At 48.9% G+C, this 62,305-nt stretch overlaps 1 protein-coding gene and 2 long non-coding RNA genes across 12 annotated transcripts; 2 read left to right on the top strand and 1 right to left on the bottom strand.

Moving 5' to 3' along the window:
* Window positions 1–3,588: 3,588 nt before the first annotated feature.
* Window positions 3,589–34,283, bottom strand: BCORL1 (BCL6 corepressor like 1). 10 transcript variants are annotated; one of them, XM_083722032.1, is made up of 16 exons: window positions 34,154–34,283; window positions 31,918–32,001; window positions 30,141–30,205; window positions 23,857–23,989; window positions 21,364–21,454; window positions 17,463–19,865; window positions 15,883–16,021; window positions 14,907–14,987; window positions 14,054–14,464; window positions 12,024–12,244; window positions 10,996–11,202; window positions 10,725–10,891; window positions 9,631–9,776; window positions 8,488–8,565; window positions 6,585–6,738; window positions 3,589–5,188 (listed from the first exon to the last, which is right to left on the bottom strand). In XM_083722032.1, the coding sequence occupies exons 4-16, from the start codon at window positions 23,940–23,942 to the stop codon at window positions 4,906–4,908; spliced, it is 4,467 nt and encodes a 1,488-aa protein (XP_083578158.1). In that variant the 5' UTR covers window positions 23,943–23,989; window positions 30,141–30,205; window positions 31,918–32,001; window positions 34,154–34,283; the 3' UTR covers window positions 3,589–4,905. The 10 variants fall into 10 exon arrangements, with proteins under 10 accessions (XP_083578158.1, XP_083578155.1, XP_083578157.1 ...); XM_083722029.1 differs by lacking the exons at window positions 31,918–32,001; window positions 34,154–34,283 and adding an exon at window positions 32,425–32,623; XM_083722031.1 differs by lacking the exon at window positions 34,154–34,283 and having other exon boundaries at window positions 31,918–32,116.
* LOC310836880 lies at window positions 31,992–35,219 on the top strand. Its single transcript, XR_014560294.1, has 2 exons — window positions 31,992–32,085; window positions 35,184–35,219. It is a non-coding gene; the product is annotated as an uncharacterized lncRNA (long non-coding RNA).
* Window positions 35,220–57,074: 21,855 nt separating this feature from the next.
* Window positions 57,075–61,009, top strand: LOC310836810. Its single transcript, XR_014560212.1, has 3 exons — window positions 57,075–57,685; window positions 58,409–58,822; window positions 60,479–61,009. It is a non-coding gene; the product is annotated as an uncharacterized lncRNA (long non-coding RNA).
* The last annotated feature ends 1,296 nt before the right edge of the window (window positions 61,010–62,305 follow it).

The raw sequence follows: 62,305 nt of genomic DNA, 5'->3' as shown, positions 1-62,305 counted from the left end.
TTAATGGTCCATAAGATGGTATTCACTTACATTGAATAGTATTTGCCATTTGAATGCCCATTCACCCAGTTTGGAAATATCCTTTGTGTTCTTACCACCCTGATCAATTTGGTGCCATTTGTAAACTTGGCCATCTTCCTGTCCATCCCTAACTCCAGGTTATTAGTATAATAGTTCAAAGCTCAAGTCCCAGTACTGATCCTAGGGGGGCCCTACTTACAGCCTTCCATTGTGAGAACAGCCCATTTATTCTTACCCTTTGCTTGCTGATTGTTGACCTGCTGCTGATCCCTAAGACCTTATCCTCTTTATTTCATCACTGCTAAGCTTACTCATGGGACGCAGGTGGCGCTGTGGGTTAAAGCCTCAGCGCCTAGGACTTGCCGATCGAAAGGTTGGCGGTTCGAATCCCTGCGGCGGGGTGCGCTCCCGCTGCTCGGTCCCAGCGCCTGCCAACCTAGCAGTTCGAAAGCACCTCCAGGTGCAAGTAGATAAATAGGGACCGCTTTCTAGCGGGAAGGTAAACGGCGTTTCCGTGTGCAGCTCTGGCTCGCCAGAGCAGCGATGTCACGCTGGCCACGTGACCCGGAAGTGTCTCCGGACAGCGCTGGCCCTTGACCTCTTAAGTGAGATGGGCGCACAACCCCAGAGTCTGTCAAGACTGGCCCGTACGGGCAGGGGTACCTTTACCTTTACCTTTAAGCTTACTCATTAGTCTTTGGTGAGGAACTGTATGAAAACGTTTTGAAAATACAGTATCTACCACAGCACCTCTGCAGATATACTTATTGACGCTCTTAAAATAACTGGTATGGGAGGCAAAGATGTACACACTGTGCTAGTTATTTTTCAGCAAGGCTCTCTCTTTTGTACACTTGGTAATTCTACCTCTAATAATATTCTGCAATAGCTTTTCCAGTAGAGATATTAAGCTAACTGGCCTGTAATTTCATGGCAGCTCCCAATTACCTTTTTAAAAAATTGGTGTTACCTTTAGGACCTCAAGCACAGAGGCTGATCTTAGGGTGTTGCATACTTCTGGCAGCCAATCAGCAATAAGATTACACTTAGGCTCCTGCTGTTCAACACCATTGTTTTGAAATGTTCCACACGATGTGAAGGATTTTCATGAGCTCAGGTGAACTACTGCAGCTGCCCAAGGGCCTGTTTTTAGCTCAGCGCCTAGGGCTTGCCGATCGCATGGTCGGCGGTTCGAATCCCCGCGGCGGGGTGAGCTCCTGTCTTTCGGTCCCAGCTCCTGCCCACCTAGCAGTTCGAAAGCACCCTTAAGTGCAAGTAGATAAATAGGTACCGCTTTATAGCGGGAAGGTAAACGGCATTCCATGTGCTGCTCTGGTGCCGGTTCGCCGGAGCAGCTTCGTCACACTGGCCACGTGACCCGGAAGTGTCTGCGGACAGTGCTGGCTCCCGGCCTCTAGAGTGAGATGTGCGCACAACCCTAGAGTCGGACACGACTGGCCCATACAGGCAGAGGTACCTTTACCTTTAAGATATATAGTTTGCTGTCACATACTGAAGAATGACCAGTGAGGACAAGCCATGCCCTCTTTGAGCCTGTCACACACCAGTGTTCTCCCTTGCAGCTCATTGGCTGATACAGGGCATGGGGAGTGGTTTATCTTGTGTCCTCCTTCCACATTGCTGGTGGCACATGACATCCTTGAATTCCCTCTTAACCCTTGCTGCCACCCAATCCAGTCAGCTGCTCTGCATGGGAAACAATTGGGGGATTCTAGTCTATTGTGTAATAATTGGCTACAGCTTCATGCTAGGCCCCAGCTTGGATCCCAAGCAGTTAGGAGGGAGAAATTTAAATGAGGCTCACATCCATGATTAGGTTACTGGGTAGTTTTTCATCTGGCATGCATATCCTTTCTTCCAACAGAAATGGGGAACCTGTGACTGGCCATATGTTGGACTCCCAGCTGCTATCAGCCCTGGGCAGTATGGCCAGGTTACAAGTTTCCTATTCCTGCCTTACAGAGTAGGGACCATGCCTCGTTCCAGTGAATAGCCAATAAATGCTTTTCTAGATTAAACGGCAAGATTTGTCCCTTGGAACCTACAGCTGTGCCCAACAAGGATTGTGTGTGCATCCCAGTTCAGTTTGGAGCAGCAGCATCTCTCCTCCAGGCATTGCCTTCTGCCCAATACCAGCATCAAAGAGGAGTGCCTTGACTTCACACCCTCGGTTCTTTGCCCATGCCAGCAGGCTCTGGGAAATGAGGCGACAGTTCCACATAACACTCCTGACTAGAAAGCCAACCTAACTGCTGAGTTACTGCTGAAGACAAAGTGGGAGATAATCCCAGCTAGGGAGAACAGATTTTTCAAACCAATCCTCCTCCCAGGAATAACAGAAACCTTGTGTACAGCTAAGCTGTGATGGAGCTGATCGGAGATAGGAAACACCTGTGGCCACCTTAGCTGCTGCTGAGACTTAAACTCCCACCGTCCCTGACCATTGGGTAAGTTGGCTGAAAGTGCTTGGAGTTGAAGTCCACCCACAGCAACCAAAGGGCCACAGGTTTCCTGTCCCTGGACAAAACCTTCCATGTTGAACAGACCGCCTGCCCCCCTGCAGCTAGTCCTTCCCTTTGCGCAGCACTGACAGGGAAGACTTTTGGAAAGACAGGATGCTGCTGCAGCAAATGCCACCTTAGCTGAATGGTATGAGGGATAACCCAGCAAAGTGCCTTAAGACTTTTCTGCAACGGATAATTATACTCTGGTACTGTTTAAAGTGAGTATAGGGAACCTGTGACTCTCAAGAGTCCTTGGCCATTGCCCATGCTGGCTGGGGTGTTCCGAGTTTCCCCAACATCTGGAGGGCCACACGTTCCCCACTCCTGGTTTAAAGAGGAGGCAAAGGGGGCTAAGTCCTAAAAAACCAGCTGTGTGAACAGAGAACTTGCCTCCTTTAAGGAAATTAGAACATTGGGTTCTGATAGAGCTGGGAGAGAAAGTGTATGTGGAAGCTGACCCTTTCAACTTCCTCACACCCCGTTTTACACAACTGGAATCACAGCAGCTTTAGCTGAGGGGTGAGTGGACGGGAATTCCAGTCAGGAAAATGCAAGTCGCTTAAATGATGCACCTTTGAGAAACACAATGCAGGCTCTCAAATTAAAACTGTCCTGCAAGACGCCTTCGTGTTCAACAGTTTAGGTGATGGACAACAGTATCGGTGCCAAAATCCATCTCCCTTCCTTGCTGATCTTGGTTTACTGGCCCGTACTGGGACTAAGAGCCCAGCGCTCTCTTCCCCCAACCAGCAACAGCTTGCTTTGTCCTGGGAGGGATGGCAAGAAACTGTTTTCAAAAGTCAACTGTTATTGTACAGGTAAGCATCAAGTGGAAGTTGTTAACAGCCTTCTTTGGTCTGCACAGCTCACTGCCAAAAATGGGTGGAAGAGGCAGCCATTATGGCATATAGATAACACTTATTTTCCCCTTGGAGAAGAAGTGCTTCTGTGATGGGGCTGCTTCCCCCCCCACCCCCGCCCTGCCCACCAGGCTTCAGAAGTAAGAGAGGCCGGACCCAAAAGACGAGGCAGGAGACTGAGGCCCTGATGCAGGTTTTTCTGTACATAAGTGTTTTTGACACCAAAGCGTTGCTTAAAACAAATCAGAAGAAGAAGAAAAAGCAGCAGCTGCAGCACTCGCCCCAAAGGCCCAAAGCCTTGGTGGAAAAAAGAGATGGGGGCGGAGAGAAGGGAACGCTGTTTGCTTTTTCCAAGGAAGGGGGCCAGTAGAGGCAGCCTGCTTGCAAAACAGGGGCTGTGCAAGGAAATGCAGCTTCCCGAGTGGGAAGGGGGGGGGGGGGAACACAACACAAAAGAACAAAAATGTCACCACCCAAAAAATAATAAGAGATTGCCCAGTCCTTGTTAGCACCTGTACAATAAAACTGTACCACACCCCCCCACCCCCTACCCTCCAAATGATCCTCTCTCTCTCTCTGCTGCCCCCACCCCATTGAAGACCGTACTGCCTTGCCCGCAGAACTGATTGAACAAGGATGAAATTATAAAGAGGGAGTGGGGGGCAAATAAAATAGCTGAGATCACCAGGTGCCTTGGCTGTATAATAATTCTGTTTCGAAAAGTGGCTGGACATCAGAAACTAAATAATATGATAAAAAGGGCAGGGAGGGAAATGCACCCAACCAGGGGTGCTAACTTGAATAAAGTACTGGGGGGGGGGGGAGGTGTCGCCTTGCTTAGCTGCTCACAAGACCTGATGACCGCACACCATCTGAATGGTTATGCTCCTCAACTCTGGGGGGCCCTGGCCCCTCAAATATTTTATTGTGGAGGCTGAAGGTTGGCTCCTACTGTAGCTGGGTGTCTCTAAAACAGAGAGGAGAGAAGAAACAATAGCTTCCCTCTCGCTATTTTGTAGAGGAGAGGAGAAACGAATCCCCAGCTTAGTCACTCGGGGGAATCCCAGAGGCGATGGTGGCTGCAGGAAGTTGTCCCCTGTCTCTCCACTCACCCCCCCCTTCCCCGAATCACAGTGATACAGACTTAGCAAGAACAAAAAAGAAAAAGAACACCACAAATTAAATACTAATTTAAATAAATACTCTGGTAGAGCTTGGGGGTGGGGAAAGAGATGCAGTTCCATGGAGAGGCTTCCGAACCACCGAGGCCCTGCAGCAGGTGAACGAGTGCAGAGTCCAGGGCACAGGGGACGGCAGCTTCCTACCCCCGGGGTGGGTGGGAAGGTAGGAGGGCAGGCGGTGAGCACCCGTTGCAGTTCGTCAGGGAGGACCAGGCAGACAGAAGCCCTGCCCGCGAGAAGGCCACCTTCTCTCCTTGGTCCAGATTATTGCCTCGCAGTGCAGTCCGACGCTGACAGAGGGGAATGCCCAGCCCCCCGTCAGCTGCTCCAGGCCTCCAACATCACCTCCGAGCCCAGCAGCCGAGCCAGCTCCGGCTCGTGGCGTACCAGCTCCACCGTCTCTGCAGTGCCCAGAGCCAAGGGGGGCGCCATGTGCGCCTGAATTTCTTCCGGGGCCAGCACCTGGCTCAACGACACCTGGCGCTGGAACTCCACCTTGGGCAGGGTGGTCACCTCGAAGTGTGGGAAGCGGGCCTGAAAGATGCGGGACGAGAGCTTCAGCCGCTTCAGCACGTCCGAGAAGAGGAACCAGTTGCAGGGCCTGGGCAAAGGGGAGAAGTGCGGTGGTCAGTAGGGACATGCTCTCTGTGCCCATCCCTCCCTGTTCTCCATTTCACCCTCCCACCCCCACAGTCAATGTTCTAAAAGCTGAAATGCAAGGGTTGAAACCTACCCATAAGCGACACCATCCCATCTTGACGGAAGCCCTTTTTCCCCATATGTTGCTGGATCGCAACTGCCATTATTCTTCCCACTGGCCAAACTGGCTGGGGCCAACAGGAGTTGGAGCTCAATGACATGTGGAAGGGCCACATGTTCCCTATCCCTAATGTACTCAGAGCAACTGCACTATCTTCTAGTGCCGTGTTTCCCCAAACGTGGGTATGCAGCTGTTTTGGGGCTATGATTCCCATCATCCCTGACCACTGGTCCTGTTAGCTAGGGATGATGTGAGTTGTGGTCTGAAAACAGCTGGAGACCCAAGTTTGGGAAACACTGTTCGAGTGTTTTTATTTAAAAAGTGCTCACGCTGCAACTCCACGCAACCTCTCTCCCCAGCCGTTAGCGCCCACCTCACATCACCCAGGGCCACAACTGCCTGGTGCAAGTAAGTGAAAAGGATGGTAGTGCTTTGTTTTTGAAGATCATGCTTCTAACCCTCATGGGTGCCCATTATGCTTGAATACACTGCAGCCTGCCCCTACTGACATCTCAGCAGTTGGCTGGGCAGAGGAGGGGGGAGGCAGGACTTGGGTCATGTAGTAGGACTTCTGGGTAGCTCGTCTCTGTGCTGTGCGGCCCTCCCCCACCTCTCCCCCAGCTTCTGCCTAATAAAAATCAGAACCAATGATGCAAAAGCACAAGACCTTCTGAGATCTGCTTCCTTTGCATCCCTTATCTGGGTCACAGCATTGTAACGACGGCAGCACCGGCAGTTTGGAATGGTGCTTTTGCAGATGCAGGATCTTGGCCACGACCCTACCTGCCCCCACCCCCGTCCTTTTGGAACCACAGAGCTCCCACCACTTCCACGCTTAATATGCAGAATAGGCATCACATACCCCCCCCCCACCACAGAACCTGCTATTTTGTCATGGTTTGCCAATCTCTCATTTGTCACAGCAGGCTCTCTGAATGCCCCTCCCCTCCTTGAGCAGCTGGCAAAACCTTGCTGTGCCTGTGTGAGCTGGAGAAGGAAAGGGAAAGTTGACTTGCAAGCCAATGCACGTCTCGCTCATCCTTTCTCCAAGGCTCTCAAAAGCTGTTGTCTGCCACAGACCCGTCCTTCAGTCCCTCCTGCTCACCACCTTCCAATGACACTGGTCTTTGGACTTCAGGGCTCCTCTTTCTCCCAGGGAGTAGTGGGGTGGTACCATTTAGCCCGTTCTCACAAGCTCCCAAAGCTTTCCCAACAAGGAGATGCTGGCACTACTCACCCCCGGGAGACAGACACTTCCAGGTTGTAGCAGGGGAGCAGCGGCTTGTCGGAGAACTCAAACATGAGGTGGTCCGAGCCCTGCTCATCTTCCTCCTGATCAGAGCTCCCGGGAGGGTTGAGCAGAAGGTCACAGCCGATTTTATCTTTCCCCTCTGAAACAAGGGATACGGGAAATGGAGGAGGAGAGGGAGGTGAGCGAGGGGAAGCGCCACGGGCTCAAAGAACTCTGCACGCACAGCCTTGCTCCCTAGCCTTCCCTGTGCCCAGTTCACTTGCTGGACAGCCATCGCCATAGCAACCCAACCACAGGCTGCAAAAGAAGCCCAGCATGGAGATGCCTGGAGGAACAGCTGGCAGAAGCCAATAGAAATTTAGAGACCACTATGAGGCTGTGTTACGCTGCAATGCTGCAGAAGTGCAGAAGGCTCAGGCTGGGTGAGGAATGTAGCTCTGCAAGAATGACAGCTCCTGTTTGGAAAAACCCCATGCATCTAGCCTTTTTAGGTGCAGAGAAACATCTGGCAGTGCAAGTAAGCTGGGTCTCCTGATGTTTCAGAAGTCAGAATGTAAGATTTCCAGTGGTTGGGGTGCATAGCCCATCAGCCCCTCCCAGGATCAGCAAAGGTAGAATAAATGACAGACAAAAAAACCCCCAAACAGTGGAATAGGTTGTGCATAATAAGGGAACTTATGCACAGTGCTCAATCCTTGTCCTTTAGAGCTATCTTCTCCAATGTGGTGCCCTCCAGTTGTTTTTAGACTACAACTCCCATTACTCATGACTGTCAGCAGTGCTGGCTGGGGTTGATGGGAGCTGGGATCATGCAGCATCTAGAAGGCACCAGGTGAGGGGAGGCTACTTTCAGCAGGCACAAAATTCAACTCTTCTGGACTGCAGGGATGCAAAAATGCTGGGTTCCTCTTTCCCACATTTAAACAGAGAATACAAACAGTCCTAGATACATACAGTGGTACCTCAGGTTAAGTACTTAATTCGTTCCGGAGGTCCGTTCTTAACCTGAAACTGTTCTTAACCTGAGGCACCACTTTGGCTAATGGGGCCTCTTGCTGCTGCCGTGCCGCCGGAGCCCAATTTCTGTTCTTATCCTGAAGCAAAGTTCTTAACTTGAAGCACTATTTCTGGGTTAGCGGAGTGTGTAACCTGAAGCGTATGTAACCTGAAGCATATGTAACCCAAGGTACCACTGTACTGCCTCTCATTTCCCCACTCTCTCCACTCTCAGGATGGGAGAGGCCAACTTCCTCAGGCACAGGAGCAGCAGGTTATTTTCTCCCACAGAGAATGGCTGGAATTCTGACACAAGGTACCCCAAAAGTCACCCATCTCTTGCTGCCTACTGCTTGCCCAGAGCTGCCACTACGGCAAGGACAGGAAACCTGTGGCCCTCCAGATGTTGCTGGACTCCCAACTCCCATCAGTCCAAGCAAATGGTTAGGGATGACGGAAGAGGAAGTCAAGCAGCACCTGGAAGGCCACAGGTTCCCTATCCCTGCCTAGGCTGAAGAAGGGAAGGCACCAGCAAAGGAACAAAGAACGGAGGAAACATCCCAAGGTGCGCTTGTGAGACCAACATGTGTTGAGCTTGAAGGCTCTTCCACAGGGGCAACCAAACCGGTTTCTTCAAAGGGCAGTAACTGGGCAAAATCACCCAGCTTTTGAAGAAAATGGTTCAAACACATCTTTGAAGATCTTTCTCCTCCACTCAGGAGCAAGTGGTTTCAGACCAAAAGACAGAGTGCTTGGGAAACAAATCAAAAAATGCCCTGCACTTCAATCCCTTGCGCCAAACATCCTGCCTCTAAGGATGGAGGGAAGCCGACCAGCTCCACTACTTGTTGTTCCAGGGAGCAGGGAAAAGAGGTAGGTGGGGTCTACTCACCTACTATAGTGCTGCTGTAAAAATCCCAGGCTGTATGTGGGTCCCCTTCAGCTCGACCCTGCAGATCCAAGAGGTAATCTGCAAGAAGATAAAATGGAATAAAGGAAGCTGAGACATCAATGTGTTTTCGGGTGCTTGAGTAAGGTGGCGGACTTTTTGACCTGGTGTGCCAGATATTTTATCTCTCCCCATCATTGTGTCTGAACTTTTACAGGTAGGCAGAGGCAACCCATCTGCCATCGGGTGACCATTAAGTAGGCAATCTTGCTCACCTGTTTAAGTTAACTTGTGGAAGGAAAAAGTCACCAGGAAGCAGTAAGGAGCAGAACTGAACTCTCTCTCATCAGGTGATGGGAGGGCACTTAAAATACTGATGCTTTGGCTGAGCATACCAGCTCCATGTGGGGAACAGGCAGGCACAGCCCATCAGCTGATTTCACCCACCCATCAAAGTGATGTCAGGTGACTGACCAGAGAGGGCACAGTTTAAGGGAAATGGCCTCATGGGCCAAACTGGACCCAAAATTGGCCTGCAGGATGAAGGTTCCACAATCCTTGCCATAAAAACTGATTAAAGCAGGGTTTCCCAAACTTGTGCCTCCAGCTGTCGTTGGACTACAACTCCCATCACCCCAAGCTAGTAGGAGCAGTGGTCAGGGATGATGGGAATTGTAGTCCAAAAAAAACAACTGGAGACCAAAGTTTGGGAAACCCTGGATTAAAGGCATAATTCAATGTGGATTTACCACGAAAGATTGTGATGTTATGATAAATCCACACTGAACTTTGCAAGCCTTTAATGGAGCAAAAATCTCCGTCTTTTACTCACGAGTACCTTCTAGCAATATTCATGTAGGATTCTAGTCTAAAGTTTTCAAGGTAGAGCCCTCCAACATGAATCCGTCCAAAGCCCTCCTTAGAGGGAAAACTATGCACCAGAATCAACCCAAAGAAACATGCATATATCCTGCAGAATGATGTCCTTTAGTGCAAATCAGGCACTTTCCCTGCAAAACCCATGTGCATTTTCGACTGCAGAAACGCACACGTCATATCTAGTATCCAATGACTGGGGTGGGGGGGGTGGTGTTTGTGTGCAGGGGAATAAAATTGCTGCCTTACCTTTGACAAAAGGTAACTTACCATTAAGGAAATTTTTCATGTTTTCGCTGCTGGCCAGCTTCAGGGCAGTCTGCCCCGAATATGTAGCCAGGGTTGGGTCAGCACCGTAAGACAGCAGGAGCCACATGATCTCCAAGTTGTCATTTGCTGCAGCGTCATGGACGGGCCTGCCAAGAGACAAAGAGTTTTAAATCGGATTTCACAGAGTCAAAAGGGATCACCCATTCCTCCCTGGCCTTCCCCATAGGCCAGCCATCAGGGAACCCTAAGGAACCTGCAAGGGACCCTACCCCTCCTGTTTGCCTTTGTGAAGTGTTGTGTACTCAGCATCTGCTTGCCTACAAGAGGTTCCAGGTTCAATCCCTAGGAGCTTCTGGTAGGGCTGGGAGAGACTCGTCTGAAAAACCAGACAGCCTCAGCCAGCCAGTGTAAACAATATGCTGAGGTGGGTGGAAGGGCCCTGTGCTCTGCTACATATTTTAAATAGGGAGAATGAATAAAGAGAAATGTCCACTGTTGGTCTGTCCTTGGTAACTGAGCAACGACCATATTATTAATAAATAATTATCCCAAGCTGCAAGGATTTAAAGAAGTACCAGACATGACGGAGCCACAGCTCAATGGCAAAGCACATGCCTTTCAAGTACGTGGGACAACAATTTAGTCCCCGGAATTACTCGATAAAAGTTCCAGGCACCGCCACTTTGGGCTTGGGACATTGCAGAATCTCTGCCCCTCAGGGTAGGTGAGTGCATTAGACAGCCCATCCATCGCATCTTTCTCATGGGGTGCGGCCTGGACTGGACCGCTTTCAAGACCGCAGAGGGATTCCTGCTGAGCCTTCTCCCTAGCATGCTATTTTTCTACATGCAGGGATTTTTAAATAGAGAGCAGCTCCACTTCAGCAGACAGTTGAAGTTGGCAATGGAACCTGACTCCTCTGCCCTAAATCTGACACTCTTAAGTACTGCACCACAGCAGCTCTCACTGGCTTAACTCGTCAATGTTACAGATCCAGAAGCTAAAACGCGCCAAATGAGGCCCAGAGTCAGCGGACTACTTAGCCCCTGGCCAAGCCCCTGGCAACTGTGGTTCCTCAGCAGCGGTGGACTTGCCTGGTGCCATCCTGCGCACTGCAGTTCACGTTTGCACCATGCTCCAGCAAGAGCTGCAGGATGTCCACCCAGCCGCGAGCGCAGGCCTCGTGCAGGGCTGTGTAGCCTGCGTTGTCCCTGTGGTTGACATCGTTGTTTTCCTTCTGCAGGCAGTACATCACCACATCCTGGCGAAAGAACCCCCAACCAAGATTAGTAAACAATGGCAGCACTTGTCTCCTGCTGTTTATCTATCCACCACGCCACGCCCCCTGCAAGAACTGGCACCCACCTTGTAGCCAAGCCGGGCTGCTCTCTGCAGCAGTGTCTCCCCGGCATTCTTGTTCACAATCAGTCGGCGAGCTTCAGGGGGCACCGGCGGGGCTGCGGGGGACTCGGGGGCTCTTTCTGATTTGTGCTGCCGGGGCTTGTTCAACAAGCAGGGTTCCCGAGCTTTCTTTGGAGAGCGTGTCTTGGACTGGCTCAGGCGTGCCTTGGCCTTTAAAAAAAAATGGAACACAGAGAACGATTGGGGAGGAAGAAGAGTAGTGTCAGAATAGGGCAAAGCGAAGAAGAATTCTGAACCTCTAAAAAAAACCAAAAAAAGCTTGCATTCCACAAGGTCACAGTTTACATCAATAACATGTTTACTTTTGTATGCACACTCAATTCTGCTTCTGCTAGCTGTGGCGAAGGGCAGAAAATGATATGCAATATGGAAGTCCGGAAATCTCAGCAGTGTAAATCACACTCTCCAACACCACACTAGCCCAGTTTACTGGGATCTCACAGGCATCGCTCACATTTTGTTAAATCTTAAAAAAAAGAAAACTGAGACTCCCAAACGCTGAATTCGGCTCCCAGTAATCCATTCTGCCTTTGCATTGTGCACAGGAGGGCAGATCAGATTGCCAATCTGGGTTCTGAACACATACACACCTGGCTTCTGCTCTGATCATATTGAGAGCCCTTTAAAATAAAATGAAAAATGCTGGCAGATCCTATGAAGTGAGGGAGCAGCTGTACACCAGGATGAGACTCTTTGTTATGCTTAAATTAATACTGTTGACAACAGGCCCTTCAGCTCCCTCCCACCCCAGCCAGGAGGGTTATGGGTTGCCCATCCTTGGTATGCAATACCAAGTGGCAACTTCCCAAGGCCCCAGGCAACCGAGATAAGTTCCCAGCAAGTGCTAGCTAAACCTTTTAACTGGCAATTGAACCTGGTTTTGTAGCTCAGACTCCCACAGAGCCCTGGGTGCAGCACCCGTCTGACCCTATCCCGAAATCAACTCCAGCACCTCCTAAGCAATACTGTACCTTCCCCTCTTCACAGATGCCTGAGAGGTGTTTGGTTTTGCATTTGCGTTTCCCGGAAGGTTTCTCTAGCACATCCTGGATGGGAGCCGAGTCGGGGTGATCCAAGAGGAATCCGTTGTGGAAGTCCAGGTGTCCTTGGAGGGTTGGAGAAAGCCTGCTCCTCAAACACAGGTCTGAGCCTTTGCTTGGCACAGCATCCTTGTGCTTTCGGTACCTGAAGTCTGCAAGGCAAGCCAGAGGAGGATTAAAGAGAACAAAGGAGGCTCAAATGCACACATCCCTCTGAAGCCCTTCCGGGAGGGCTCAGAATCAGCTCCCGAACATGCAAACAGAAGTGGGGAGTAGAAAAAGAAAGGAACAGCAGAGGTTTCAGAGCAAGCTTCTTGGTTGCTCCCCTTGCAGACCATCAGCCAGCCGTGGGTACGTCAGAGGAAGCTGTCCAGTATCCTCAGTCTATGGAGTGCTGCTAAGCAACTGCTCCACTTCCGCACCTATTTCCCTAGCCCCCTTCTATTCTGAGCCACTGCCACATTACCGCGGCAGCGAGTTCCGTAGCTTTATTGCATTTATTATTATGCCACCGACGTACATGATCCTTTGCTAACAACTTGAAAGGAAGATGGGCCAGAGGGCCAGAGAACTGCAAAAGCAAAGGATTCTGGGAAACTGATACCTTTGACCAGAAGCAAAGAATTAGCATATAAACGAGGACGAAGAGAGAAGCAGACTGGTGGACGGACCCAACACTGGCAGCACACGCCGTTAGATACACTGCAGACGTCCACAATCGCCCCAAAGGGAAGCTGTGCTTGAAGTTCTACGTAGTTTCCTCCTGCTTAATGAGCTTTCCCACAATACATGTGGCCCAGTCCTCCCTTAAGGCTTCCAGGCCTTTAAGCTCTTCGCAAAGCACTCCGCAGCTTTTTCCACCCCTGCTAGCAAAGCCCAAGCCGAAGCAGCCGCCCCCTGGTGGCTACCGCAGCTGGCAAGCTGGACAGTTGTGCCTTGCTCCGTGCCACTACGGAAGACTTGTCCTCACTCAGGCTGAAGAGGGACGCCTTCCTGCAGCCGACAGAGGGATTAATTTGGCAAGCCTGCAAGAGCAATTGTCCCTCTTCTTTCCAATGGCCTAAAAGGGTTTTGTTTTTGTTTTTGTTTCTTAAAAAAAGATGCCAGAAAGGAGAGGGACAATTGCTTGTTATTTCCTCTCTGGTAAAGCACTGCCTTTTAAATTCTAGGGAGGAGACGGCTGCAGCATAAGTTGTTCAAAGGGCACTCCACAGACTTAACAGCCGTTCAGCAACAAATAAGCAGGCTAAGACGCTGGCGAGGTCTATTTTGGACAACCTCTAGGGAAGTGAAGTTGGATGGGTATCCACCAGGGGTGCTTCAGGCACAGGCAGAGCTGTGTGCAGTTTGTGCAGCACTTAGTGTAGGATGACAAACTTCAGACTGCACCACATGGTTCAAAATGCATGGTCAATGCTTGGCAAAACCTCAGAAGACCCGAGGAAGGGAGACCGCCAGTCCCAGGTTCACACTGTTTCCATGGGCTATTACTACTGCACATGCACAGAAACATGGTGGGCAAACTAAGAGTGATGGCAACCACTGTCAGCAGTGGGGGCACACAGGATGAACGATGTTTCCCTCTCCGCCCTTTACAACCCTCCCAGTCACAGGTACTGGCATGGACTGGCTCAGCCCACAAATTTGTGTTTTTTATTTACCAGCCTGCCCCACGGCCAGCAAGAAACATGGGCTACGCTTTCTTTAAGAATTGCATTCTGCCAAGCAGGTTGGCAGAGGAGAGGCAGAAAGGTCCATGCCTCCTTTGCAAGCCCACTCACTCGCCTGCATGGGATTCCTGGTTGCCCATGGCGACTAAGTGAACTGTTAAATGTGAAGCTGCCACAGGACCAAGTAACACTAGCCTGACAGCGCAGAAGTTGCACCAAGGGCTGCCACCTTGAGGATCCCTGCCCTGCAGCCATGCCCTGTGCCCGTTCCCGGTGGCTCCCCTTCGCTACCTGCTTTCATTTTCCGCCGCTTATGGCAACAGCTCATGTGCTCCTCTTTCTCCCGCTCTATCAAGTACTCTCCAGTCTGGTACTTCCAGCTTTTCTGCCTCCTCCTCTTCTTCCTCTTGATGTGGCCGCTCTCCTCCTCCGCCTCCTTGCGGCTCCACAGCTGCCGAGTGGCATCCACTTGCCACGGCATCCCCTGACTCTTGCGCGAGTGGAAACTGCTCTTCTCTGACCGTGACCGCTCTCCGTCTTTGCAGCTGGAGTGGGGGGAGAGGCGGTGGGATTTTCTCAGCCTGCGATGCCTCAGGGCAAGCTCATCCTCTCCCTCGACATTCTCCTCTTCCTCTTCCACCGGTGGTTGAATCTCCTGGCCACACTCCTCCAACATGTTAACAGAAGAGCCTCCCATGCTTCCTACAGGAAGAAGGAAAGGAAAGGACCCCCTCGCTCTTCAATCAGAATTAAGCACTACACCTCGGGATCTCAGCTTTAGCAACAGCTCCCTCTTTCGTGCCCAATTTTCCCTCTCGGAATCCCCTAATATATAATTCTTTTCACAAGCAACAACAACAAAACAATTAGCAAATCCAGATGCTGATTTTTCTTCAAAGTTCACTCTGAGGAAGAGACCTGTGCAACTCGAAAACCTGCACACTTGGTTTCAAAATTAAATTGACCCAAAGTACAGATATTGCTTGTCTCTTTCTGCATGGTTGTTTAGGGACTGGGGGACCGAGGCAGCTAAGCTAAGAAGATTTCACACAACACACAAGCATATGTTTCAGACGGACCACAACCCCCTGAAAAAAAGCCAGGTTCCCCCCCCCCCCCCAGGTTGAAAGAATCAGCCACTCACCTGTCTGGCTGCGTGTGCGGCTGCTCAGCACCACAGGAATGAAGTCCCGGAAACTGTTCTTTGATTTCTTCTCAACAAAAGCTGAGGATTGTTTGGTTGGGGGGAAAGAAGAGAAAAAAGAAGAGAGCTCTGAAAACTAAACTGCCATCTGGAAAAATACAACTATTGGTCCAGGGAAGCTGTGCATCCTCCGTCCTGCCCCCATCCCCAGAGGAGATCTTAGCCACAAGCAGACGTGAAGCTGGGAAAGTGAGCCCACAAACCCAAAAGGGGGTGTTCAGACACACAACTCAAGATTAGGGGAAAACAGATCAAACTGTGCATGGGTTCAGTCGTTCAGTCTGCTCTGTCCCACTTCCACATTAATTGGAAAATATGCTTTAAAATCTTCATTTCTATCCCGCCCTTCCCGCCCACATAAAATACACATTTAAAACGTATTTTGGTACCCCCCCAAATCTTTTTTTTTTTTTTTTTTAGTATTGCAAAATTTGATCAGGTGCAAAACCCAAAGGACAGTTGTGTTCTGATTTGCATTAACAGCTTGTACCCTCATGCCCAGCTCAACAGGCAAGTAGCCCTGCCGTGGTTGCACAAACAAAAACTGAGGTAGAGGAAATTGCAATAAAACAAAGTAAAAACCTGCATCTAAGTTGTCTAATAGGCTTGATGTTTGTTAAACCTTTGCTTACACGTATTTTGCTTCCTCACAAAAAAGGAAAATGCTAGGCACGCTAGTGTATTTTAAGGGAGCAAGCCAGAAATTCAGAGAACGGGCCTCATATACCCCAGAGAGGATGGACAGAAACCCCTCACACTGCAGGTAGCAGCTCTGCCCATTTCAATCCCTCTCTCAAGAGGTAGGGCAAAGATGGGCTGTACTCAGCAGAGCAACCCCCAGCGTAAGAGAGTCTTCCATGGATGTCGGACACTTTTAGGAAAGGTAATCGCCAGAGCCCAGACCCGGCTCCTGTACCTTCTTCGCAGCTGTGCCCATGATGCCCTGGAGATGCCTTCCGGCGCTTGCGCTTGGCACGGGGGCTGCCATGCTCCTTCGTGGAGCCCGACCGGCTCTCCTGCTTGCTGACCTCATGGGAGCTGTGGTACTTCTGCCACTGTGGACACAGAAGAGACACACTGGCGGTGAGAGGAAGCGAGAGGTCTTTGCCAGGTTTGTTCCATGTTATTCTTTTTTTCCACGTTTGTACCCCACACCTCCAGCGCTCCCATGTCCCCAGGGCTGCTTGCAAATGAAATGAAACTTCAGAAATACAACACAAGGCAGAATAAAACTCTGGAGCTGGAATGCTAGGGAGATCCAGCAGATTTTTAAAAGGCACAGCAATAAAAACCACTACCCCAATCTGCTTAGCAGGTAAAAAAATAAATAAATAAAATTAAAACCTGGAAAAGTGGAAAAGGTCTTAGCTCGTGATGAAATGACATCAAATCAAATCAGGTGCCGTGTGTGTGTGTGTGTGTGTGTGTGTGTGTGTGTGTGTAGGAATACCTGAAAAGGTCTCTCACTGCCCTTATTGCCATTCACTTAGCCTTTGAAGGGCAGGTCACCTCAGAAAGGCTACAGAAGTGAACTTCAGTCACAGTGGTATGGAGGAAGACAGTCTAAGAGGTAATCTGCGTTCCAAGCCATGCAAGAGCATTAAAATGATCAGCACGGGGCACTTTGAACTGAACTCTGAAAGGAAACAGCAGCCAGGCCGTGGCTTCTTAATGGCTGCGTCTCAATCAAGCAGCTGCTGGCAACAGGGCATGCACTTGGGGCAATTAAAACAGACTTGCCCTAAGCCATATGACACAGCCAAGAGCCTCTGAGCCTCTTCTGACGTCACATGGTCCATCTAGCTGCACGAAGAAACCTCTGACGCAAGTAAAGTCAAACCCAGGGAAAAGCCCAAGGCATTCTGACAAGGCTGGAACCACCAGACAAAACTAGAAACGCTTCCAAGACCACATCTGGGATTCACACATCAGCCTCACCTCCAACTAGTGTGTTACACAGAGATTCAACCTGGCTACAGTTTTTTAGAGGACAAACTACATTTTAAAATGTAACATCAGAGGCATTTTGTCATGTAATTATTTTCCCTGGATCCATTCTGTCTGTTAGCTAAGATTCAGCGAAAATAAGAAACTGAATAAAAAAAAAACCAACGAGGACATTCGTTTAACAATGGACACTGATCCTATAGTGCTCTCGTGCATCAAGCAAGCACTTCTCACGAGGGAGAGTCACAAAATAATTTAAGATGCACAGTGTTATCACATGAAATTCCTGGTTCTGTCTGCTGTCCAGGCAAGATTCTCTCCTTCCTGTAGTATTGGAAGCAGCTCTGCAGGAACTCCATCAGCACTACAGGAGCTTACTTGCAACATCTTCCAATCCTAGTTCATCTTTTTCCTTGTCCTCAGCAAGAGATTAGTCCTCCCTGAGGACTCCCAAACCCTCAGCCCAATCTCACCCTTGCCACCCCTCAGGTGCTGCTCCAGGAAACGCTGGGTGTGAGCCCTGTTTTCACATCAGGGCAACTCACTCACCTTGCGGCTGTGCAGGTTCTGGCTGTCCGATTTGCAGGGAGCCTGAGATTCCTCACTGCCCCTGCACTTCTGCTTCTTGTGGGTCAGGCGGTCTGGCCCGTCATGCTGCCGCTTGGACTTGCAGGGGAAGCCCTCCTCCACTTTGATGTGGGCCACCCCCTTGAGCTTGGCTTTCGGAGGGCTTCTTGAGGCAGCCCCAGCATGCAGACAAGTGGTGGAGGTGATCAGCACCTCTGGCTCCACCCGTTCCTTCTTCACGCGGCTGAGATCAACCTGGTGCACACTGCGGAGGGTGACTTCTGCCGCCGGCTGATCCCGAGATGCGTTGCTGCACTTCCGGTCCTTGCGCTTGCTCCCTGGGAGAGGCGTCTCAGAGGTCGTCCGCACGCTTGGCTGGCTGGCTAAGGAAAGGCCGTGAGATAGGTAGGCGGTCAAGACCTGGTTTTTAGGCTTGGCGTCCCCGGGGCGCTTGCGGCTGCAGCCCTCTGGGGGAGCTTTGGGCTGCGTGGTGGCCTCTGCTGCCAAGTCAGCCTCGAGTCTGTCGGAGTCGTATTTTGGGATGAGACCCTCGGAGCCCCTTGCGTCTGGGAGGCTGGTCTGAAGAGCTGGTGAGATGCACAAAGGGCTGGCTGTGTTTGGCAAGGCTGCCTTACAACCCTTGCCCTGAGAGGGGGCTTCGGGGGGCTTCTGGACCACAGCGGAGGACTCTATCGGCTGCACACCAGGGAACGTGGCCAGCTCGCCTGCGCCAGCTGGCTTGCAGGGGGCAACTTGATTCGGGCACAGCTGCCCGGCTGCCGAGATGCCGATGGAAAGCAGAGGGCCCTGATGATAAGGCGACCACCCCACGGGCAGTAGCTGGGGGCTGGCAGGCTTCCCGTTGACTGAGCACCGAGGGTAAACACTTCCCTGGCTGGGGCTCCAAATGGCAAGCTCCTTTGAAGGGTGCAACTGGGCCCCTGGGACACCCCGGAGCGGCCTTGCGGGGTCAGGAGGCCCCTCTCCACCACTCTTCTTCCCAGGAGGCAGCCCACCACTGCGAGGCTCTCCCTGGTCAACAATGGAAATGAGCTCTTGCTTGGCGAGATGGCGGGAGTCCCTGCCAAGGCCAGGCCCGGAATCCTTGCCCAGCAGCACGGAAGCTGGGACTGGGTTGGCCACCCCAACGTAGGTGCCTGGGATGGTGCTGATGAGAGCGGTCGAGTTCTTCACCCAGGAACCCTGCTCCCCGTTGCGGAGGAACTCCGGGAAGATGATGAAGGGCGAAGCGGTGCCCGGGCCGCCAATGGCCTGAGCCACCCGCTGAGGCTTGGAGAAGACCGTGGTGAGCAGTGCTTTGCCACTGGTGTGCACCGGGGTCAACACAGGCATAGGGGGCGTCTTGCGCTGGCTCGGAGGAGGCAGCTTCTGGCGGTTTGACTTGGCAGAAAGGTCAAGGGGCATCTCGCTGGATTCCGGGGAGACCATCTCACGCTCCAGCTGTGGGGGGGATTTCAGCGGGGAGATGGAGGCCAGGACGCCCGAGGGCAGCTGTTCCGGGACTGCCGGGGCCCTGGTGAGCACGCTGGCGGTGACTGACAGCGGAACAGTGCTGGCACCTGCTGCTGCCGAGGCAGGCGTGCTGGGCGAGAGGTCCGAGCCATCGACAGCAGAGGAGGGTCCAGTGACCGCAAGGGCGCTGCTCTCCCCTGACAGGGCAGGGCAGTTCAGCTGGCTTGTCTCCACAGGCGCCACTTTGGGATCTGCGGCCAAAGGCCTGGCCACGGAGAAGGCATACGGGTAAGAGCGCAGCTCTGAGGGGGCGAGAAGGCTAGGCAGGCAGGGGTCTTGTGGGAAGGAGGGTATGACAGGCAGGGCAAGGGCCGATGGGACCCCGAGCGGACTCGGAAGAGGTGGGAGGTAAACCAGGGGCTGGCTGGGGGTGAGGACTGCTCCAGGTGGGAAGGAGAGGGCCATTTTTTGCATAGCAGGGGCCTGAGAAGTGGAGAAACAGACGCTTTTCAAGGTGAAGGTGGCTGGGGCAGAGGTCAAAGTGCTGCAGCTGTTGGTGGCCGTGGCGGCGGCAGCTGTGACGGCAGCTGTCAGGGTTGTGCCAGCAGCTGGGGTGCTCTTCTCCTTTGCTGGATGCTCGCTCTCCAGAGCCTTTGGGCAAGCAGGGGAGACCCCTGCCGCCTCCTTAGCAGACGGCCGTGCACAGTCCGGGCTGCCGCTGGTCTCTGGGCTTGTGAGTCCGCCCTCCCTAACTTTGCCTGGGTTGGCATCGCCGCCCTTCAAGGCCTTCTCAGCACAGTCTGGCTCGCAGGGCTGCTCCTTAAGTGTCGGTCCGAGTTCCTCCTCCACGATGCCCTCTGCCTCAAACCCTTGGGCACTGCCGCCGCTACTCGAAACTGCCGTGAGCTCCACCTGCAGCAACGAGGGAAGGCAACTGTGTCAATAACATTATTGTATAAGCACGTTGCTGGTGTTTCACATGCAAATTAGATCAGGAATCCTAAAGCAGGTTAGAAATCAGTTTTATTGTCTTGCTAGGGAGCCAAGGCAGAGTGACTCGCCTAAGGATACCTGGAATCAACAAGGGTGACCCACACCTCCACCTGGAACGCCGGGTAAGACCCTAGCTCCCTTCAGACTGTCTCACCAAAGTAGTTTGTGCCCTGGTTATCTCTTGCTTTGACTACTGCAATGCGCTCTACATTGGGGCTACCTTTGAAGGTGACTCAGAAACTACAACTAGTCCAGAATGCAGCAGCTAGACTGGTGATTGTGAGTAGCTGCCAGGACCATATAACACCAGTCCTAAAGGATCTTCATTGGCTCCCAGTCCATTTCTGAGCACAATTCAAAGTATTGGTGTTGACTTTAAAGCCCTAAATGGCCTTGGTCCAGTATACCTGAAGGAGCATCTCCTCCTCCATCATTCAGCCCAGACACTGAAGTCGAGGGTCTTCTGGTGGTTCCCTCACTGCAAGAAGTGAAGTTACAGGGAACCAGGCAAAGCGCCTTCTCTGTAGTCGGGCCCACCCTGTGGAACACCCTCCCAGCAGATGTCAAAGAAATAAACAACTATTTGACTTTTAAAAGACATCTGGAGGCAGCCCTGCTTAGGGACGTTTTTAATTTTGATGTTTTAGTATGTTCTGATATATGCTGTAAGCCGTCCAGAGTGGCTGGGGAAATCCAGCCAGATGTGCAGGGTATAAATATTTATTATTATTATTATTATTATTATTATTATTATTATTATTATTACCACCACTTAGCAATTTCATGGCAAAGGCAAGAGCTGAACTGAGAACTGTCAGTTCATGGTTTGTTTGTTTGTTTGTTTGTTTGTTTTAATAGCCACTATGCAACATTTGTTCGAAGAAAGCAACCTAAGAATCCCTTTGCTGCTTCATCAGATCAAAGGTCCCTATTTGTCCCCAATATCTGGTGCTTGGGGACAGACTGCCTCAGCACATGGAGGTTCCATTTAGCTATCCTGGTTTAAGAAGCAGCAATATCCTTTTTGTACCAGGTTCAGATGACTGGCCCATCTGGCCCAGTACTGTCTTCTTTGACTGGCAGCAGTTTCCCAGGGTCTCAGGCAAGAGTCCTTCCTAGAACCTGCAACCTGATCCTCTGGAGTTGATGTGGATTGAGCCTGGGTCTATACACATGCAAAGCAGCTGCTCTACCTCTTGGTCAGGGGGTAAACAGCCATCAACAAATCTCTCCTTCTCCTTCATGAATGTGCATAACACCCTTTATATAAAAAAGTCACCCAAGCCCACGGCCGTCAGTCCACCCTGTGGCAGCCCATTGCATTTGAGCTGGCCAGATAATTAGCCACTTAGGCCCTCTGTATCTCGGCAAGAGCCAAAGCTTCCTCCCCTAGGTACAGCCACTAAGCTGCCCTTACCTTGGAAAAGCTGCTGCCAGTGCAGAAGTCAGGGGAGCCCAGATGCTGGGAGTTGCTGGTGTTGGTTTCTTCATCAGAAAGTGGGGCTCTCCTGTTGCAGGAAGAAGAGAAAGAACTGTGATGCTGAGAAACACTCTCCCAAGACTGCAAGACCCAAAGCACCCCCTCACCCCGCTTTTGGGGGTATCTCTTGTGAGCAGATGCACATAGGCAGGGGGCTTTGTCAGACAGATGCAGTTCATGAGTCATACATAGCTCATGCTTGTCCTAAAGGATGTGCAAGAAAGGCAAGGTTGGCTTCCCAACCTTCAGCAGTAGGCCTGTATAACTTAAGAGAAATTCAGAATCACTGAATGCTTCAATCTTGGTCTCTAGGTGTTGCTGGACTAAAAGTCCCATCATGCAAAACCAGTTTAGCCAAGAGACAGGGATGATGGGAGCTGTGGTCCTGCAATTTTAGGGAAGCCAAGGTTGAAGAACACTAACAAAGCCATAACAAGGGACAGACACCAGCTCCCTTCCAAGACCTTTTTCTACCTGTTCCCCTCGATTCGTGTGGCACCCACCCCCAAATCTATGCTCCTTTGGGTCCAGGGCTGCAGCTTCCCAAACTTTATCACCAAGGATGATGGAAGTAAACTTGTGAAGTAGCAGGTGAGATTGTGGCCAAAGTTAGTGTGGGGGGAAAGAAGAGGCCAAGAGATCCCTTCCATCCACCTTCTCCCCTGAGATCCCTCACCTCAAGCTTCCCAGACTTTCCACAAATTCTCTCATATCTCAACCATGGAGAAAACCAGCATCAAATACCCCACATTATCCACTTGGCCTGACCTCAATCCCCTTCTCGATTTAAAGAGTGCTGAGTGGAGAGCCTGGCCACGTTTTTAGAAAGTAATCTTTCTTTCCCTCCACCCCAACATTTTTGGGAGAGGTAGAGCAGCACTATCTCTTCGAAAACATGTGGTCAGTGGTGGTGCTGTCAGGTAATTTCAGGCTGGATAGACGCTATAAATTTAAAGCAAGTGACTTTCTTCCAAGAATCCTGGGAGCTGTAGTCTACTCCTCACAAAGCTGCAATTCTTGGCAACTAAAAACGACCTACAGTTCCCAGGATCCTTTGGGAGAAAGCATATGCTTCAAATGAGCTTCAGATTTATGGTATATACACATCGCGAAACACTGTCTTGCTGGGGGCAGCGGGGAACTTTTGCTAGTTATTATGTGCATTACATCACTTCAAAAATGTGGAAAGCCAGTCCTGCTACATTTGGGACCCCTCCTGCTCCTTTTGCTAAGGAGTGGGGCTCTGAACATGCATCTCCAAACCCTACCCTGACAGCACCACTGCATACGAGAGACTCAGAGAGGTGACTGTGATCATGTAGGAGTGATTTGTCCCCCTTTGCCTCTGCTGGTGATGCATACGTCTACAGGTGAAATTTCATACAACTTGCACAAATTCAAAAGATCCAGCAAAGCTTCTCCATTCAAACCTGATGCATTGAAAGTTTCTGATTTTAGCTTAAAAACTACCATCCTAATATAGATCTCGCAATATTGAGTACTACTTGGCCAAATTCATACTTTAAACTAATGATGATAATGATAACAACAACATATTATTATTATTATTCAATGCACCACTTAATGACAAAAAAGCTCGATACCATGTGATGCAGTGGTTAGAGCAGACTAGGAAAGAAGAGAGACCCAGGTTAAAACCTCCGCTCAGCCATGAGGCTGCCTGGGTGACTTTGGGCTGATCACTCTCTTTCAAAGTAGCTTACCTCACAGGGTTGTTGTGAGAATAAGCAACGGGGGGAGAGAAGAACCACAAGTTACTTGGAGGAAAGGATAAAACCTTCATTATTATTAAACAACAAAGCCACACACATCCAGCAAAAAAGAGAGAGTTAAAATAATTAACAGAGATCGTAAAATGTGCTGGCTGGTGCTGATCTGAGCCGCAGTCAGCACATCTGGTGCGTACCAAGATAGCTACTTTAAAGCAGTAGTCTTCCAGCTTTTTCAGACCCAGGAACTTCCTTTAGCTCAATCATACATATGCTGGCCCATTTATTATTTTTCTTACCATATATCTGTATGGTTGTAGAGCTACTGTTTTGACCCACTGTAGATAAGTTGTGGGTACCTGGTGCAACAGTTGAAGGCTGAAGTCTGGTGCAGGGAGCTTGTTGAAACTTGTGTCCCTGCAGATGTTGCTGGACTGCAATTCCCATAAGCCCCCAGGCAACAATCAGGAATGGGGGGGAGTTGTAGCCCAGCAAAGTCTGGAGGGCCACAGGTTCCCCAGCCCCACTCCGGAGTCTCTTTGCCTAAATAACCCTACAAATTAAGTCAGCTGAACTGCATTTCTGCAAACTGGAGGACACCCCTTTCCCCAGCATCCTCTAACAAGGAACCCGACCTTCTCACACACACCAGCTGCCCAACCTCTTCCCTCCCGGCCTGTGGAGGCCACACGCACCTCACCTCTCTTCGCTGAGGCCACACATGCGAATCCGTTCAGCGCCAGTCCAGTTGTGCACCCCGCTGTAGAGAGGCGCTGCAGAGATCATGACAGCCGCTCAGTGCCAGCCAGTCTCAATCCTGTCACGGGCTCTGCCTATTGAAAAAAACCAATGAAACACAAAGCATTAGGGCCAGATTTGACAGTTGCTGCTTTCAGCTTCCAAGGGGCAGTTCAGACAGATGAAGAGCAGGGGGGCAGTCACACTGACCCTTGGCTAAGGTGGGGTACTGACATACACAAAGTTAGGCTGGAGGCAAGGGCATCTGCAGAAATGTTTTTGGGAAGGTGGAGTTAAAACACCAAAAAGGGGAAAGCAAGCTAATCTCTCTGCTGCACAAAATGAGAATAATTAGTTCTTGTACTTTTTTGCCTCGTATCTCAGGCTTGAAACTTAGCTTGTTTAAAATGAAAAGTGAGGAATCTGGGAGTTATGGTTCATGGGGTGCAGGGTTGTCTCCTTTGTGGATGCCTATGGCTGGAGGAAGCATGGAGCACTGCAGGAGAAGAAGTGCACAAGGCAAAGGCACACACGTCAGCTTGAAATTCCTTGAGCGGAGTTCTGTTCAGATAAAGAGTCATTTCCTCTCCAAACTGAAGCACTGCCAGGCAATTAATTAGCAAAGCAATTCTCAGTACAGCTATGCAAGACATGAGCTGTTGAATTTCCAGAGTGGGGCCACAGTGGGAAGACCATACAGGGATTGTGGGAAACCCAAAGAGGGGAGTACTGTAACTTCTCACAATGAGGAGAAGTTAGAACAAAACACAACACCAAGGGGAAATTCAAAGTCACTAGGAAGCTGTGTGGTGTAGTGGTTAGAGCTTGAGACAAAGGAGTCCCAAGTCCAAATCCCAATTACCCATGAACCTTGGGCCCATCGTCATGTATTAACCTAACCTACCTAACAGGGTTGTTGTGAGGATAAAAACTGGGCAGGGAGGAGCATCATCTATGCCACCAAGATCTCCTTGGAGGAAAGATGGAGGTTGAATGCAGTATATGAAATAAAGGGGGGGGGAGAGAGAGATGAGGGAAGCAAGTGTGAACGCCTTTGCCCATGTTGTTTCATGTACCGACCGTATCGGTGCTTTATATAGTTATCAAAGAGCTTGCAGATGTGTGGGGGACTTAACGTGCAAATTCAGAGGGCGAGAAGAAAGCAAAGTACCATACAAAATGGGAGGCGGCGCTGGGGGAGAAGCAGAGAGCACAGATGGGACAGGATCTCCGCGGACGAAAGATGCCAAAAGCAGAGGCCAAGGCTACACGGGCAGCCGTGCGTTTGCCGAAAGCGCAAGGAAGGATGGGGGTCAACAGCAGAGGCACGAAGGCCCCTTGAAGGATGCAGCAACAGAAACGGACATTGTTGAGTGCATTCTTTTTTTGTTGTTCCCAGGGAGGATGTGGGACGTGAGCCAGGCAGAACCATTCCCAGGGGACAGAGAAAAGGGGAGAGCAGGAATCCCTCGCAACCAGGAGAACAAAACCCAGGGATTGAAAATTGGGTAGAGGGGGGGGGGGGAAGAGAGAGAAAGAGAGGGGGGCACAGAAACACACACTCCAAACTAGGCAGTACAAGTGCAAGTTCCCAAGGAACTACGAGGAGTTCCCTTCTGGGCAGGCAGCATGTAGAGAGGTGCCAAGTGCAGAGAGAATTCCACAAAGGAATTTGCAGAAGTGCCCTCGACCAAGCCCACTGAGAAGCCACCCTGATGGCAAGCACCCCTTCTTGGAGCCAGGAGCCTTGAGAAGCAACAAGCACCTTCTTTCCCAATCCTCAGTATGCCACTCCCTCAGCAGGAAGCTAGCCATGTACACCTCTTGGGGTCCTATAATGTCATCTTGTGTAGCCTGGCAAATTAGCATGACCCAAAGCTCCCTCTCTGCCCATCTACAGTGAACCATTACAACAAAACAGAGGCACCAGGAAAGCAGCTCGAGCCTACAAATGTTTACTCAGAAGTTGCCCTGCTTTCGGCACAGTTGAGGCTAACTGTGAAGAGGATGCTGCAATCTGTAGGATCTTCCAAATTTAGTAAACACCTTAGCAATGGAGTTTTGAATATAGCTCTCATGAGAAAGGGGAAAGCTGCCTCCCACTTCGCCTGTTTTCTCCATTCCCCTGCCTCAGCTGCCTTTTTCAGAAGCCTGTTCCAATTGCCAGAGATGAATCCAATTCGGAACCCATGCAGAAATGCTTGCTGTTTTCCTGTTTCATTGCAAAGTTATTCAATACAGGAAAGATCATCGCCTGGGAGTGCTACACTTGGTCCAGGATGCTGCGGGCTGCTGGAAGCATAGAAGGGATTTTGGTATCTTACCCATAGAACCAATTCAAAGCACAACTGCATATGCCATTTAAGCTTTTGCAGGGGTTAGTTCTGCAAGTCAAGGAGGGGCTGTGGATCAGCAGAGGAGCACCATGCTTTTTACGTGAAAGCTCCCAGGTCCAATCTCTGGCATCCCCAGGTAGGGCTTGGAAAGAGCCCAGCCCCAAATCCTGGAGAGCTGCTACCAGTCAGGAAATGGCCTGCTACTCAACTGCCTATCAGTACAATAAACAGCACCATATAGACCCAACACCCTTTGGTCCCCACCCTACCCCAAACACCAGGGCAGATTAGTGAGTTTTTAAATTTTGCCTGAATGTGACCAAAGTGGTGGATGATCCGACGATACTCAGGAGAGAGTTGCATAAACAGGGGGTTGCCATGCTTCCTTTTACTGTATAAGGCAGCTTCCTATGTTCCAAAGTCCTGGTGCAACGGCAATAGAGTAATAGCTAGTCAAAACCTAATGGATGGGAGGTGAGGTCCGCCTTGCTGCAGAGAGGTGTAACTGTGCTCACACACTCCTTCCTAATGGTCAGGAAAGATGCAAGAGGGAGCTTGTGCTGGAACCAAGAGAAACTAGTCTCAAGATAGTCTGGAGGAACACCTTGGTCATCCATCTGCACAGGTGGGAGGAGAATTGCTCAAACAAACAAAAGGACTTCTCTATATTTTTGTCCTCTTCAACCTGGTCAATTTCAGGGGGCCTCTTACAGGCTGTGGCATTAGAATTAAGGACCACTAGGCTTTCCATAGTTAAAACCATACTCAAGGCAGTTTACAACATGAAAAATATTACATAATTACAAACATAGCAAAAGTAGCCATAAACAATAAAAAAGTCTGAAAGTACACAACTGAACTAAACAATTTCCACAACGTACCTCATCAGTGAAGTCATGAGCGCCAGCCATTGCACTCACACAACCACATTCCAGACAGCACTCTAAATAGCAATCCCTTACCCAGCTGAGCAAAGAATTTAAAATTTCCCAACAACAATATGGTTCCATCAGTGTTTTTCAGGAGGGATGGGGGTGATGGTGACTGCAATACCCTTTCAGAACAGAAGCAGTTCCTCAAGGGAAAATGCCCTGATCCTGTGCAAGAGATGAGCCACAGCAGCACATTTCTTGGTCTTCAAAATAAACATGTGAAAAGGAATTCCAACCCCAGATGGAACTCAGTGGGTCATCTAATACAATCTCAGTGTAATCTCAGTCAAATGTAGTTGGTACAAGTGTCAACCTGGACCTGGAAAACCCATGTCTGAGTCCGTGTTAAGTCATGAAGCTCTCTGCAGGACCTTGGCTTAGTCACTCATCCTCAGCCTGTGCTACCTGACAGGGCTGTTGTGAGAATAAACTATGATAACCCTCATGCATATTGCCCATAACTCATCCTAGCAAGAGCAGGATACAAACATGATTGATGGTAACAATAAATGACCTCCTACCCTAGGAGACAAGATCTCTTAGATGACATCCAGGAAAGACAGGAAGTTAACTCCATTGCATAACTGCTCTCCAAACTCCTTAAATCATTTTTAGTCTACATCTATCATGGAAGTTCACTACAAAGCTAGGGAAACGGCAGAAGTTGGATTCTAGCACATAATTATACAAAATAGGGTGCACAGGACACCAATGTTATATAAATGCTGGTGCCTGGAAATTTTATGTATTTTCCAAAGTCTGGATTCAAACCCATTGCTTTTTGCTTTGTCCTCAGTAGAAATGATGTCTGATATCCCTAACTTTGCATAGATCTGTTCCTGCCCAGATCTGTTTTCTGCAGAACATGTATTTCATCCTGGATATCATGGTCTGAATTTTCTGCTGAAGGGTCCAGACATACTCTGAAGGGTGCCAGACAGGTGAAGGGGCCTCACAATGCTACTGGCTGGAACAGCAAGGAGGTCTCTTCAATAGAAGTGATTAGCTTAGTCCTAGCACAGAGGAAAAGGCAAAATTGGGACAAGGCAAAAAACCTGTGTGTTCTTGCCTAAGATGCCCTGAAACTCTGTCCTAGGGACAGATGGAAAAGAAAGAAGGAATAAAATACCAAAAAGGATGAAAATCTAAAGGAGACGGACAAAAAGAAGTGTCCAGAGAAATTGTTTTACAGTTTATGCATTTGTAAAAAGAGGGTTGATTTTTGCAAAATAAAATCCCCAAAAAGCAGGATGCAAAAACTCCAGCAGTAAAGTTTCAAACCGCATGTTGCCTTAACTTATCTTACTTTAGCAAAATAGCTAAATTTATTGTTTCCTTTGTTTCTTCTCCTCCTTCGCCATACTCCAAATGATCAAACACTATTTTATCTGGACAATGACAACACAAGCTTTTCTAGCCATAACACACCATTCACAGATTATCAACACCAGCTCTGGTTTTGGACAACATTTGGCCTCCATTTGACACAACAAAAGACAAGAGTCAGCTTTCCTGCTGTCCCTTGGAGATATTCTAGCCTCTCTTTTTTTTAATGTCTCTCCCTTCACTTCCAAGTGGGCCGTTTGAATTTTACACTGAATGATCCAGAAAGCTCAAATCGCTGGTTGCCGTAGGTGGCAATGGACAGGATAGGAACACTAATAATAATTCAGGTTTGTGCTTTAAGAGGCTCAAAGCACTTAAGATACATTATTTCAATAACTCATATAACAATCCTGTAAGTTAGGTCAGTTTTATGATCCAGGATGGGTAGAAAAGCAAACAGCAGTTTTCCTAAGGGACAGAACCTCGTTCACGAAAGAACAGAATTTGAACTGGAGATTTCCTAAATTCAGTCTCAAAGCCCTTATATTAAACTTGCCTCAGAAAAATGACCATTAGTAATGGACAGATCTGCCCAAGTCTGTCCCTTTCCTTTCCACTGGCACCCAATCATAGGTCTGTTCTGTCCTATTTTGTGCAATTCTTTTTTAAAGATAGCATGAAAAACCTGGACTTAAATTATATGTACTGCCCCAAAATATGTATTTTTCAATGCTTTCCAATGTATTTTCCACAAAAGATACATTTTACATGTGCTTTAACCATCAACAACACTTGTCTGTGCTCTTTTTGCGCACTAAAACTTCATTGCAAAATCCAGTTAAGAGCATTCTCTAATGAGGACTTGTGTTCCAATCCACAGGCAAGTTTAGGACTGTTGAACTGGGTCAATACATTGCAAAACAAAAAACGAAAAAACGGACTGATTGAATTCCTCCTCCTTCCCAAAAGACTACAGAGCAGAAACTGGAGAACCTATGGCTCTCCAGAAGTTGTTGGAACTCTAGCTCCCATCAGCCCCAGCCAACACGGGCAATGGTCAGGGATGATGGGAGTTGTAGTCCAGTATGTTCTGGTCGGCCGCAGGCTTCCCACCTCTGCCACAGAGGAAAAACCAATGTCTGAATAAAGCTTTAGATGATGTTGGAACATATTTACTAAGAATCAGGGCAAAATTTACAACATACATATATACTGTATGTTATAAAGCCAAGGGCTTCTACAGCTTTGAGAGCTTCAGTGGCTACCACAAAAAGTCAAAATTGACATCTCTGCTGGTGCTTGCAGAGACAAAGGCCAAAAGGAAATGAGCTCCATCAACAGTTAAAGGCCAGACGGATTAACAACATTTCTTATAGCTCTTGTGTTTTCAGGTCAGCCCTCCAGATGAAGAAAGAGGTTTATTCCCAACCTGCAATCTCTTTAAATTAGTCTTTGACGGACACACAGTACATAAACAAGTATGCTCCTGAATCAAATTCCATATATGACATTTTTCTTTTTAAACATACTTTCCAGCCCACACCCCATGAAAAGCAGCAACCATTACGTAGGAAATAAATTCAGCTTGCAAAAGTTGCCAAACCTTTAGCAATATGGAAAAGATAAAGTTGCCATATTTACTTTTGCTGTACCTTATAACGACCTGGAAATCTTGACGTTGAGAACTTAAGTGAAGCAAGGAGTCCGCACTGGCAACCTGCAATTAAGCACACAAGACTTCTGAGAGTGTACAGAGTGCCTCTTTCTCATGAAGTGAGAGAGAACACAGCTCCCATTCTACACATCCAGGTTGAAGGAACAAAGTTTCTAGGCCTACAGTGGCTTGAAGTATGGCACTACTTTTAGAAACAAACCACCACTATGCCCAGTGGAAGGCCTTATCACAGTAGTATCAGCAACCACTTTCAACTGGCTTCAATAGAAGGCATGCATTTGGAGCGCAGGATCCGAGTGGAAGTCCCCATTTAAAACCAGCTCCTCTCCCTCACACTCTGCTTGCGAGTATGTATACAGAATGACTGCCAAAGCAATCTTTGCCTGCACACCTGCTCATTCCCTTTTCTTAAGCGTTGCGCGGCCAGGACAATGCACTCCTAAGCATGCAAAGACAATAATGCATCTCCACCGAAGCCAGGCACTTGCAAACTTTCCAACCGTCTCCAGGTAAAGCCTCTCTCTTACTCACACTGTGCAATGGCACAGAGAGAACGAACCATCACTCGCTTGCTCACTGCAGCCTGGCAAGGGAAGCCTCACCGTGGAAACCTGTCGCAGCTGCAGATTAACATCACGTTTCTAAAAAACACAAGTCAGGCTACCAAGACCGGGAAAAGCCTCATCCAGACCCCAAGCATACACACATTGTCCAGCCGATGACGCGATGCCTGCAGCACATCTCCCCACCCCCACCCCGCAAACCACCCTCCATCCCCATTTCAGCTTCAAAAAACGTCCCATCCCTTCACTCTTCCCCGCTGCCACTGCCAGGCTCCGATTTCCTTGGCAGGCTGAGAACTACACGACAGTAAACATGCACAACGACTAGCTCCGGGGGCTGCCATTTGTGGGGCCAACCTGGAGGCAGAGCCCTGATTACAACAAATTGGATGGGGGGGGGTGTTGCTTATGTGTTACCTGGACAAGGCAAGGCAAACTGGGATAGCATGCAAAGCCCTAACTCTATCCTCCTCACCAACACAGACACACGGACATCTCTTGTGCTTTGCAAGCATTTTCAAGCTACCCTCCCACCGAGACATTGGATTTTAAAGGGCAGGCCCATTCCAAACGGGCTGGCCAGTTACACTACAAAGATGCCAACCAATACTTCCCACTCTTCCAAATAGGGCAAAAGTTGTCCCCCTCTTTCTGAAAACAAGCTTATGCTCTCTTCCCTTCCTGCGGACACACTCTCTACCGAGACTCAGAGAAATCAACCTCCGGGAGAACGGGTCGCCTCCGTTCTGCCTTCAGCAGCCCATCTCTGCCTCCCGACCGTCTAACATTTGGTTACTCCTTCTGAGTTTAGCTGGCCGCCGCGCCGCGTTCCTCCTCTCCTTTCCCCCCGCGCACCACGATCTAGGCTGCCCGTCCCTTCGGGACCGTCACGGGCATCGCCCTTGTCTCTTGTTGGAGGGAGGGAGCGGGGTAGGGGAAAGAAAGAGGGAGGCGGCGGCGGCGGAAAACAGCAACCCAAGACGCCTGGAAGGAAGCAGACGGGAGGGACCAACCAAGCTTGAGTCTCTGCCATTCAGAAGTGTATATGCCATTATCAGGTCTATTCTATCGGCGGATCGCCCCGCAACGCGCGCCCGGAGTGGGTGGCCGCTGAATTATTCCCCCTCCTCGCTCAAAAAATTAAGCCAAGACGGGGTGGTGCAGCTCAGGCTCCCCATGCCGAAGGCTCACCGCACGCTCGGGATGCGCAGAGACTCGCGCAGACCACCGTATCCGCCACGGAATTCGCCAGAGCGAAAAGGGTGTCGACCCCCTCTGTCCGCCCCGTCGATGGAAGCAGAGGAGAAATGGAAAGAGAGAGTGAGGAAGAGGAGGATGGAGGTGGTCGAAGTAGTGGGGGTAAGCCCAAGCACCCCTTCCTGAGAACAGAAAGTGAAATAATCTCCCTGCTAGCCTGAAGCGACGATCGCTTCCTCCCTCGCCGTCGGGGCCGGAGCAGAAGCGGCCCTGCTGTCACCATCCTGTCCTGGACGGGACCTTACCGCGAAGGGAGGACGGGAGGGGGGGTCAGGAAGGGAGAGAAAAGGGCCGCGGTCCAAGGCCCGCTCCCCGTTTCCATGGAAACCTCACTCACACGCCGCCCCCCCTTCCCTCCCCGATGGCGACGGAGGCGGCGGGGGGGGGGGAGAGGAGAAGCGGGCCCGGGAAAGGGAACCGCCGGGGACCGTCCACACGCACCTGCTCCCAAGGCGGGCCCCCGCCGGGGTACAAGGGGCATTCGATCCCGAGGGAATCCAGGCAAGCGGTGCCGGAGGAGCACAAGGGCCGGCCAGCGCGGCTCCACCGATCAGCAGCGCAGCGCAAGGAACAGCGGCGGTGGCGGCACTGGCAGCGGCAGCCCGAGTGTGAGGACGAGAGCGAGCCGCCGCCGACTGCTGCTTGCTGCGGGGCCTGCCGGGAAGTGTAGTACGGTCGTCCGGCCGCCCCCACGCCCACCCCGAGCCGGGCCCTGCCCTGCGGACTACGCCTCCCAGGCTGCACCGCGGCGAGCCCTGCCCGTGCGGGAGGGGCGGTTTGCTCCGAGCCAGCCGAGTCCGGAGAGGGAAAGAAGGGGGGGTGGAGTGTTGGGGGGGTTGAGAGGGGGAGGGGCCTCGCGCCCTGCCCGGGGAGGGGGAGAGGCTGGGCGAGGGCGGGGGGCGAGGGCGGGGACCGTCCTCCACCCGAGGGGAGGGAGAGATAAGAAGGGGCGAAGGGGAGGAGGCGGCAGCTGCTGCTGCGCCTAGGCTCTTACTCGCCTCCCTCTTTCCACCCCCCCGGGGTTACCCATTCACACGCACAAAACCAAGTCCTCGGGTGGTACTGGGCACCCATCCCAAAAATATGCACTGTTAGCTGTCCACACCGATGAGGTCACGGGACTGGGAGAGAAAAGAGGAGGGGTCGGGGTACATCAAACATTGCAGTGGGGGGGGGGAGTTAGGTGTTTTCTGGGGAGAGAGCTACAATTTTGGGTAATCAAGCGGGGGCCTGAAAAGATAAAGGGGGCGCAAGGAACCCGCGTGGCGTTAAGGGAGGGGGAAGTGGAAGCCCCGAGTGCGCACGGAGCCCAAGAGGGTCAAGCGGCGGATCAGCCGAGGGCTCCGCGGTGCCTAGATTGGCGAGCGCGCCTCTCTGCGCAGCGGGGAAAGATAGGCGAAGACCGGAGCGGTGCTGTCCGGTGGCTGCACCGACGGAGACAGCCCGCAAGCGACTCGGGAGGGCTGCAGCACGCGGATGGGAAGAAGCAGGGTGCCCGTGCCGGGGGTACCTGGATCAGCCCGAGCTGATACTGCGCGCGTTCCAGGCTCCGCACCTGCGCTGGGTGGGCGCCCCCTCGGGGTCGCAGCGCAACGCGGCGTCCGAGTCTCTCTGTCGCTCGCTCGCTCGCTCGCTCGCTCCCTGGGCGGCGCAAGCCGTGATCAGCACCGGCGCGCCCCGGGGAGCGGCTGGCCTGCCTACCTCCTTCCGTCGCCTGCTCGGCTCCTCTCGGGGATGCGGCCGGAGGGAGGCGCCCCAGCTCGGCCGGAGGATCGGTTGCTGGCTTTGACCCCCAGCCGGCCGGCAGCGTCCGTCGCCTGCCTGCTTGGCGGCCACGCTCTCCTTCACCGCCCGTCTGTCCGGGCTCGCAGCGCCTGCCCTAGAAGTTGCTCGAGCTTCGAAGGCCGCGATCGCCGGCCAGGCCCGCGCGAGTCCCACCTCGCGTCGGCAACACAAGCAGAAAGCCCACGCCGCGCCGCCCTGCTCAGTCCGGCCCCCCTGTGGGCCGTCTCGGCGACGATCGAGCCCGGCTTCCCTTCCCCTGGGCCCGTCGTCTTCGCCACTGCCCAAGGCCCTCCCCCTCTGCTCGGCCGGGACCCTCCTCTCGCACCCCAGTGCCTTCCCACCCGCACCGTCTTGCCCCCTACCCTAGCCCAGCGCCCTCCCTTACCAGGATCGCAGTCCATCTAGGACGAGTGGCGTTGATCCCGTTTCCCCTCTAGTTTCTCCCCCACCTTTTTTCTGGCAGCCCCGCACGTCTTTACACCCGCGTGTGCACACACACCTCTCCTTACCAGTGTGCCGTCCGAGCGACTCGGATCTCTGCCACACCTCCGCTTTCCCGAGCTTTAAACCGACTCCCCTCTGCATGGACCCAGCGCCTTACATCGTCTGCCCTAGCCGTTCTTCCTGCTTTTTGTATTCCGCCTCAGGGCTAGGAGTTCTTTCTACCACAACCTGGTTGGCCGGCACGGGGAAGCCCACCCCCCACCGCCGCCACCAAGCAGCAACTATGCAATCTGGGGCTATTAAAACTGTGCGACAGGAAAGTAAGCTAGTGGGGACTTACTCTCGAGTAAGCTTCCTGAACAGCCCCCAATAATTCTTTAAGCGGGAATTCTTCTAAAGGATCCTAAAATCAGGAGGAATGTATTGTATTGCATTGCATTTTGCAGCTTTGAGGTATGCTTTGCATTTTGCAAAAAAACTTTTTACAGAGATGGATGGAACTGTGATCATGCAAAACCCACCCAACAAACCCCAATCAACAGCCCTTACTACTCCTGAAGACAAATAAGTGCCTTGAAGAGGATTGACTTCCCATCAGGATAGCTCCCTCTCTCCATTTATTATTTCTGCTCCTACCCCCCCCCCCTTGTTTCTTGCTTTTACTCAAACTTCTCTAGGAAGGCCCATTTAAGATTCCTGACCAGGTGCTCAGAGCATAAAGTCGTAAGAGGCAATTCCACTACACTACCTTAAACTGTATGTGCCCCAATCTAGAGAGCATTGTGGACTGGGGGCTAAAATTAAATTTCCATTCCCTCCTGTGCTCAGGGGAAGTTTACTTCTTGTATGACTTCCCTGGTTTATGTGCACAACGTGTTGTTCTTCTAGCAGTACAATATCTCTGTGCTTCTGCCTCATCTTCCTTACTAAATACCTGCTGAAAGGCCACCTGTATTTTATGTTTCTGCCAGTGGCCAAAATCACACAGGATGTGAAAGTTAGAACAAGACATGTCCATGAAGATGACCTCCTGGGTGTTACTATTGGGCAAAGTTGCTCAGATACAACGCCTCAAACGCTTCCACCAGTATACCTGTGAATTCAAAAGTGGTATGTTTCAGAAGTGAGGGGAAGAAATTGAACAAATATACAGCTAAGCCTGTAATTCAGCAACCAAAACAACACCAAGCTCCAGCTGAAGTTTCTTGCATAGTAAGAAGACATCCAGGTGATTTTGTGTAAGATGTAGACCAGAATAGGATGAACCTGCTTAGAAATTGGGGAGAGGAACAATTTACCCTCAATGAACATATTGCCCTTTAACTGCTCAGTGGTGGATTTCCCTAACATAGATAATGGGCCTAATAAAATAACTTCTTTCTTTCTAGCCTAATAAAATAACTCCTTTCTTTCTAGATGTATACCTGCTCTGCTGATCTACGTCACTTTAAATACTGGTTTTACAGCTGGTAATGCATAGTGGTTTGGGCTTAGTGCAGACCAAACCATGATTTGCACTAACTATGGAGTAGCACTCACAGACTCTCAGTGTTTCCACTGTGCTCCCCCCAAAAAACGTTTCTCTAAGGTTCCTGCAGTTCAGAACATGCTTGCTGTTCCCCTGGCATAAAGCAGCAAAAGAACAGTCACATACATTTCCCACAAATTGAAAGCAAGGTAAGAGTTAATGGTACCCCAGCCAGTATAGGGGCCAATGAGAACCCTCTGCAGGGGGTGAGGTCAGGGCAAGATGAGATCAGCACCAGAGAAGGAGAAGATGTGAGTCATGTGAGCATTTTCTGTAGGTGAATGTTAGCAGAGACCAGATGGGTCTGGGAAAGACCATGCCCTTTACACCTGTTACTCGACTACACCCCACAGCATCCTTGGCTATTGGTCATGATGGCTGAGGCTGATGGGAGTTGGAGTCCCAACATCTTCAAAGGTCCAACCACCACCTTTTTTAGTCTGACCTTGCTGGGGGAAATCACACCCCGGCTGGAGAGCAGCTTTGAGATGGTTCTTGTACGTACATATAAATGGCTTGCTTTTTCCACTGGATGGCTTAACATCAAATGATAGCATGCATGTCTGAATGGGTGAAAAGAGCTCTTATAACACCAACAGAACATTGGCATCATCTCATATTATCTCAAACACAATATTTGCGGTGGAAAGTGACTGTAGGGGCAAAGCCTTCACTAGGGATGCTATGTTAGGTCCTGGAGATGTCAGGGATTCAGCTTACGACCTTCTGCATTCAAAGCTGGTACTCTACCGCTGAGCTAGGTTTCCTCTTGAAAGTTCTATCTTTGGTGTTCTGCCTACCATTCACACATGCAAACTGCACGTCTTGTGGTGCAGTAATCAAGTGAAGAAGCATGCAAGTATGAATCAGACCTTCATCTATGGGAGTTGACCGGGCAGGCAGGCACACATATTTGCAAACACCAGATAACTGATAAATCCTTAGGCAGCTGAACTGATGGCTTGAATGAGAACAATACAAGAGCGGTGAGATCCTGATAGAGACTGAAGGGAAAGAGTAGAAGGAGAAGGAACAAAACTTCTCCTATGCCGTTACAGTGGTGACAAAGAAAGGCCATGCAAAATTTTGCTAACTGGATGTCCTCCAGACATTGTAGCACAAAACCTCTGAAGAACGCCAGGTTTGTGAAGGCTGCAGTACAGACTTCAGTGATTTAAGTGGAGGCAGTGTTAGAAACTCACAATATATAAGCCAGGTGCAAAATGGCTCCTAAAACCAAGGTTACAGGTCACCAAAATGGAATGTCTAGTTGCTATTTGGGGCAAGTCTTACCTTTCAAATGGCTATGATTCTCAGTTAAACATCTAGCTAGTTCAGAGGACAACCTTGAGCTAGGTTAAGAATTTTGAGAACTTAAAGAAGAAAAGCCACTTTATCCAGGGACAGTCCACATATATACTGGCCTATTCTGACCTCTTTTTCTTAATGGTGACACGGATCATTCATAACATGGGAATATTATTCACAACTGGGAGCAGGGAAGTGGAGTGGGGTATGTAAAGACAAGCGACAACCATTAACTATAATGTTGTTGACTGCTCCACCTCAGGCAGCACAGAAAAAGCATTTTGGTTCTGAAATTGACCTTAGTTTTCCAGAGGGGAAGGGCAGTAGTAATTAATGTACTGTGCCCATACTCCCTGGAGGGAGTAGTAGTGTGGTGCTGCTTTGACTCTGGGATGATTTATTCTGAAATAACAGCAGGGTAACAGAGAAATCCAAAATGCAGAAACCCACTAGTGGGCTGCGTACACCAGTAATCCACCAGTGCTAAATTGGTGGCATGCAAACCTCTTCTGATACGTCAGATGATAGGTATGGATGACAGCCTTAGCAGAATTGTTCAGCCAAGGTTAGCCTGGACTACACAGAAATTCAAGGGTGCCTTTGAGCATGCACAAAGTACTTCCCTGCGGCACTGTGCATCATCAAGACGTAAAAAACCCTAAGTTTAGGAGAATGAACTTGCTGACTGAAGCCGGGATTTCAAGCTTTGATATGATGCTCAGTAGCAGGTCATTTGCCTTGCATGTAGAAGGTCCCAGGTTCAATCCACAGCATCTCTACGTAGGGTTGGGAAAGACTCCTGCCTGAATTCCTCGAGAGCAATTGTCAGTCAGTGTAGACAATACTGAGTTACACTGACCAATGTTCTGACTCCATCTAAGGCAGCTTCCTGAGTTCCACTCAACATGAACAACCATCTGAGCATATGGGTCCAAACCCAAGAAAGTAGGCTCTCTGCTGAAGAGAAAAAATTATAATCAGTCTTGCTAGAAGAGGTGTGCTCAGATTGTTTCTTTCTCCTTTGATGGGTACGAGAGTTTTGGAACATTTATTGCCAGAAATGTCACAATCTTAGACTACAGATCGCTCCCAAAGCAATGCTTCCTCATCAATTTGAACCTAATGTCCCAGGATTCCTGCATAAAGACCTTCTTAGACTATGTGTATGCCATGACAAAGTTGTGTACAGCATGTAGCTGGAAGTCTCCAACGCAACCCTCTCAACAGTTGTTGATTAATAAGATTTGGGACATTAGGTTTAGGAACAAATTTAATTCAGCTTAACATAGGAAGCAAGGAATCCCCATTTTTAATAATAATGCAGTGTGGCTTTCAGTTTTATTTACTATATGGAAAGCCTTCAAGCTTCTGATTAACTGCCAATCAAGTGCGAATGACTATATGATGTCTATATCATCAAATATAACATATGTATCAAATATCCATTCTCATTTTCCTTTCTTTCCTTTTTGAAGTAATTGTCCCACAAGCATGACATATATTAAGGATTGCAATCAGTGGGTTTCTTTATTCCTTTAGTCATCTTGTTGTGTTTCCATGTGCCTTGCATTCTGTTGCAGGCATTTTTAACTTTTGTTTGAGGAAGAGGAAGAGGAGAAGAGGATGACAAGGCACCTCTTGAGATGGGGAGGGGAGAGAATACATAGCTAGACTGCACAGGATGTTCAGTTACGGTTCTTCTGTCTCAAATCTCCCCCCTGCATGCACACCCACACCCAGAGTTTTCTGCAATGCCCAGAAAACTGGGTTGGGGGAGTGTGCATGTTTGGAAGGCCAGAGGCCAGTTGTATGCTGGGGGAGGGGAGGAGTAGTCCGCTGCGCAAACTGACAGCGTGCCCCAGAGGACTCTGGCGAATTTCTTCTGCTTTCATGCCTGCCTTCCCGCCCCCCACCCCCCAGCCATCGCTTAAGGGAGACCTACTGAGGGCCTCCAAAGTTCTAGCAGGTTTTTTTTTTACTGTTTCTCCCACTCAACAGGGAAAAATGAGAACGGTACATTATGGAACAGGCCCTATAATGCTTCCATTCTTTCCCAAAGCCCAACATTTAAGCCGTTTGAATTTTAAAGCAAAGCCAAAACTGCTCGTCTATCTTTGCCCGATATCTTTTCAAGCTATTGGTGATGCTTTAATCAGCTGAATTAACTGCAGTGGCCTTGGGTTTTGTTCTGAGATGGATAGGAACTTTTCCAGAGAATGTGCTTTCATTAGGGAAGATGAAAAGGGGTTCATGCAACAAGAATTTAAGGGAGGAGAATACTTCTCAGGCAAGTGGATTTCTTTAGATCTGGACAAGCAATTCTGACTTTTAAGTCTTGAGGCAAGTTAAGTTAAGTTATATTATGTTGCAGAGGTAAACATCTGGAGACCACCAGGCTGGGGAAAGTTAGTTTAAAGCGTTCTGCTAGGAATGGGTTTAAAATCTCAACTTTGTCAGGAAGCTCCCTAGGTAATATTGGCCTTTTTTCTGTCTGTCTTTTGCCATCTCTCTCTCTCTCTCTCTCTCTCTCTCTCTCTCTCTCTCTGAATAACCTACCTCACAGGGTTGTTACGAATATAAAGAAGTGGGGAAGAAACCATGTACACTGCCCCAAATCCCTCAGAAGAATGGAATATAAGCATCAATCGAATATAAGCATCATAAACATATGCATATTATTCAAACCTAGTAACATCAGTGCTATTTTTCCAGAAAAAGAGGTGTTGGAACTTACCATGAATGCCTCCCTAATTCTCTTAGAACAGCAGTGATGCTCACCTGAGATGTGCCAGAACTGAGTTCCAGTGAGTTCCGGCTGGGGAAATAAGCCCTGAGTGACACAGTGCAAAAATTAACCTCCGAAAACTGGATAAATTATCAAACACCATTTCATTACTAGCACATCTCTTTCCTGTCTTTCCATTCTTAATAGAACTCTCCAGGTGGTGAAAAACCATCTTCAAAGACATAAACAGTCCAATAAAGCAGCACAAGACTGAACCACTAATAGCACACATTTTAAAATAGCTTGCAATATCATATTGACAGAAGTCAGAACAAAAACCAGAACCATTTCCAATTGCTTTGATGAGCTCCCTGATCAAATGCCTTTCAGTGCAGGAGTGTGCCACCTCCACTGTCAGTGGCTGTGTGCTTCTGAATGCCAGTTGCTGCAAACTGCAGGAGGGGAAAGCAGGGCTGTGTTCAGGTCTTGCTTGCATGTTTTCTGCAGGCATCTGGCTGGCCACTGAGAGAACAGGATGCTGGACTAGATAGGCTTTTGACCTGAACCAGTGGGGCTCTTTTTATGTTCTTATGGTCAACTTGTTTCCTAAAGGAGCTGTTTAAGTGGGGTGCTTCTTGGAAGTGCCCTAACTGAAAAGCTTTTATACATCCAGTGATGGTTTTAGAAATCCAAAATCTGCACAATTTGGTGGTCTGGTCTTGCTTCCTTCCAGTCAGCATCCAATGTGGGGGAGAATTCTGCCCATCTCTGGCTGGATGCAACTGAAGCATTTAATCTGCTCTAATGATGCAGAATGACCTGCAAAGAAGATCCCCATTGCCAGGGCCAGAGTCAACCTGATCTCTTAGCAAAGACTCTCCCCCCTACCCAATAAGTTTCCCACTATCTCGCTCTCCCTCACAGCTTACCTGGTAGTAGCGGCAACACCACTTCCAGAGTATTATTCCAGGGCATTATGGGAAATTTAAAATGAAGGGGCTCATGGATGCAGCTACCCATAAACACAGACTAGGGCACATGGCAGTACTGCTGGGCTCTGCTGGAGTAACAGGATACCAGCTGCTTGCAGCAGACCTCTCCACTGCATCTATCCCAGCCTTTTTCAACCTGTGGGTCCCCAGATGTTGTTGGACTACAATTCCCATCACCCCTAGCTAGCAAGAGCTCAGGGATGATGGGAGTTGTAGTCCAACAACACCTGGGGACTCACAGGTTGAGAACTGCTGTAAAGGTAAAGGGTAAAGGGACCCCTAACCATTAGACCCAGTCGTGGCCGACTCTGGGGTTGTGGCACTCATCTAGCTTTATTGGCCGAGGGAGCCGGCGTACAGCTTCCGGATCATGTGGCCAGCATGACTAAGCCGCTTCTGGTGAACCAGAGCAGCGCACGGAAACGCCGTTTACCTTCCCGCCAGAGCGGTGCCTATTTATCTCCTTGCACTTTGACGTGCTTTTGAACTGCTAGGTTGGCAGGAGCAGGGACTGAACAACGGGAGCTCACCCCGTCGCAGAACCGCTGATCTATCCATAATACTGTGTCAGCCATGCCTCCAGAAGTGGGATCCTCTTGATGGCACATCATTCTTTCTTCCTACACAATTCAAAAGTGAATCTTTTGCACCCCAGACCAAAAGCCCCAGTTTTTAGCACTCCTTCTCCATTTGCTCAGTTTCCAAATATCTTTGTTTTTATTGCATTTCAACCACTTCATTACATTGATGTTTGAATCGTTCACACTGATTGGCAGCAGCTCTGCAAGGCTCCAGGGAAGGGTTTCTCTCAGACCTACCTGGAGATGCCAGAAATCGAATCTGGGACCTTCTGTATGCAAAGCAGACTGAGGAGGGACGTGATATGCTGTGATTACTAAGACCCAGCATGGGTTTCTCAAAAATAAGTCATGCAAGACGAATCTCTCTCTATCTCTCTTTTTGATGGAATTACAAGCTTGGTGGATAAGGAGAATGCTGTGGACATAGTGTATCTTGACTTCAGTAAGGCTTTTGACTAAGTTCCCCATGATATTCTTGTGATGAAGCTAGGTTGAACAAGGTAGCTGTTAGGTGGATTTGTAGCTGGTTGACTGACCAAACCCAAATACAGTGGTACCTCGGGTTAAGTACTTAATTCGTTCCGGAGGTCCGTTCTTAACCTGAAACTGTTCTTAACCTGAAACACCACTTTAGCTAATGGGGCCTCCTGCTGCCACTGCGCCACCAGAGCACAATTTCTGTTCTCATCCTGAAGCAAAGCTCTTAACCCAAGGAACTATTTCTGGGTTAGCAGAGTCTGTAACCTGAAGCATATGTAACCTGAAGCATATGTAACCTGAGGTACCAATGTAGTATTCATTAATGGTGCCTTGTCATTCTGGAAAAAAGTGACAAGTGGGGTACCACAGGGTTCTGTCTTGGGTCCACTGTTGTTTAACATATTTATAAACAACTTGGATAAAGAAATTGAGGGGATGCTCATCAAATTTGCAGACGATCCCAAACTGGGAGGGTTAGCTAATGCCACAGAAGACAGAATCAGAATTCAAAATGACCTTAACGGATTGGAGAACTGGGCCCAACCTAACATAATGAATTTAAACAGGGGCAAATGTGAAATTCTGCACTTAGGCAGGAAAAACCAGATGCACAAATATAAGATGGGGTACACCTGGTTTACTAGCAGTACATGTGGAAAGGATCTTGGGGTCTTAGTGCACCACAAGCTTAACATGAGTCAACATTGTGCTGCAGCACCAAAAATGGCTAATGCTATTGTAGGCTGCATCAACAGAAGTACAGTGTCAAAATCAAGGGAAGTAATAGTAGCACTCTGTTCTGCCTTGGTCAGACCACATCTGGAAAACTATGTTCAGTTGTGGGCACCACAATTTAAGAAGGATGTTGACAAGCTGGAACGTGTGCAGAGGAGGGCAACCAATGATCTGGAACCCAAGTCTTATGAGGAGCGGCTGAAGGAGCTGTGTAAGTTTAACTTGGAAAAGAGGAGGCTGAGAGGAGATATTACAGCCATCTCCAAATATCTCAAGGGTTGTCACATGGAAGAGGGAACAAGCTTGTTTTCTCCTGCTCTGGAGAGTAGGACTGGAACCAGTGGCTTCAAGTTACAAGAAAGGGGATTCCAACTCAACATCAGGAAGAACCTCTGATAGTAGGAGCTGTTTGACAGTGGAATGGTCTCCCTCAGGATGTGGTGGACTCTCCTTCATTGGAGGTTTTTAAAGCAGAGGTTGGATGGCCATGTGCCATACATGCTTTAGCTGAGATTGCTGTATTGCAGGGGGTTGGACTAGATGACCCTCGGGGTCCCTTCCAACTCTGCAGTTCTATAGTTCTACGATTCAACTACTCAAAGGGCTGTTGCACAGAAGAAAAGGGCTTGTTCTCCACTGCCCCGGGCTATGTACTGTACACACTATAGCTTTAAAGCACATTCAAAGCACATTCTTTCCCTCAAAGATTTATGGGCAACTGTAGTTTACCCCCTCAGGGAACTACAATCCCCAGCAACACTTAACAAATGATAGTGTCCATAATTCTTTGGGGAAATCCATGTGGTTTAAATGTATGGTGTGCATGCAGTGATACCTTAAGAGATTCAGGCTGTGTATAAAGGTAAAGGTAAAGGTACCCCTGCCCATACGGGCCAGTCTTGACAGACTCTGGGGTTGTGCGCCCATCTCACTCAAGAGGCCAGGGGCCAGCGCTGTCCGGAGACACTTCCGGGTCACGTGGCCAGCGTGACATCGCTGCTCTGGCGAGCCAGAGCCGCACACGGAAACACCGTTTACCTTCCCGCTGGTAAGCGGTCCCTATTTATCTACTTGCACCCGGAGGTGCTTTCGAATTGCTAGGTTGGCAGGCGCTGGGACCGAGCAGCGGGAGCGCACCCCGCCGCAGGGATTCGAACCGCCGACCTTTCGATCGGCAAGTCCTAGGCGCTGAGGCTTTAACCCACAGCGCCACCTGCGTCCCTCACATTAAAGCACATTCAAAACACATTCTCTTTCTCAAAGACTTTTGGGCACTATCATTTGTTAAGTTTTGCTGGGGATTCCTCATAAAATTCTAGGCACTTTTGTTTGTTAAGGATTGCTGGGGATTGTAAACTACAATTCCCCAGAATCCTTATCAAACTAAAGTGCCCAGAATTCTTTGAGGAAATTATTTTGCTCTGTAGGAATATTATGTACATAGCCCCACTGCAGAAAATCAGGGCCAGCTCTGTGATTCTAAGGCTACATCGGCAGCACACCTTTAAAACATTGTTATACCACTGTAACAGTCATGGCTTCCCTCCCCTCAAAGAATCCCAAGAGCTGTCATTTGTTAGGGATGCTGAGAGCCATTAGGACAGTGATGGCCAAACTTGGCCCTCCAGCTGTTTTTGGACTACAACTCCCATCCTCCTTAGCTAACAGGACCAGTGGTCAGGGATGAGGGGAATTGTAGTTCCAAAACAGCTGGAGGGCCGAGTTTGGCCATCACTGCATTAGGAGATCCCTCTTCCCCTCAAAGAACTAAAATTCACTCTTCCCAAGGAACTCTGAGAACTGTAGCTCTGTGAGGGAAATCGGAGGGAAATTGTAGCTCTGTGAGGGAAATCAGAGGCCCCTTAAACAACTCTCAGCACTCTTAGCAAATTACAGTCCCCAGAATGATTTAGAGGAAGCCATGATGGTTGGAATGGTATCATAGTGCTATAAAGGTGTGGTGCGGATGTGACCAAAATGACAACAGCAACATGAATGCAATGCTGGCTGGGAACATCACTGGTGCCAGCTTTTCAACGGGCTGTTTCTACTATGTGTTGATCCCCTCACTCCTGCCCCTTGAGGTATGGCAGTCAGCTGTGACACATGCCCCTCAATCTAGCCCCAAGTATACTTCCAGTTTCAACTGTTTGCTTCAGTTATCATGTTGGGAAAGAGCTTAAGATAAAGGAGATATTGATTTGCAGGGAAATGGGCTGTGCCTCGGCGTCAGAGCATCTGCTTTGCATGCAAACGGTCCTGAGTTCAAACCCCAGCATGAGTTGGGAGAGATTCCTGTTTGAAACCCTGGAGAAGACTTTTTGATATAGATAGATGGACCAGTTCCTATTTTACCAATCCATACTGACTTGAGAATTACAGAAAGACCACATAGCTGACTTTAGCTCGCATTTCCATCGTTCAACCCATGCCAACAATGTAGCATCCTGCAGCAAATCAAAATGGCGGCTAAAATCAACTGTCTGGCTGTGTTCTGAGTAAAGTTTCCCGCGGGCACAACCAAGTAATCTCACCAGGGCCTAGTGACAGAAGTTCTACACTTTGCTCAGGGCCACCTCAGATCCGAAGCAGTCCATGGTGAGCAGCAAAGAGAAACTTTTGGACCTCTCTCAGGTCTATGTTCAGTTTCTGAGGTACTCCTCTTTGTCCCCTCTGAGGAAACAGCGCAATTGGCAGGGACAACATAGCATGGCCTTTTCAGCTGTGGCACTGAAACAGGAAAGTACCTTGTCAAGGGTTCTGTTTTTGCCTGCTTTTGAACAAGCTCCCAAATGTTATTCTGGCAGGGTTTTATTTTCATTTGTTTTAACTACAGCTTATATATAGCAATGTGTTTTATGTACTGGATCAGACCAAAGGCCCATCCTATCCAGAATGATGACTACAGGAAGCCTGCAAGCAGGAAGTGAACCGCACAAGTACTCTTGTGCTCGCTCTCCTGCAACAGCTATTTGTCAGTGTACGACTGTCCCCTACAGCGGAGGCAGAATATAGGAATCGGGGCTAGTTAGCCACTGAAAGCCTTATCCTCCATGAATTTGTGTAAAAACCTTAAAGCCACATTAGTGGCAATTACCACATCCTTTGGCAGCAAATTCCATTGTGTTTCACTATGCACTTTATGAAGAAGTCTATTACTTTGTGTGTCCTGAATCTTCCAACGTTCTGCTTCCGTGGATGGTCCCAAGTTCTAACAATATGAGAGAGGGAGAAAAGTATCTACTATACCCACTTTCTCCACTCTATACGTAATTCAACTCTGTCATGTCCCCTGTGACTTGCCTTTTTCTAAAAAGCCCCAAATACTGTAAGCTTTACTTCACGTGGGATTGCTGCAGCCCCATCACCGTTTTACTTGCTCTTTACTGAACCTTTCTCTGCAATTTCTACAACTGTATGTGCAGCTGCACCATAGATTTGTATAACTGTGTTATGTTATTGGCAGTTTTATTTTCCCTCCCTCCCCTAAGGTCTCTTACGATGCTGTTATCGCTGCATATTGAATACAACAATTGGGTTTTCACTCGCTTCATCACACACACACACGCTCAAATTCTGCAAGCCACCTTGAGCATACTTGTCATAGAAAGGCATAATATAAATGTTAAAATAAATAAAGTGACAGAACAATCCCATGTATGTCTACTCAGAACCCCACTGAGTTCCATGCGAACTTGCTCTCAGGTAGGTGGGCACAGGTAAGTATGACAGTGTAAGGCAGTTGTCATAATGTCAAGACTAGGACCAGGGAGACCAGGGTTCAAATCCCAACTCATCTACTTATTTATGCATTTGTCGAACTTATATCCCAGCACTTCCTCCAAGGAGCTCAAGGCGGTTAATGGTTAATGGTTCTCCTCCTCCTCAGTTAATCCCCCAAACAACCCTGTGAGGTACCTTAAACTGAGATGCAGTGTCTGACCCAAGGTCACCCAGTGAGCTTCATGATCATGTGGGATCTCTCTTTCAGCCTAATCTACCTCGCAGGATTCTTGTGAGGATAAGCGGAAGGGGGGCACAAGTGAATTAAGTGTGCCAGCTTGAGCTCCTTGTAGAAAAGGTGGCATTAAAAATGCAATTTTATATATATATATATATATATATATATATATATATAAATTGCATTTTTAATGCCACCTTTATATATATATATAAATATGCACGCTTTCCTGAGAGCAAATCCCATTAAATTCAGTGGGGATAACCTCCGGGTAGGCATACACGAGATTGCACTGTACATACGTAAGATTGCACACCCCATCGAAAACCCAGCCTGTATTCACAGGTATTCCAGTGCTCCCTTTCCTCGCCCCACATTTTATTCCTATGCGTCTTATTCCGACCAATAACAAGAAACTTTTCTGCAAAGTTGTACGATCTTCCACATTAGAAGAAGAAACACACACACATACATACATACATGCATGCATACAAACATATACACACACACAGCCGAGTGCGGTGCGTGCAAGCTAAGCGGCGGAATGTGTTACTTCCCGGGTCGTGTGCAAGGATTACCTCATGCGGCACAATGGCAGACAAACACGTGTTCCCACCTTCGCCCTCCAGCGGCTTCGGAACGCGTCCGTGGGGCACGATCGCCTCGGCGCCACCGCATCCTCCGCGAAAAAGGCTGGTCGCGTGAAGAGGGAAGAGGGCGGAGTTTGTGGCAGAATGTACGCAAGCAACCACCGTGCGATTGGCTTTCGGAGAAAGGATTGTGGGAGTTTAGGGGAAGATGGCCAGGGAGGGGTCTGCGGGGCCGAAGCAACGTGTGAAAGGGAGGGATGGCGAGGAGGAAGCGGGGAGTGAACCGATCGGGGCTTCAACACGCCCGCACGCGCAAAAGGGAGTCTCGGAATGTGGAGATCGGTTCTGGCTGCTTCTCTCAAAGTGCGGCAAGCTTTCGGATTCGCAACGAGCCTCTCTCTCTTCCCTTTCCTTACGCGGGTCGCTCAAGCCCCTAAATTATCAAAAGTTCTTGAACGGCCGGGTTAGGCTCTGTTTGTCTCGATCGCTTCTTGGGGAGGCAAAGAGAACAAAAGGATGGTGATTGAATTGGGGGTACCTAGCCAGGGGCTAGTTCTCAGATTGCACGAATCTGAAAATTTGAGGGGTTTGGTGGGAGGAGTAGAAGAATACGAATCGCGCTCCGATGAACCCTAAAATCCACAGCAGGCCGGTGCTTGTATTAGGACCCAGCCAAAATGTCACAAAAACAATGGCGAGGTTTCGAGCTGTCCAGAGTTCTTCGTCGAGTAGGATGTCTACACGAAGGGAGCAAAGAGAGAATTGTTTCTTTTTTAAGGGTTCAGACAAACATACCCGAGCCGGCATTCGATTTGGTCAGCGCAGAGCAGAGTTAAAGGGAAAGTGGGTGGCCTCTGCCTTGTTAATTATTATTATTTAATTAATATGTTTTTACCTTGCTTTTCAAAACCCCAATGGTCCCCAGCACAACTTGCAATAGACTGCAATAATGCACACACAGAGAGAGTTATATACACAAGCCTCAAACCCACCCAACCCAGCGGTCTTTAGTCCCCTGACTGATAAATGGGACCAGAAGTGCTTCCGCTGTGCAATCCTGGAGCAAGTGTCAGTTGGAGCTGAGTGCTATTTGGGAAGGGCAGGGAGGGGGGCGGTGCAGGGAGAGGGACGCAAGCTTCTTGCAACTTCTGCTTCTTAGGAGCCCAGGGTGGTCTCCCCCTTGCCCGTGGTGACTGGTTCCAGCCACAGCCAATGACAGGCAGAGCTACTCCATTCCGCTTGTAAGCAAGTAGATAGGTGGTGGACTGGCTGAGAGCAGACCAAGGTTGCCCTAGGGCAAGCAGACCCTCCTCTGCCAGGGGACCCTTGTTTCCTTCCTGGTAAGCCGACTGTGCAGCAACATTTACCTGGAGAAGTTCCCTAACGGAACAGAACTGTGTTTCTCAGGGGTTGTGCAAGAACAGGTGATGCTCTCAGAGCAGAATATAAAGTTGCCTTTTATTTGCCAGTGAACTGAGATAGGCATAGCTGGCAACTACTTCTTCCTGGCAAGGGCCCTTTCGCTTTCAGCAGCTACACAACAGGTGGATATTCCACAGGGGAAGCTTTTCTTCAGCATAAATGTGCATTGATGGAGAAACAGTCCTGTGCTGAATTCCTGGCTGCCATGCAAGGCGATAACTCACCTTCACTATAGATGACAACTCATCTTTCTCCATGGGAATGCAGAGTGCACACCTTCATACTGGAGTTTCTGTTAATGACTACTTCCCCCTATTAATACATTTGCCAATATCAAAGGTGCATTTTTCATTCCCACAGAGGAGGTGAGTTATCATCTCGTTGATCAGAGTTTAAAGCAGCCCAGATTGCTGGGAAACAATAAAAGGGAGACTTTTTGCTGGTGTACTTTCAACTCCTTTCCTGACAGAGGCTGCAGCAGTAATATGACAGCTGGAAACTCAACCAGGAGTGTTTTATGTGTCTTGGAACTACTGCCATGAGAAGCACTGGATTTTGGCTTTATAGAGGCACAGAAGCCTCTGTCAGGAAAGGGAGCGTCAACCTCTACCTCAGACCCATGCCTTTGTTTAGGCAAGTCACTTATCTCTCGACCTTTGCTCCCCCTTCTGCAAAAAGGGAATGAAAGCGACCTGCCTTACAGGGCTCTTGAGAGGACAGCCATGAGAAAAAGAATGGGGGGGGGGAGAGAAAGGTCCACAAACCCAACAGTACCATGCTGAAATATTTCTTTCTACTGTATCAGCATTAGCATGTGGGGTGGGTTATAAGACAGTGGCAAGTTCTGATAGATGGATCCATGGAAGGTTTGTGTATTTATTTAGGACAGTCACACACTTCCCTTCACAAACTCTTACCCCAGAGTGATTCCCAGTGCAATTTAAAGCACAATCTTATAACTATAATCGCTAATAGTTGTTAGGCATGACTGAAAACTGAGCCTCCATTGCAGTTGCAGTGTACCTCTATATCTGAGATCCTGGGGGCAAACGGATAGGTACAAAGCCTTCCTTGAAAAAAAAAATGGCTGGCTACTCTTGGAAACAGGTTGTTAGACTAAAAGAGCCTTGGTCTGATACAACAGGGCTCTTCTTACATTCTTAAAACTGCTACTATAAGAGACTCAACATTTAAAGTGGTGTCCCTTGGAGGATGGAGCAACCTTGTTTTCTCCTGCTCCAGAGGTTAGGACCTGAACCAATGGCTTCAAGTTACAAAAAAAGGAGATTCTGACTTAACATCAGGAGGAAATTTCTGACGGTAAAAGCAGTTTGGCAGTGGAACAGACTCCCACAAGAGATAGTGGGCGCTCTTCCCTTGGAGGCTTTTAAGCAGAATTTGGATGGCCACCTGTCATGGATGCTTTAGTTGAGATTCCTGGATTGCCGGGGGGGGGGGGTGAACTAGAGGAGCCTCAGAGTTCCTTCCAACTCAAGAAGAAGAAGAAGAAGAAGAAGAAGAAGAAGAAGAAGAAGAAGAAGAAGAGGAGGAGTTTGGATTTGATATCTTACTTCATCACTACCCTAAGGAGTCTCAAAGCAGCTAACATTCTTCTTTCCCTTCCTCCCCAACAACAAACACTCTTTGAGATGAGCGGGGCTGAGAGACTTCAGAGAAGTGTGACTAGCCCAAGGTCATCCAGCAGCTGCATGTGGAGGAGAGGAGACACGAACCCGGTTCACCAGATTATGAGTCTGTGAAGTGAGTGGGGCTGAGAGACTTCAAAGAAGGTCACCCGGCAGCTGCATGTGGAGGAGCGGAGACGCGAACCCAGTTCACCAGATTACGAGTCTACCGCTCTTAACCACTACATCACACTGGCTCTCCAATTCTATGTTTCTATAGTTAGAGTAGGATGGGGGAATTGTGGCCCTCCATATGCTTCTGGACTCCCAGTACATCCAATGGTCAGGGATGACAGCAGCTGTAGTCCAGCAATATCTGCAGAGCCATAGGTTCCACATCCCTGAATTAGACTATTGGGTAAGAACCTTGAGAAGCCAGGGTTCGAGTTTCCAGTAAGCCGTAAAGCTGTCTGGGTGGCCTTGGGCCAGTCTCTCTTAGTCTCTCCTTGAGGTCCCCTAGTGCCCCCCAAACCCTGCCAGTAACTGCTCCAATGTCAAATCGCTCCAACCATAAAGGAGCATCTCCTAATATTCAGCCAAAATTCACCCTCCTCTTACTTAAATCTATTCAATTTCTTGCCCTGCCCTCTTGGGCAGCAGAGAATAATTATCTTCAGATACTTGATAAGAGAAGACTCCCTGGAAAAGACCCTGATGTTGGGAAAGATCGAGGGCACAAGGAGAAGGGGATGACAAAGGACGAGATGGTTGGACAGTGTTCTTGAACATGAGTTTGACCAAACTGTGGGAGGCAGTGGAAGACAGGAGTGCCTGGTGTGCTCTGGTCCATGGGGTCACGAAGAGTCGGACACGACTAAATGACTAAACAACAACAACTTGATACTTGAAGACTGCTGTCATGTTGCCGTGGTAATCATTGCCCCCTGACTTCCCAGTCTTCTCTTCTCTAGGCTAATCATACCAAACTCTGTTCATCTTTTCTGAAATAACTTGCTTTCCATACTGTTGACCATCTACATTGCTTCCCTCTTAACCTATTCCAATCTGTTTATAAGAACGGAAGAAGAGCCCTGCTGGATTGGCAGGACCTGAGTGCAATTGTCCCCTGTTCCCACCACTTGTGATTCCCAGCAATGCATATTCAGAGGCATACCAGACCTCTCATCTCTAGAGCAAGCAAACCATTTGGTAACACAGCAGGTCTCAAGCTTGCCCACTTACCTCATTGAGCACCTGGGTTAATAACCTTGTTGCTAGTCACTTGATCAATACAAATGAAAATGCTTTCAGAAGTACATAACAGCAGCTCTGCTGGAGCAGACCAATATCCCCAGCTAATCAGGCATCCTATTTTTACAGTGGCTAACCAGAAACTAAAGTGGAAAGGCTGTCAGAAGGACCGGAGTGCAATAGCACTCTCCCTTCCTGAAGTTCCCAGCAAGTGGCATATTCAGAAGCATTGCTGCCTCCAATTGTGGAGGCAGAGCCAAGCCACAGTGGCTAATGACTATTGACAACCTCATCCTCCATGAATTTGCCTAATTCTTGAGCTGGGGAGACAGTGTGGTGAAGTGGTTAAGAGCGGTAGTCTCGTAATCTGGGGAACCGGGTTCGCGTCTCTGCTCCTCCACATGCAGCTGCTGGGTGACCTTGGGCCAGTCACACTTCTCTGAAGTCTCTCAGCCCCACTCACCTCACAGAGTGTTTGTTGTGGGGGAGGAAGGGAAAGGAGAATCTTAGCCGCTTTGAGACTCCTTCGGGTAGTGATAAAGCGGGATATCAAATCCAAACTCTTCTACTCTTCTATTCAAATTAGAATCAGAATCATAGTTGGAAGGGACCCTGAGGATCATCTAGTCCAGTGTTTAGCAAACTTGGATCTCTAGCTGTTGTTGGACTACAACTCCCATCATCCCAGTGGGCAGGAATGATGGGAGTTGCAGTCCAACCACAACTGGAGACCCAAGTTTGAAAAACACTGATTTAGTCGAACCCCCTACTACTATACTGTGAAAATGCAGCTGTTGCATATGGGGATTTAACCTGCAACCTTGGTGTTATCAGCACTATGGTCTAAACCTATTGATATATATATATACACACACACACATATATATACACTGGTGGCCATCACTACATCACCATCTTAATAGTGTGACCCACAGACCTGAACACAATACTCCAAATGAGATCTGAGTAGTGCAGATGGAACATTGGAAGCTGCCTTGCGTCAGACCATTGGCTGATGTAGCTCAGCACTCTCTTAGATGTGGTTCTCCAGGGTTTCAGACAGGATTCTGCCCCAGATCTACCTGGAGATTCTGGGGATAGAACCGGGGACTTATTGCACACAGGTGAGCTGCAGCACTTTCACCAAATGCAGGGCCATGGCTACAGGGGTCTAGCCAGGTTTTCTGCCCCGGGTGAAGCTTCCAGAGGAGTGTCAGTGAGGTTCCCAGCCTGTGTATGTGTGTTTGTGCGTGCACACACACAAATGCACGATGGGAGGTGTCAAACTGGGTCTTTCACCCGGGTGAAATGAAGTCAAGTTTCACCCCTGCCAAATGGAACAAAACAAAGTCTACACTTTTGTCTCCCATCCCAGAGGTGTGTGATGACTCGGTACAGTAGTGAAACAAACCACTCTGCCAGAAAGCCTCAGACTGCATGTAAAGCAGGAGATTTCTGTTTAGATTTCCTAAAAACATCATGGGTAAAATGGGAGGTGATTTGATCAGGACCGTCCTCCCTATACCGATACTAAAATTCAAATCCTAGTCCCTGATACCTGATATTAGCTGTATTGGGGGAAACATAAAAGACAGAGCAAAAGCTGGGCAACAAATTACTGCAGGTGCAATTTGCATTGGGGAAGGGGAACTGCTGCAGGGTATGGAATGGAATTGCATCTTCCCAACACACACGCCAGCTGCTTAATCTTGTGCTCCCACAATATGGGCCTGATCCAAATTGGGCTCTGTATAACTTCCTTTACAAGTAGATCAATATATTAGAAGATTAGAGTTGAACATTCATGCTGCTTTTTATTTTATTTTACTTGGCTTAATATTTGTATCCCACTTTTCCCAAATGTTGAGCTCAAAGCAGCTCACAATAGTTACGATAGCATTAAAAAACAACGACTAACACTGTGATCACTGTAATAACAAACGAAGCAGCATATAAATAAAGCAAACAATAGCAACAAATTAATCAAAACTTTGTAAACTAATAATGTTATAGTAATTCAAAATACCAGAAAGAGTTGCTGCACACCAGCCCTATTGTGGCTTAGTTGTTTGCACCATGAAGTTAGGTCAAGCAGTTATAATCTCAAACTTCTCAGTGCATTTTCACATCACTTTCCTTACTGGAAAAAAAAATCCTTTTAAAAAGTGGATTGATTGTACAAGGGTACAAAATCCACTTTAATTATGCAACCTGAATCTGACCATGCACAACTGAATTCTACTCATAAAGCAGCAATAGTCTGGAAGCAGCCAGTCACATGGATCTCCCAGGTAACATGTAAGAACAGTACATCCTATGTTTGCATATATTCATTATTTCTTCTCTGTGCATCTCCCATTTCTGCCTTCCCTCTGTTGACTCCTCCACTGTCAAAATTTCAGTTGTAGAGAATTATACAAAATTGATGACTAAGTAGTACATTCCATATAAACTGACCAAGATAACAGGTAACTATATAATTCTCTGGGTTGGAAATGTGGCCATTGCATAGTGGGGCTTCCTATTACATGTGGTTATCATGCCAAGCTAACAACAAAGCTTTAGCATTGCTTCCCCCTCACAAATAAATTGTCTGACTAGATCAGATTTAAAATCAGACTTGCTGGGGTTGGTGATATCAAAGCTTTGGGAGAGCCTGTGGCATTTCCAGTTCTAAATAGTCTAGGTGAGAAAGGTCTTTGACTGAGACCCTTGACAGCTGCTGCCAGTCACTGTGGACTGAGCTACTGAGCTTGATAATGCAGTTTCTTATGCTTCCTGTGTTAGAACCCATGGGGTATGGTGGTTAGAGCAGGTATGGGGCACCTGTGATCCTCCAGATGTTTAATGCAGCTGGAATTCAACTCCCATCAGTCCTAGCCAGCAGGGCCATTGGTCAGGGGTGATCAGAGCTGTAGCTGCATTCAGACAACATCTGAACAGCCATAGGCTCCCTATCCCTGTGCAAGAATGGCCACATCTGCACTATGCAGATTCTTCAACATCAAGTTCATTGGACTGGTCATGTGCAGATGCCTGGCTATCGTCTTCCAAAGCAACTACTCTATTCCGAACCTAATAATGGAAAGCGTAATGCTGGTGCTCAACAAAAGAGGTTTAAAGACTGTCTCAAGGCAAATCTTAAAAAATGTAGTATAAACACCAACAACTGGGAAACACTGTCCTGCGAGCGCTCCAGTTGGAGAACAGCCTTTACCAAAGGTGTCATGGGCTTTGAAGACACTCGAACTCAGGACGCAAGGGAGAAATGTGCTAAGAGGAAGGCACGCTTGGCAAATCCACACCGTAATCAACTCCCACCCAGAAACCAATGTCCCCACTGTGGAAGGACGTGTGGATCCAGAATTGGCCTCCACTGTTACTTACAGACTCATTGATAAAACCGTGTTTATGGAAGACAATCTTACTCGGCTACGAGTGATCACAGAAGAAGAAGAAGAAGAAGAAGAAGAAGAAGAAGAAGAAGAAGAAGAAGAAGCAGCAGCAGCAGCATTTAATGCAGTATCACACCACTGTAAACACTTGTGATTTTCCCCAAAGAATCATAGAACTGTACTGTATTTTGCTAAGGGTGCTAAAAATAGATAGGGAGACCTCTTTCCCCCTCACAGAGCTGCAATTCCCAGAGTTCCCTGGGAAGGGGAACTGACTGATAAATCACTTATGGCAGAAGGAAGGGCTTTCCACAGTGCAGAGCAGGAGCAAAAAATGTGTGCTTTGGGGTTACTGCCTGTAATATTATATCAGTGTTTCCCTAGCTTGGGTCTCCAGCTGCTTTCAACTGCAATTCCCATAATCCCTGACCACTGGTCCTACCAGCTAGGGAAGATGGGAGTTGTAGTCCAAAAACAGCTGGAGCCCCAAGTTTGGGAAACACTGAATTATATAGAGTGTGGTGCCATGAGTAAACTTCCCCAGTTGATACGAATCAGGAGTTCCCAAACTGTGGTCTCTGGACTGCCAGTGGTCTGCTAGCTTCAATCAGGTGGCTGTGGCATGTCTATATTAAATATACATATTGGTTTTTAACTGTACTATAACTGCTTTAATTTTTTTTTATCTTATTGTATTGTAGTTTGAATTCTATGGCATGCAAATTGTACTACAATGGAATACAAGATAAGAAACAAAAGAAGCAATAAAAGTATTGTTTAAAACTATACAGCATTTAGCACAGCTACTACAGGCAGAAAACTCACTGATGTGGTCCAAGATCCTCAGTTATTTTCAAGCAGTCTGTTAAGAAATAGATGCAAAGCCACTGGTGTAAGCAATCTTATTATTTACTGTTATAACAGTAAGCACATTTTAAGTTCTTAGGAATTTTCAGACTTCAGACACAGGGGCTGTGGCACAAGAGGGTGGGGACCTTAGGAATGAAGGAAACAACCCCCCGCTTTTTTAACACAGTTCCCTCAACTTGCCAGATTGCTGCTTTGTTCCAAAGCACACACAGGATGGCTTTTGTAAAAGAGAAAACTGAGCTTGCTAAACTACTCCAGGCTTGCTAAACTCTCCAATAATTCAAAGTTTCCTGGTCCAGAGTTTTACAGCAACAAGGATTTACTTGCAGCTAAATCTGGAGCACCCTCCAAATATGTTGCAAACAGCTCCCCACCACCACCACCTTCAGCTATAACCAGCCGTAACAAGCAGAACATCCTCCCCATGCGGCAATGTGACCATAAACACACACACAACCCCCCTTTTTTCAGAGGCTGCATTTCAGGAATCCAGGACCAAGGGTCACAAAAAGCTTCCCTAGCATACAGCAGAGAAGTCAAAGAGGCCACAATTCACTAAGGGAACTTCTCCTGTGCAAGAATCATTGGTATGGATGGGAGCACATGGTGGCACCACAGAATGTTGGGGAAGGGCTGTAGCTCAGCGGTAGAGCACCTGCTATGCATGCAGAAGGCCACAGGTTCAATCACCAGCATCTGCAAGTAGGGCTGGGAATGTCCTCCACCTGACACCCCAAGACAGCCACTGCCAGGCAGTGCTGATGCACCAATGGGCTCATCTGGTATAAGACAGCTTCCTATGACAAAGCCAGAAATGGTTATTCCCTGCTTTGTCCTGTCCCCACCTGTCTGGTTGCCCTGGCAAAGCCTCCACACAACCTGTTTTTCCTTCCTTCTTGCCATATTTCCTGACCCATCCTGCTGAATTTCAGCGGCACTGTCTGTGGTTTCAAGCTGCTGCATAGACTCGGGCGGTCAGAAAAGGTTGAGCAACCTTGCAGAGCAGCCATCATTTTATCACTTTTTTTTACTCAAACCTTGAATCAGCTTTGGTGGCCCAACCTCAGTTCCGGGTGGAATAGGAAGGAGCAATCGCTTTTGTAAAGCCAGGAGTCCTGGACTCTTCCTTGAGAAATGTGGAAAAGCAGAACACCTCCTATAAGCAAAGTTTTCTCTCTCTTGCTACTCAATTCCTAATCCTAGCCTCTTTCTCTACCAACACCAACAAAAGGGCTCTCATGGGAGCAGCCCTCACTTTCACGGCTTCCAAGTTTGGAGGTGGCATTTTTAGGCAAGGCTGAAATTACCTAATGAACTGGTGATTTGCCTAAACAAAAACAAAAACAAAAAAACACCCCCCCCCAAAAAAAATTTAAGAAATGTTTGAGTTAAAAGTGGCTCCTGGGTCTGAGAAGGCTGAAGTCTACTAACCCCTGAGAAGCCCAAGGCTCCTTTCCCATGTTTTGCATTTCCATCGCAGAAAGCAGCTTGTGGGAAATAGGTTGTGGGAAAGGGACGGCTACCCACGTGTCGAACGTCACATGGTATGACAGCACACACGTGCATTTGGCATACCTGCAAGGGAAGCCTCAGCCAAACTAGAGTTACGCGGCTACAGCAAATTGCACCGCCTCCACCCCGCCAAACATTCGTTACCACAGCGGGCAAAGTCGCCTTTAACTATGCTCCCGCAAGAGCTTTACAGACGTGCGCGGCGTTATGACATAAAGTGGGGACACAGAAAATAGAGATAGGTGTACAATACCTAGTTCCGTGGCTAGGGAACGCATTCATTTTTCTTGTGGGTCCTAACTGTGAAAGAAGCCGCGGCTCGAACATTACTGCGTCCCCACTCCAGACATTCAGTGAGGCTGGACGAACGGGGGTGACGAAGGGGGTATCCTGCAAAAAAAACACAACACCTATCCTCGACAGCACCAAATCACTGACGATTTATACATGCGAGTTGCCCGCACGCTACTGCCTGTAAGGAAGCGCTTTCCTTTCCAGGTAAACGACACGTGTGTAATGTGTGAAGCGGCTGTGCATGGCCTAGAGGGAAAGATTGGGGGCTGATTTGGCCTGCATTTCTCTTCAGGAGACGGCGAGGAGGAGTCCGCCGCCTAAGGGCATGAGCGCGGCGTTTGTTTGTGTTTTTCTAAACGGCCACTTCTGACCCTGGTGGAAACTGGACTCCGGAGCGGCTCCGGCACACGCGTTTCTCCCCTTGCAGAAAGGCCGTCTTGGTTGCGAATCTGCCCGACGTGTAGTCGGGGAAGAGGGTGGAGGGTATCCGGGTGAGCACGCAGCGAGGGAGGGCGGCAAACCAAAGAACGGGAAGCTACTCTCTTTCTTTTCTTTGCAATTTTTTTGGGCTGTGGCTGCTTTCTCCCTCTAAACCCCGCCGCCGCCGCCGCCGCCGCCAATCTGCTCCGCGAAGCTGGTAGGGGACGCGCGCTTTGCTTCTGCAAAGTAGGCCAGGCAGGCTCTGCTGCGGCCGCTCCGCTCGCCTTTGCCGCAAGTGAACCCTCCCCCGGCACCACCCGCCCTGCAAGGTGGGGAGGCGGCGGGCCTTGTGAGTGTGTCGGATCCGGAGAAACACACAGCGAGGGGCTGGCATTAGCAGATCGAGCGGTCGCAGGGAAGGAGGGAGGTTCCGCAACTAACTACTCCATCCTCCGGCTCTGCTTGCAAAAGCTTCGTGTTTATTTCACTTTTCTTTTTCTCCGCCAGAATCTGCATTCCTCTCTGCGCCCCTCGGAATCATTGTGTAGCACGCCAGAGAAAGCGGAGGCTTTTCTTTCCACATGCGACGCTAAGAACCGCGTGGCCGTGCTTCTCCCTTGGTTATTTATTTATTTGATCTGTGCTTGCCAGAGGCAGGGCGCTGGAATACATTTAAAAGAAGGAGGCAGAAACATTTAAATGCGCGGTAAAACAACCATCCCTATCGCTGGTGTTCTCCCGTGCAGCATGTATGATGGTTAGAGGAACAGAATAGGACCTAGGAGACCAAAGCTCAACTTCTCCACTCAGCCGTGAAGCTCACTAGGTACCATCCGTCTTTCAACCTAAGCCTACTTCACAGGGTTGTTGTGAGGGTAAACTGAGGATGGAGAGAACCACCTGGAGTCCCTTGAAGGAAAGGTGGGGTGTAAATGTAATTATAAAGAGAATGAAATTGTCAAAAAAAGAGAGAAGGGTCTGGGGGTCCCACACCTACCAGGAAAATATACCATTCTTAATTTTCTGAGGATGCTTAGGGAACTAAATAGGCTGTGTGCACATTAGAGGAGGGTTCCTAAACTGTGGTCTAAGGACCACCATTGGTCCACAAGCTGCATTCAGGTGGTCCGTGGCATTTCCACATTAAATGCTCATATTGATTTCTAATTGCATCTTTGTGGCTTTTTTATTTCTTAAATTGTATTTTTTTTCTTTTTGAATTTGAATTCTATGGAATGCAGATCATAATGCAAAAAAGCAAAAAAACACTCACGAAACAATAAAAATACAATCGAAAACCATGCAGCATGTTAGCACGGCACATTACAATTGTGACAACAGGCAGGGAAAAAAATCACCAAGAATTATCAGCGATTTTCAAGTGGTTCATGGAAAGGGGAGATGGGGAACCAATACCATTGGAGCATTTGGGGGACACTTCTGATTCACCAATGTATGCCCATTGCTCATTGGTTGCTGTGCCTTCACACATATAATTTGTGGGATTGTCTGTAGGAGGTGGTGTTGGCTACTGGTCTCGCCCTCCAGATGTGGATGGGCTTCAGCTCCCCTTCAACCCTGATTGTTGGCTCTGTTGACTTGGTGTGATGGAAGTTGGGTCCAGTCAGTGGCGTAGCGTGGGGAGTGCAGGGGGGGCCAGCCGCACCGGGTGCAACATCTGGGGGTTAGGGTTAGGGGGTGCAAATCCACGGGTTAGGGGGCGCAAATTACTTGCCTTGCCCCGGGTGCTGACAACCCACGCTATGCCACTGGGTCCAGTAACACCTGAACTCTAGCATAGTAACATTCCTGAGCACCTGAACTCTAGCATAGTAACATTCCTGACAAATGGCCACCCAGCCTTCACCAAGGGGCCCCATCGCCTTCCAAGACAAGTTGTTCCACAGCCTCCTAATGCAGGGATGGTGAAGCTCAGGCCCACGGGCCAAATGTGTCCGTTCCTGGTCTTTCTGGCCCTTGGGACTCTCCCAAGGCCACACATCCTCTCCAGTGACACCCATTAGTACACTCCATTTTATTCCTTAGGTAGTTTTGCAAGGGCTGGAATGTGTCTTTGAACCCTGATCATATATGTGCCTAGATGAAGGACTACTGTAGAAAGGCAAAATTTTGTATGCGTGCTCTGCCTGCTTTTTCCTATGGTCCCACCCACCACTGTCATGTGGTCCTTGGAGGGTTGCCCAGAAGGGAATGCAACTCTCAGTGCCATGCTGATGTTGAACTAAAATGTGCAAGAAGCTGAGCAGGGTCAGGCCTGGTTAGTACTTGGATGGGAGACTGGGAATACTGGGTGCTGTAGGCTTTCTAAGGGAGTCTTTGGTGCGAAGGGTCAGTGCATCTGGCTGTTGGCCAGACGTTTGTTGGTTTGAGCCAATGCAATATTCCTGCATTGCAGGGCTTTGGATTAGATGACCCTCATGGTCTCTTCCAGCACTATGATTCTATGAATCCCTATGAGTTTCCACCCATTGTTTCTAGTCCCATCCTCTGCTGCAATTGAAACCAAATCCTGCTCCATTTTCCACATTACATACCTCTTTCAACCATTCCTTATAGGGCTTGGCTTCCAGACCACCTCACCATCCTAGCTGCCTTCCTGTTGACAAATGCTCCCATCCTTAAAATGTGTTGACCAGAAGTGGATGCAATACGCCCACCTGCAGTCTGACAAGCACAGACTTAATTCATGAAGCCTCTGCCTACAAGTGCAGCTTCGCCCTCCGCTAAGGATGCCACGGTACTTTCCAGTGAATGCAAGAGCAGAGAATCTCATTTCCCACTCACTCTCTGCCTTTCGCCTGCCCGGAATATCCACTGTTGTATTGCAATAATGATGGACAGCAGGCCAGTGATGTGCATCAGGTAGAATATCTCTCCTTGCAGGTGACGTAAAAAATGCAAGAAAATGTCCCAGCTATTTGCTGTGTGCTGATTGTCTGGCTTGAATAAGCTATTTAGAATGTGATTCTGATTTTGTATTTTTTAAATGACACAAATCAGGCAGATCTTATACATATCCTTTAGGTATCTTTTATATATGTTCTTTAAAAGCTTCAAATTCTTTGCTCTCTCTCTCTCTCTCTCTCTCTCTCTCTCTCTCTCTCCACTTTTCTGCATTTGTTTGCAGAAGGGACCCTTGACCATTAGGTCCAGTCGTGACCGACTCTGGGGTTGTGGCACTCATCTTGCTTTAGTGGCCGAGGGAGCCGGCGTACAGCTTCTGGGTCATGTGGCCAGCATGACTAAGCTCTGGTTATTTGTCTCCAATAGCAAGTTCTGAGACCTCTCATTCTATAAACCAGGCAACTTAAGACTGGGGGAGCTGAGGGGAGCTGCTTCACATGTTCTCTCTTATCTACCTGGAGCATACTTCTTTGTATAAAATATGGTGCATTTGGTGTGAATTGGATCACATGGGAAGTAGATGAAAGGCCCATTTTGGTCCAGCACCCTGTTCTCACGGTGGCCAACAAGATGCCTAATGGGAAACCAGCCAGAAGGAACTGTGCTCCACAGCAGTCTTCCATTCTTACAGATCCCAGCACCTGGTGTTCAGAGGTATAATGCCTCCAAACACTGGGAAAGGGCACTTTCACACATAGGTGTGCAAACACTTCACTTGCCATTTGGGAAAAATCTTGCCCCTAGCAGGTGGCTGAACTAAACCCTGGAGAGCCTTCCCGGTGTTATAGTTCTCTCAAGTAAAAATATTTGCATGTGATAGTTGTCAGTCCAATTGTGTGGGGGAAGGTGTGAACCCCGAGCATAGCTGTCAACTTTCAGATTTGAAAATAAGGGATCAGCAGCCTCACCTGTCCCGGGGACAGTCTACAAGGATATCTAACAATCTGGGATAGCAGTTGGAAGCAGCAGGAACGGCGCTGGAATAGGGGAATTTCCTGCAAAAAAAGAGAAGGTTGACAGCTATGACCCTGAGCCCGCTAGTTCATTTAACATTCATTCTGTGCCTGCTGCAATTATCTGTCCTCGGTGGAGAGGGGCTCATAATCTGTGCTTGACCTGGTCTTGAGCTGAACTGGGGAGGGGGGGGGAATGCAGCCCTATAATATTTTTTTAAGGCTTGGCCACAGTGGAAATAGAAGAAGAAATGAGGGAGGGAAATCCTACTTCTGAGTGTTTGCAAAATGCATTTCCCTCTCTCCATTTCGTAACCACGGTTCCACCTCCTTCCAAATCAGGAGGTTTGAGAAGAGGTGGGTTTCCAGTTGAGAAACAGCGTCATCTGCACAGGCTTGGGTTGCAGCAGCACTCTTAGGCTATGTACACATTGCCGTTTACTCTGGCTCCCACCACTGGTTTCTGAAACCAAGCGCACATGATGTTTGCCACAACCCATCTGCATCCTGTATCTTCTTGAGAAAT

The sequence above is a fragment of the Podarcis gaigeae genome, assembly GCF_964106915.1.
Source record: "Podarcis gaigeae genome assembly, chromosome: Z".
Lineage (NCBI taxonomy): Eukaryota > Metazoa > Chordata > Lepidosauria > Squamata > Lacertidae > Podarcis > Podarcis gaigeae.
Note: the sequence above shows the minus strand (reverse complement) of the source record. Positions and strands in the feature narration are given on the sequence as shown.

Coding starts and splice junctions, on each gene's coding strand:
- BCORL1 (XM_083722032.1), bottom strand. CDS start 23,942: ATGATCTCTGCAGCGCCTCTCTACAGCGGGGTGCACAACTGGACTGGC. Junction 16,022..17,462: donor AGAACCTGCACAGCCGCAAG/GTGAGTGAGTTG, acceptor CTGTGTCCACAG/TGGCAGAAGTACCACAGCTC. Junction 10,892..10,995: donor CAGCCCGGCTTGGCTACAAG/GTGGGTGCCAGT, acceptor TTCTTTCGCCAG/GATGTGGTGATGTACTGCCT.